The sequence below is a fragment of the Dioscorea cayenensis genome, chromosome 1 (assembly GCF_009730915.1).
Source record: "Dioscorea cayenensis subsp. rotundata cultivar TDr96_F1 chromosome 1, TDr96_F1_v2_PseudoChromosome.rev07_lg8_w22 25.fasta, whole genome shotgun sequence".
Lineage (NCBI taxonomy): Eukaryota > Viridiplantae > Streptophyta > Magnoliopsida > Dioscoreales > Dioscoreaceae > Dioscorea > Dioscorea cayenensis.
Window position 1 is genome coordinate 21,808,771 of NC_052471.1, and position 72,089 is coordinate 21,880,859.

Sequence of the window (72,089 nt, forward strand, 5' to 3'; positions counted from 1 at the left end):
TTGTGGAAATTCTTAATTACATGATCCCAAATCTAAGGTCAACCATGCCTAACCCTATCCATGTCCCAGAGGAAAGATTGAATAACCTCTCAACCTCGCACTCGCATAGAATTGCAATGACCTCTAAGGATTGAAAGTGATAAACAATATTCCTACGTATAGACTTAACCCTTTGGTCAAGGTGAAAGATCCCTAGCCACAATTAAGCCCTAAATGCTAAAATCACTTCAACGCTTCACTTTCTTGCAGTAGCAACTAAGCCCCGGCGGAAGCTCATCCCTTAGCCTATTCACTCTACTAAGGCCGCAAAGAACTCTTGGAACATGGAGGTACAATAGATCACACCGAAGGAGAAAGGGGACGCTCTGCTACCTCTTGACTCACCCTCTCAACCCTCTCCAATCTAGCTTTGTCTAACTCTCATGGTGTGTCACTCACTCACAAGAGTTGCCAAGAAGAACTCTCAACCCTAGTGTCACTCTAGGGAGCATTCACACAATCAAGTCTCCAAGATTGGAACTCACAATAAACATCAATTAATTAAAAGCATAATAAAGAGGTTTAATGAAACGAATACATCCTAGGGTTCACAAAGACCCAAGTACTGACTAGGGGTTTAGCTCTCCATGGAGCTAGATACAATCAATGAAATCGAATGTTAAAATAAGGCATCCATAGATAACCCCCTCATTAGTTGTGGCAATGGTCTTGTGGAGAGTCCTCTACTCGTCACAAGGGTCCCTTTGTCTGGCCTAGGATATACATCACCGGATCGGTGCCAACGAAAGCTCTCCCACTAACCTTCTTCCAAATGGGGCACAATGTCGGAGCCGTTGAACCTCTCCAAAGCCATAGCTAATACCGACCAAAAATCTAGCCACCATCCTCTCTTAAGTTGGGGAAAAGATGGAGAAAAGAATGTTGAAATCGGCTTTTAAAGGGCTGGAATCGGGATTCCACACACCCGTGTGAGCGCCCCTGTAGATATTTCACATGATCGTGTGGAATTTCCACATGCCCGTGTGGATTATCTATTTTCCTGTTTTCTTGGTCGATAGTGAACAGTGCTGGTACAATATTCTTTCTATAGTTTTTGCTATATTACCCTACTACAGTGTCAGCTTGAAATACTCCCGAATCCATGCTTTCATCGAGGTAACGCAAACGGGCACACGTTTACGTTGTGGATCGCTTTGCTTCTTCAATAACGGACATGTTGGTGGAGATCATGTTCTATATACACAAGTCAGAATGCTTGAATGTGACTGCACTTGTGCCCCTTCAAATATTTGTGCTAACTCAAATACGAGGAGGTTGGCACACATTCCTGCATCTCGAACCCGACCTAAGTCTTCGCGTTTGAACCTTAGCAAGATTTCCTCCAAATTGGTGCATTACAACCCACATTGGCTTCTTTTTCTCATATTCGGCCTCACAACTCTACCTGCATGAAAGTAACATAAATAAACACATATTAGCATTAAAACCTGAGAAAAGTAATGCTCAACACAAGGAAAGAACACTTCATATTCTTATCGTACAAGAACTTATCAAACTCCCCCACACTTAAGCTTTTTCTTGTCCTCAAGCAAAAATTAAAACATTAAAGCATAGACAAAGAAAATATTGGAAGTGCTTGGCCTTAGGTTCACCAAAGCATACAAAGAGTGCATTCTACAAGTGCGGAAAATTTCAATACTAAATATGAAAAATCAATGCTCTAGCTAAGAACATGAATCAAAAAGGTCGACAACCCCGAAATTGTGTAAGTGTGTGAACTCACTCAAGTCAACCCAAAGTATACTCCTCAAGTTCTATGTACAAGGGACTTATTTATCTACAAAATGTGATAAAAATTCAAAAAGGGTAGTAGCTTCACACATCGTCTAAGGTAGTCCTTTCCTAAACGGCCGCTAAGGTGGCTTCCACACTTTCGAGGTGGTATCTCTTTCTACCTAGGTGGTAGCTTTCACACATCCCATGTGATAGCTCTTTCTCTCATTAGGCATAACTAGTATCCGACTTATGAGAGTAGCTTCATACATCATAGGTGGTAGCTCTTTCCACCCAATAGGCACAACTAAAACAACAATACTATTTTGTTCTTTCTCTTCATTATTCCATTTATTTTTTAGAATTAACACAAAAAACAACTATAACTAGTCCCTTATACATCAAACATGAGTTTCCAAAAGAGTTCAAAGAATGAGTAGTGCAACAAGTGTCAATCGGGCAAAAATTCCTAGAAATTCAAGCAAAAACTAGAGCATGAAAAATTCAATGTTAAAAATTCTCCAAAAATCAAGAATACAATCAATGCAACTAAGGTGAACCGCCATTGGCTATGTGAGCATGTATATCAATCAAAACTAGCATAAAAGAGATGCGTGCACTATGAAACCCCCCAACACACACACACACTTAAGTTGTACATTGTCCCCAATGTACACATGCAAGTTCATTCATAATGTAAATCAATTGGATTAAGATGTGGGGGAAGCAATCAAAACAATACTCCCCTGACTCCTAGTGTTGCATTTGAAGGAGCTAAGTCCTTGGGAGTGTTGTTCCAATGGGTTGTGAAGCTCACACGGCCAAATGCTGAAACACCTTGGCCATGCCCATGACAAAGTTTCAATTCCTATGATGACAAGAACATTTGCACGCATACATAAGGAGGTTCAGTGAAGCTCAATAAAAACAAAAATAACTCGAGTATATAAAAGATAAGGCAATGAATACAACTCGAGATACAAAATAAACTAAGAAGGAATGTCCTTTATGAGTACACAAGTCCAAAATAAAATGCAGAAATAAAAGATGAGGAAAATAAAATCAAGTGTTAATGTCGCGCTTTGGATCTGCTGCTGTTGCTGCTGGTGATGAAGTACATGGTAGGTCATTGGTGCCGGAATAGGGAATAGAGGTGCTGGAGAAACTGAGGGGGCCTGAGGAGTTATGCTCTAAGATCTGCTATAATGTGTCGAAACGTGCCATGAACTCCTATACTGTGTGGCCTACGCAGCCCTAATATTGACAATCTCTGCTCGCACCTCTGCTACCTCTGTTCGTATCACCCCCACAGTGCTCTCGAGCCTCTCAAAGCGTTCTTGGGCTCGAGATGGTGAAAATATGCGCACGGAGGGTGTGTCCTCTGTCACCGGAGGTGCCTCGGTCTCCATAGGTGCTAACTGAGGCTCGGGGACAGGCTCGGAAGCCTCGGCATCATCTCCCTCCTCCTCGGCTATCTCTGGGATTTGTAGAACCAGAGCATAAACCCCTGTCTGAACCCTACGGACCATTCCTATCAATCTCATCATCTCCAAGCTTAGGGACGCAGGTATACTCGTCTTCTCAGCCCCGCGAATTGCGCCCAAGAGACCCATACCCAGAGCTAATCTCATAATTTATGGACCCGAGAAGATTGCTCCCAGTCTAGCATATTGGCCATGATGTCGAATATACTCAGCGACCATATGCCCTAGATGGATCGGCGTGTGTTGCATCATCGAATACAAGTATAGAAGCTCCTGCCGGCTCAGAACGCCAATGCTATCACCATAGCCATTCACCGACCTGCCCATGGTGGCATGTAGAAATCAGTACGCAAGTCAAGAAAGGCTCGTGGCCTTGGACACCCCCGGCTCATACTGGCCCTGACAACATAATGCTCTATAAGCTCTCTGTGGGGTCACAACACCAGGATAATCAGTCCGTAATTAAGAGTACTCCTCAGTGTCTGTAAATGCCTCCTCGTACAAGCAGAGCTAAACTGAGAACTGAGTGATACTCAGACTATAGTGATGTCCAAGTGCTCTGAACTGAACTACGTCGAGGTCATCGAATCTCGCATAAGATCTGTAAAACTCGAATGTCGACAGAACCTCCAGTGTATTCTCCTAGATGGTTGGCTCTCTAATCAACAATAACTGCCTCTAACCACCCACTGAAATGAGATCCTTGACCTCATCAGCAAACTCATCCCCCTGCTACAAATCTCTTAATATACTCATGTCAGAGACCGAGTCTGTCCGAACTAAAGTCTCGACAGATGTTCAAAACGAGCCTGATGCTCGGGGATAGTGAATCTCATGCTCTCAGACTCAGGGGACAACTCTCGCAGACGCTTATCAGCTTCCTTCTTTGACCTGGGTGCCATAGTCTGCAAAAATTGAAAGAGAATTTATCAAACTAGTTAATTAAACATAGCTGTAAAAATCCACACGGTCGTGCGGAATTTCCGCACGCCTGTGTGGATCCACGGGTCGTGAACAAACGCACGGCCATGTTTCAAAATCCATAAATTCACCATTACAATGCTTTTACTTCCTTCTAAATATAAATAATCATTCTAATTGAAGAAACGAAGTATTATTGACGGGTTTCATTGATGAAAATCATGAATTTGCAAAGGAAATCAATGATAGGGCTTATCATCGCGTTGAGATGAGAAAGCTTTGAAAATGGCCGGAAAGCGAAGCAAAATCCTTCCAAATTGGCGATATGACATCGGGAAATAGTGTAGAAGTGCTCTCAGTTAACTGGAGGATATTTGGGTGAATAGAAACGATAATCCTTTTAAAAGGACTTGCTCTTCTTGGAGTTCTATACATCCACATGGGCGTGTGGAAATTATACACGCCCGTGTACCAACACAGGGAAACTTTATAGGGGTAGGTACACGCCCCTGTGTGCTCTCGGGAAAACACTCTCTACCTTTGAACGTCAAATACACAAGCGTGTGAAAAATACCCATGCCAGTGCTCCCGACCCACATGGGCAGCCGCACGCACGCCCCTGTGGCTGCTCTAGACATTCGAGAAAAATTGCTAAGTGTTCCACAGGCCCGTGTGGAAATTCCACACGGGCGTGGGCATTCAGAAGCCCAACCACAGGGGCAAGCGCACACCCCTGTGACTTCTTGAGAAGAAGAGAGCTCCTCAGTAGAGATTCGCACGGGCGTGCAGAAATTACCCACACCCAGTGCGATTTTCACACGGTCGCCCACAAGGGCCAGTCCATGCCCCTGTGTGCTTTCAAGAAAATCTGCCAATCTCTGTAGGAATTCACACGCCCGTGGGGAAATTATCAACGGGCATGTGAGGATTGCATGGTCATTAACAGGGGCGAGTCCACACCCCTGTGCCTTCTCTGGATGAGCTCCCAATACAAACCACGGGTGTATGTTAATTCCACATGCCCGTGTGTTTTCTCTTGATGCCTTAGAAAATTCTGCAGGCTTTGTAGAAAATTTCTGAATATTTGTACACACTAAGAGCCTGCCCAAATAACAACTCCAAAAGCCTTGCCAAAGCCTCTCTAAACCCTTGCCACGTGCCTCTCAAAAGTTAGAGGAAATATAGTAAAAAGGATGCTGAAATCGTGTTGAATCACGGCTTTAAATAGGGCTGGAATCGGGCATCCACACGCCCCTGTGGATTTTTCACACGGGCCTATGGAATATCCACACGAGCATGGGGAATTTCCACATGCCCATGTGGATTTTTTGGAAACCTGATGGATGCTCGTGGTAAAGAGTGTAGCCACTACTTTGCGTTTCCTTTTAGAGAGCATGGGAAAGACCCCAATCTTATAGCATCATCCGTAACACCATTAATCTTTAGCATACCACAAACTTCCAAGAAGTTTTCAATATGGTTCTTTGGATCCTCATCGGCCAAACCATTGAATTGCACTGACTGTTGTATCATTTGTATGAATGTTGGCTTTAGATCAAATTTCAGAGCTATAGTCGGGGGCCGCACAATGCTAGATTGTGTCCACCATACCGACGGTTTAGCGTAATCAAAAAGTGTTCTCTATTGTTCATTCTATTCTACAATGTTGTCAGACCTTTCAACTTCCACTTCAGCTATATTTGACGGTTCTTGCACAGGTTCTTTACCCTTTCTTTTGAGTGTACATTCAAGTTCAGGATCATCTTCAATTAATATCGAAGGGTTCCCTCGGGTCATAACTAGGAGCTGCACCAAAATAAAGAAAACAAATCAGAATGAAGATAGAATAGGAAGATGTGAAGTAGAATGAATGATGAATGGCTAAAAATACAAAGTGCAAAGTATCTCTAAACGCCTACTCCCCGGCAACGGCCCCAAAACATGACAATGCCCCTTGCGTGTGACCCGCAAGTGCACGGGTTTGTCGAAGTAATAAATCTAAAGTGAGTGGGGTATCATATCCACAGGGTATAGCGAATAAAAATACTAAGATTGCTACTTAACCAAATGAATATGAATAATGATTATGTTGATGAAATGTAATGTAATGAGAAATATAAGAAACAAGAACGAGAGGCAAAAATAAGTGAGAGGAAAGACAATCGATAGAAGTGGGGTACTCGAACAATTCTTCCCCTAGGACTAATGTTTCAAGTGCAAGACCAACTATTATGTCTCCTAATTGATGTTTAATGAGTCATGGACATCGTTGAATACACTGTCTCCTAATTCAATAAGCATTCAAGATTGGAACTCAATTTGAGACATCAATTAAGGAAAGCATAATAAAAGGTCAATGAAACAAAAATATCGTAGAGTTTATAAAATCCAAGGACCCACTAGGTGGTTAGCTCTCCATGCAGCAAGATACAATCAATAATGAAATCGAAAGTAAAAACAAGTAATCCATAGGAAAACATCCTCAGTAGTCGTGTTGATGGTCTTGTGAAGTAGCCTCGTCTTCTCAAAAGGTCCCATTATTTGGCCTAGGATACACCCCACCAGATCGATGCTGATGAAAGCTCCCCAATAACCTTCTTCTAAGCAAAGTGCGGTGTCGAATCCGTAGAAATACTATAAAGACTTAGCAAAAACCTCTCTAAACCCTAGCCGACGGCATCCCAAAAGATGGAGAAAAGTTGGAGAGAAAGATGAAGGATTTTCCCTAATATCGGGCTGAACCGCGGCTTAAATAAGGCTAGAATAGGGCATCCACATGCCCTTATGGATTTTTCACATGGGCCTGTGAAATTTCCACACAGGCGTGGGGAATTTCCACACGCTCGTGTGGATTCTCAGGAAACCTGATTTTCGGCTAATAGTGAACAGTAGCTGCTACAGTATATTACTATATTGATTTGTTATAATACCCTGCTACAGTACTCCACCAAAACACTCCCAATTCCACACGTTTTCATTGAGGCAACATAAACGGGCACACGTTTATGCCGTAGATCGCAACTCTTCTTCAATTAAAGGCCGCATTGGTGAAGATCTTGCTATCAGTGCACAAGTCAGGATACGCAAATGTGACTGCCTTTGTGCCCCTCAAACTCATTGTAATGACTTTAATACATGGAGGTTGGCACACATTCACGTATCTTAGAGCCCCACTTGTGTCTTCGCATTTGTTCCGTCTATGATTTGACCAAATAGTGCGTTCATGATCTACTTTTGGCTTCTTTTCTTAATACTTAGCTTCACAACCCTACACGTACAAAAGAATACAAATACACATGTATTGGCACTTATACCTAATAAAAGTAATGCACATCATGTGGAAATAACACTTCGCATTCTTAAAACACAAGCACTTATCAAACTGCCCCACACTTTAGCTTTTGATTGTCCTTAAGCCAAAATAAAACATTAAAGCATAGAAGAAGGAAAAATTAAAAGTGCTTGGCATTAGGTTCACCAAACCATGCAAGGAGAGCATTCTACAAGAAAGGGAACTTTCAACACTAAATACGAAAAATCAATGCTCTAGCTAAAAAGCTTGAATAAAAAAGGACAACAAACCCGACATCGTGTAAGTGTGTGTAAACTCACTCAAGTAAACCCGAAGTGTACCCCTCAAAGTTCTAAGTATAAGGGACTTATTTATTTACAAGCATAACAAAACAAAAGAATGGTAGTAGCTTCACACATCCTCTAAGGTAGCCTTTTCCGAAGTGGCCGCTAAGGTGGCTTTCACACTTTTGAGGTGGTAGCTCTTTCTACTGGGGTGGTAGCTTTCACTCATCCCATGAGATAGGTCTTTCTCTTATTAGGGCATAACTAGTATCCAACTTATGAGAGTAGATTCATACTTCATAGGTGGTAGCTCTTTACATCCCCCAATGCATAACTAAACAATCTATTTTGTCTTTGTTTTCGTTTTCCAATTTTTCTTTTCAGCAAATTAGAACAAGAAATAGAACTAATTAGTTCCCTTAAACGTTGAACTTGAGTTTCCAAAAGAGTTTTATGAATGAGTGGTGCACAAATATTAATCGGGCAAAAAATCCTAGCAATTCAAGGAAAAACTAGAGCATGAGAACATTCAATGTTAAAACTTCTCCTCAACTCAAGAATACAAACGTTGCAACTAAGGTGAAACGCCATTGGCTACGTGATCATGTTTGTCAATCAAAAGTTGTGTAAAAGACATGTGCAAAGTGAACTCCCCCCACACTTAAGATGTACATTGCCCTCAATGTACACATCCAAGCAAAATAGAAAGTATAGCAATCAAGAAAATATGTGGTTGTGAAGCACACACGGCCCACATTGCCTATATCCATGACTAGTTCTCAATTACCATACAGACAAGACCATCTGCACGTGTACACAAAGGGATTCAGTGAAGCTCAATAAAAACAAAACAACTCAAGCATAAAAAGATAAAGCAATGAAATAGAACTCGAGAAAAAAATAAAAGATAAACTTAGAAGGAAGATCCTTTTTGAGTATACAAGTCCAAAACATAGTACTGAAACTAAAAAGATGAAAAATATCAACACAAAGTAAAGCAAAGACGCATCAAGCATAGGTGTCCTCTATGATCGACTCTACTATTGCAGCTAAATCAACTGGTGTCAGGATAGGTGATGGTAGTGCTAGAGATGCCGAAGGGGTCCAATGTCTCATAACGAATGGTGACGTCTCATCTCACTCTAATAACTACTGTAGAATGGCAAGACGGGACATCACCTCCGCGTGGTTCGTGGTCTGTAGTACACGAACTCAGACAAATCACTCAGGAGTACCCCCACAGCAACCTCGGGCCACTCAAAATGATCATGGACTTGAGGTGGAGAGAAAATTCGCACTAGATGTGGCTCCTGTGCTGGGGGAGGCACATCTGCATCCATCGACATAGGTTGAGGATCGGGAGCCAGCTGAGGATCCTCTTTAGTATTATCTCCTCCCTCTGCTACCTCTGGGGTAGGTGTAATCAATATATACACCCCAGGACTATGTCTACACACCAATCCCATCAATCTAAGTGTCTCAATACTCAGGGGGGCAGCTATAATCACCTTCTCGGCCACCCGAATAGTGTCCAGTAGACCCATTCCCAAGATGAGTCTCATGATATATAGGCCTGAGAAAAGCGCTCCTGCCCTAGTGTACTACCCTTGAAGCTTCATGTACTAGGCTACAATGTGTCCCAGACGGATTGATGTGCTTTGAACGATCGAATAGAGATGCAAAAGCTCCTGCCGGCTCAGGACGCCTGTACTATCACCACGGCCATTCACCGACCTGCTCATAATGGCATGCAAGTATCGATATACAAGTCGACAAAGGCACCTGGCCTTGGACACCCCTGCCTCATACTAGCCTTGACCGCATAACACTCCATACGTTCTCTGTGGGGTCAAGGTGCCAGGATAATCCGTAAGTAATTGAGGGTACTCCTCAGTAACTGTGAATGCCTTCTCATACAATCCCAACCGGATCGAAAAAGTATCACGCTCATGCTGTAGTGATCCTGTAATGCGCTAAACTATATAGTGTCAACACTATCGAATCTATCATAAGAACGATCGAACTTGAGTGATGATAGCACCTCGAGGATAAGAGCACGGATTACAGGCTCTCTAATCATCAGTAACTGTCTCCAATCTCCCACCGAGATGAGATCCTCTACCTCCTCCGCCAACTCGTCTCCCTACTGTATATGTCATAATACGATGGTATCTAGGAAGCGAGTCTGTCCGAACCTAAGCCTCGACAATTGTCTAAACCGAGCATGGTGCACGAGAATAGTGAACTCTATGTGCTCTGTCTCAGGGGACCGCTCTCTGGGACATTTGCCGGCTGCAATCTATGTCCTAGTTGCCATATCTGCAATAATTTAAAAGTAATCAATTGAATTAGCTCACAGGATTAGTGTTGTTAAAATCCACATGGTCATGTGGAAATTCCACACATCTGTGTGGATCCACGGGGCGTGAAAACCGCACGACCGCATGCTAATACTCCAAAAATACATCTTAGAATCATTTCTAAACTCTTTCTAATAATACAATAACCATCTAATTATAGAAACGAAGCAACATTTAACTATTCTAATTGAATCAAAATCAAATATGACCTAGAAAATAGAGAATTAAGGTTTACCGACGAGATGAAGTTAAAAACTTTAAATTCAGCCGAAAAACTCGAGTAAACCTCTCTAAATCAATGGTGCAAGGTCGGGAGAAGGGTTAGGAATGTTATCGGAGTAATTGGGAGTGTGAGAACGTAGAAGAACGAAAGGATTTTAAAGAAAAAATACGGCTCTTGTGTTTCTGTACATTCACACCGGCGTGTGAAAATTACCCATACCTGTGTGCCTCCACAAGAGAGACCCACAGGGGCAAATGCATGCCCCTGTGTGATCTCAGGATAACACTCAATGCTTCTAAATCCAACCACATGGGCTTACGGAAGCCCGACCTACAGGGGCAAACGCACGCCCCTGTGGCTTCTCTGTCCATCCGAGAAAAATCTCTAAGTGTTTCACACGCTCGTGTGAAAATTCCACATGGCTGTGGACCTTCACTTGACCAGCTTATAGGGGCACTCGCGCGTCCATGTGTATTCCTTGCATGGAAGAAAGCTCTTTTGCAGAGATCCATACGGGCGTGCGGAAATTACTCATGCCTGTGTGTTTGTCACAGGGTCATTCACAAGGGCGAGTCAACGCCCCTGTGTCTTGTCGGGAAAAAATCTCTAAGTCTTTGTAGAATGACACACTCCTATGTGGAAATTATCCATGGACATTGACCGTCACAAGGCCATTCACAGGGGCGAGTCCACGCCCCTGTGTCCTCTCGAAATGAGATTACAGTAGAGAGCCATGGCCTTGTGGAAATTCCACACGGCCGTGGATTTTCTCTGGATGCCTTAGAAAACTCTACATGCTCTGCAGAAAATTCCTGAACATATAAATACACTCAGAGCCTGCCTTATCATACAAAGTATACCACGGAAAAAAATGAAAAACTCGCTCAAACTACCAACAACTTCGCCATAAACATTTAAGCACACTATAACACCAAAATGTCCACGAGAAAATCACAACAATAACATCTAAAAATCAAGTCACCAACACTTAAAGCCTTTTTTATGCAAACACTAAACTAAAAACTAGGAAAATAGTAAAAAACTTTGGATGCCTCCCAAGAAGCGCTTGTTTAAAGTCACTTAGCTTAATGTACCTTCTCTTACCTCTTAGTGGCTCATAGATGAAGGTTCCCTTCTTACCCATGACTTGGAAGCATGATGAACATATCCTTTTGAAGACAGAGGAAAAGTTGTCGAGCTTGTTACCACTTAATGGTTCGTCACCTTTGTTCCGTTCTTGCGCATCCCCAACATCCTTGCGGTATTTCTTGTGGTGTCTCTTCGCTTGCTTCATCTCCCGAAGCATCTTCTTCATGATCCTCATAGTAGATGGTACCTTCTCTTCTAGACCAAGTATCATCACATCTTCATTCTCCACTTTTTTTCTGGCAATCCCTTGTTTGGGTCTGGATTCAATATTTCCTGCACATATTGATCGATTAGTTCATTAGTGGTGTCAAGAAAATAAATACTATCATCAAAGTTGAGAGAATGTTGCATGGCTTCGGCGAGACGGTATGTGAGCTTGTCATCTCCAACCCTCAGTGTCAACTCCCTGCCATCCATGTCGATAAGTACATTGGAAGTGAGCAAGAATGGCCTCCCAACTATAAAAGGAACATCTACATCCTCATCGACATCCAACACTATCAAGTCTACAGGAAATATGTCCTTGGCAGACTGAACGGTGAGGCATCTGAGGGGCATCATTGAAGATGTACTTCTCCACCTTGACAAGTATGTCTTTAATGATACCCCTCAGATGCCTCACCGTTCAGTCTGCCAATTGAAATGTCATCGGAGTCGGCCTAGGCTCTCCCAAGCCTAGTATCTAAAAGAACGAGTATTGCAAGACGTTAATACTAGCCCTGAATCTGCCAATGCAATCTCTTCACCCAAATTGCCAATGTTGCACGGAATTATAAAGCTTCCAGGGTCTTTCTTCTTGTTTGGCATATTCTTTTGCAACACCACCAAATAAGAGGCATATAAGATCACCGATACACTCTCCTCTAACTTCCTCTTGTTGGTCAAAAAATCTTTCAATAACTTGGCATACCGAGGCATTTGATACAACGGCTCCACAAAAAGGAATGTTGATGTGCAATTGCTTAAATAAACCCAAGAACTTCTTGAATTGCTCATCATTTTAGTCATTCTTCAATCTTAAAGGATACGGGATTCTTGGCTTGTAAGATGGGGGTGCCACCTCCTTCTCTTTGTTAGTTCTCTCTTCAACCTCCATGACCTCGAGTGCTTCAACATTGGTCTTTTCACTTGGAAGCTTATCCCTCAACCTCATGACCACTTCTGAAAGTGATCGGCTTTACATGTTCTCTCAGGTTAGTCTCGGTATTACTCGGCAAGCTTCCTTGTAGTCTCTCCTATAGATACTTTGCAATTTGCCCACTTGATTTTCTAAATTGTGCAATAAAACGGTATGGTTGCGAAGTGTAGCCTTGACCGATTGGAATCATGTATCCGATGATTTCACAAATCTAGTCAAAGCTTTCTCTAAATCGGTCATCCGGGTTTCCAAGCATGAAACTCTACATTGTAGCAAACACTGTAGCAATCTACTGGTGTAGGTACTATTCATAGCAGGCCAAAAAAGAGAATTCCAGAGAATCCACATGGGCGTGTTGATATTATCTACGCCCGTGTGGAAATTCCACACGGGCCATGTGGAGAATCCATGGGGGCGCGTGGATGCTCGATTCCAGCCCTATTTAAGACCGATTTCAGCCCCGATTTTAAACATTCTTTTCTCCATCTTTTCCCCAACTTGAGAGAGGGCGGCGGCTAGAGTTTGGAGAGGTATTGGCTAGTGATTGGGAGAGGTTCTACGGCTAAGACATCGCGCTTCGTTTGGAAGAAGGTTAGTGGGAGAGCTTTCGTTCGCACCGATTCGGCGAGGTGTATCCTAGGCCGGACAAAGGGACCCTTGGATGAGTAGAGGCTTCTCCACAAGACCATCGTCATGACTACCGAGAGGGTTTTATATGGATTACTTATTTTTACATTCGATTTCATTGATTTTAACTAGCTCCATGGAGATCTAAACCCCCTAGTAGGTACTTGGATTTGTAAACCCTAGGATGTATTTGTTTCATTAAACCTTGTTATATTTGCTTTCATTAATTGATGTGCTAATGGAGTTCCAATTTTGTATGCTTGATTGTTTGCATACTCCCTTAGAGTGACACTCGGGTTGAGAGTTCACCTTGGTAACCCTTGTGAATAAATGACACACCTGGAGAGTTAGACCAAGCTAGATTAGAAAGGGTTGAGGTTGTGAGTCGAGAGGTAGCGGAGCATCCCCTTTCCTCTCCGGTGTGATTCATCCTACCTCCATTTCCTCAAGTTCTTTGCGGTCATAGTAGAGTGAATGTTCTAAGGGATGACCTTCCACTGGGGCTTAGTTGCTGAGGCAACGGAGTAAAGTGTTGAAGTGATTATAGCACCTAGGGCTTAATTGTGACTAGGGACCTTTCACCTAGACCAAAGGGTTAGGTCTATATCTAGGGAGAGGATTTATCACTTGGAATCCCTAGAACTCATTGTGATTCTATATGAGTGCAAGGTTAAGAGATTGTTCAATTTCTCCTCCGGGACATGTATAGAGTTAGGCATGGTTGACCTTAGATTTGGGATCATGTATTGAAGGATCTGCATGACTTATTAATGCATTATTTAGAAAGTATATTAGAGGGTTTTTGTACTTGAAATATTGGTCCTAGGACTAACAATATCTGGTACCCCATTTATATCGATTGTCTTACCTCCCCTTTTACTTGTGCCTCTCTTGTCTCTTTTTATTTCACTTTTTGCTTAGTTAAGAAACAATTGAAGTATTTTTAATCCCTACTCCCTATGCATACGATACCCACTCATCTGGGATTTATTACTTCAACAAACCCATGCACTTGATGGACATACGCAAGGGCATTGTCAACAGCAGAGAATATTATCTGATTACGCCAGACCGTCAGTACTACGGACACAATCTAGCATTGTGCGACCCCCGATTACAGCTCCGAACTTTGAGATGAAACTAACATTCATCTAGATAATTCAGAAGTCAGCGCAGTTCAATGGTTTGGCCGATAACGATCCAAACAACCACATATAGAACTTCTTGAAAGTTTGTGATATGTTGAAGATCAACAGTGTATCGGATGATGCTATTAGATTAAGGGCTTTCCCATTTTCTCTCAAGGGAAGAGCCAATATATGGCTTCATTCCTTGCCAAAAGCATCCATCATGACTTGGAATGAGATGGTCGAAGCTTTTCCTGCTAGATACTTCCCTCCGGGGAAGTCAGCCAAACTTGGTAATAAGATATCGTCATTCGTGCAAATGGAATTGGAATCATTGTTTGAGAGATGGGATGATCAGCATTTCAAGGACCTTTTGCGAAGGTGCCCATAACACGGATTTCCTGAATGGATGATCATTCAAACTTTCTATAATGTGTTGATTCGTAGTACAAGGCAATTGCTAGATACCGTCGTGGGAGTTACAATGGGGAGTAAAACTCCGGAAGAAGCCCAATAGTTAGTAAAAGACATGGCCATAAACAGTTATCAGTGGAATGAGCAGGAAAGGAAAAAGGTAGCCGGGCTCCATAAAATAGATGCAGTCACTTCTTTGGCAGCCCATGTGGAATCATTGAGTAAGAAGTTAAACCTTCTAACTTTGAATAGAGTGGCGGCCGTGACTACTTGCACCGGGTGTGGCGAAGGACATGCTTCCTCCTATTGGCCAATCTCTATTGGTGATGTATCTTCGGTGGATAAAGTCGACTTTGTGGGTAATGCAATGAGGAACCATGGTAATGAATATAGCAACACCTACAATCAGTGTTGGAAGAGTCATCCCAACTTTTTTGGAGCAACCAAGGACAACTAAAGGCCATGGCACCAACGGGTTTCAAACAACAACAAGCCCCAAACATGAAAAATAGAGTGTTTGGCTTGAAAAGCTGAATGACCGACTTAGAGAAAGCCTTAACTAGATTTGTGCAATCATTGAATACACGAAAACGGTCGAGGCTACACTTCACAACCACACCATTTCATTGCACAACCTAGAAAATTAAGTGGAGAAATTGTGAAGTTTCTATCGGGAAAACTACAGGGAAGCTTGCCAAGCAATACCGAGACCAATCCACGAGAGCATGTTAAGGCAATCACTTTGAGAAATGGTCGTGAGGTTGAAGGTAGGCTTCCAAGTGAGAAGATCAATGTTGAAGTACCGAAGGTCGTAGAGGTTGAGAAGGGAGCAACCAAGGAGAAGGAAGTGACACCCCCACCGTACAAGCCAAGAATCCCTTATCCCTCTAGATTGAAGAACGACCAAGTGGAGGAGTAGTATAAGAAGTTTCTGGGTTTGTTTAGCCAACTACATATAAACATTCCCTTTGTTGAGGCATTATCCCAAATGCCGAGGTATGCTAAGTTCTTGAATGATTTGTTGACTAACAAAAGGAAATTGGAGGAGAGTACCTCCATGATTCTAGATGCATCTTGCTCGGCTGTCTTGCAAAAGAATATGCCGTACAAGAAGAAAGACTCAGGAAGCTTCATCATTCCTTAAAACATTGGCAACATGGGTGAACAAATGGCATTGGCGGACTCAGGGGTCAGTATCAACATCATGCCATATTCCTTCCTTCAGAAGCTAGGCTTGGGAGAGCCTAGGCCCACTCGGATGACATTGCAATTGGCGAACCGAACAGTGAGACTAGGGTTGAGAGTTCTTGTTGGTAACCTTGTGAGTGAGTGAGACACCACGAGCGTTAGACAAAGCTGGGTTGGAGAGTGTTGAGAGGGTGAGTCGAGAGGTACAAGAGCGTCCCCTTTCCCCTCTGACGTGATAGATTCTACCTCCGTTCCTTGAGTTCTTTGCGGCCATAATAGAGTGAATGGTCTAAGGGATGAACTACCGCTGGGGCTTAGGTGCGCGTGCAACGTAGTGAAGCGTTGAGGTCATCTTAGTATCTAGGGCTCAATTGTGGTTAGGAACCTTCCACCTGGACCAAAGGGTTAGGTCTATAATTAGGAAGAGATTTATTACTTAAAATCCCTAGAGCTCATTGCAACTCTATGCGAGTGCGAGGTGTTGGGATTGTTCGATTTCTCCTCCGGGACATGTATAGAGTTAGGCATAGTTGACCTTAGATTTGGGACTATGTAATTAAGGATTTCCACGACTCACCATTGCATTGATTAGGAAGCATAATAGAGGGTTCTTGCACTTGAAACAATTATCCTAGGCAGAGCATTATCCGGGTACCCCATCTTTATCGATTGCCTTACCCCCTTCTCTACTTTTGCTCTCTTACTTGTTGTTTTTATTGTTGAGAATGGAATCATTGTCACACTTATCATCATTGATTTTTCACATATCTAAGAATCGAATTAAGTATTTTTATTCCCTATTTCCTATGGATTCGATACCCGCTCACACAGGATTATTACTTCGACAAACCCGTGTACTTGCGGGATATACTCAAGGGGACCTTGTCACTTTTGCTTGTCCCCAAGCAAAAATTAAAACATTATGTGCATGGATGAAGAAAATATTGGAAGTGCTTGGTCTTAGGTTCACCAAAGCATACAAAGAAGGCATTCTACAAGTAAGGGAAATTTCAACACTAAATACGAAAATCAATGCTCTAGCTAAAAACTTGAATCTAAAAGGACAACAAACCCGAATTCGTGTAAGTGTGTGAATTCACTCAAGTCAACCCAAAAGTATACTCCTTAAAGTTTTACATATAAGGGACTTATTTATCAACAAAAGGTAACAAAAATTCAAAAAGGGTAGTAGCTTCACACATCGTCTAAGGTAGCCCTTTCCAAAGTGGCTTTTAAGGTGGCTTTCACACTTTTGAGGTGGTAGCTCTTTCTACCGGGGTGGTAGCTTTCACACATCCCATGAGATACCTCTTTCTCTCATTAGGGTATAACTAGTATCTGACTTATGAGAGTAAGCTTCATACATCATAGGTGTTAGCTCTTTCCACCCAACAAGCACAACTAAACAACTAAAACTATTTTGTTCTTTCTTTTCATTTTTTATTGTTTTTAGAATTAATATAAGAAATAACTAAAACTAGTCCCTTTATACATCAAACATAAGTTTCTAAAAGACTTCAAAGAGTGAGTAGTGCAACAAGTGTCAATCGGGGAAAAATTCCTAGAAATTAAAGCAAAAACTAGAGCATGCAAAATTCAATGTTAAAAATTCTCCTAAACTCAAGAATACAATCAATGCAACTAAGGTGAACCACCATTGGCTATGTGAGCATGTATATAAATCAAAACTAGTATAAAAGAGATGCGTGCACTATGAAACTCCCACCACACTTAAGTTGTACATTGCCCCCAATGTACACATGCAAGCTCATTCATAATGTAAATCAATTAAATTCAGATGTGGGAGAAGCACTCAAAACAATACTCCCCTGACTCCTAGTGTTGCATTTGATGGATTTAAGTCCTTGGGAGTGTTTTCCAATGGGTTGTGAAGCTTACACGGCCAAGTGCCAAAACACCTTGGCCGTGCCCATGACAAAATCTCAATTCCTATGATGACAAGACCATCTGCACACATACACGAGGAGGTTCAGTGAAGCTCAATAAAAACAAACACAACTCAAGTTTATAAAAGATAAGGCAATGAATACAACTCGAGATACAAAATGAAAATAAACTCAAAAGAAAAGCCCTTTCTGAGTATACAAGTCCAAAATAAAATGCGAAAGTAAAAGATGAGGAAAATAAAATCAAGTGTCGATGTTATCCTCTAGCTCTCCTACTGTTGCTGCTGCTAGATCAAAGGGTTCTGGTGGAGGTGGTGAGGGAGATGCTGGAGGAACTGGGGGTCTGCCTCTCAATAGCTATCGTAAGAAATGAAAATGGGCCATCATATCGACATACTGTGCTGACTGTATCGACCGCATCTCAATGATCTCAGACAGCAATATACTCACAGTGCTCTCGAGCCTTTTAATACAATCATAGGGTCCTGAAAGGATACCTGGGCACCCTAAGGTCTCTATCTCCGTCGGTGCGGAACCCTCTGCTGGATCCCTACCGCCACCGGCGCTCTCAGTGGTGGAAGTGGCTAAAATGTAAGCTCGAGGCCCATATCTGCACACCACTCCCATCATCCGGAGAGTATCGAGTCCAAGTGGAGAGGGATTAACTGTCTGATCGGTATCCCGAAGAGCATAACTGAAACCCAACCCCAGAATAAATCTAGTAATGTAGGGACCGACAAATAATACTCCCACTCTCTAGTTTCTGGCCCTGGTATCGCATGTAATCTGCCACAACGTGCCCCAGATGAATAGGAACGGACCTGGACATGGAATACAGATAAAGTAAACTTTATCGGCTCTAAGTACTAGTGTTATCACCTCGGCCATCCATAGATCTGTTAATGACGGCGAATAAATATCTGTAGCTCAACGAAGACAAACATGTGGCCTTAGATACTCCTAGTTCATGCTGCCCCCTGTCCGCACAAGACCTGGTAAGCCTGCTGTGGGCTAAAGGTGCCAAAGTAATTTGTTGGCAAGTGATTATACTCCTTGGTTTCTATATATGTCTTGTTGATAACTGCTTGAGTAGACATATTTTTATATATGTTTTACATGCATTGAGCATCATTTTTACCATGGTTTATGTCTCATATTGTGTATTTGGTGTTCTTTTATGCATATAGGTTGTGAATGCCTTGAAGAGTAAAAAAGAAGCAAAGATAGGCTATAAAGACACAATGTTGGGAGTTCTTGTTCAATTCAAGGACCAAGACACGAGAGGAGTTCATAAACGTGGAGATGTGTGCCAACTTCCAAAAAGATTCAAGTCAATTCACTAGTTGGAAGGGCACAAAGGCAGTCACATCTTCATGTTCCTACTCTTTGTGAAGATTGCAAGACCACTCAAAGATACGTCGATGAAGAAAAGTTTTATAGCCTACCACATGGACGTGTGCCCAGACATGTGGCCTCAAGAGAAGAGTGTTTGGAGAGTGTTTTGTGAAAGTACTGTAGCAATTTTACTGTAACAAAATTACTGTTCACACGGCCGCGTGGAAAATCCATACGGGTGCATGAGGGCACGCGACAGACGCGGTTTTTGGGCTTTAAATAGGTCGTTTGCCCTATTTTTGGGAGACTTTTGGCGAGGGTTTTCGCGAGCACTTTGAAGGCAAGGCGGCTAGGGTTTTGGAGAAGGTCTTTGGCGATATTTTGGGGCGTCCATCACCAACTTTGATCGATCTTCTCTCCATCATAGCAAAGAGGGAGCCTTCGGTGACCTAGCTTCGTAGAAGGATTCTTCAAGACGTTGGGCGACCCATCAAGGCCATCATCAGAAATTTAAGGGGGGTTTTACTTCATGGTTTTCATTGCTTTTCATTGTAATAATCATTGTTTTGTAACTTGCTCCATGGAGGGCTAAACCTTAGTAGTTATTTGGGCATGTGAAGCCTAGGATTTATGTTTTTGTAATGATTTGCTTTATGTTTCTATTAATTCAAGTTGATTTGAGTTTTAACCTTGTATTCCCATTGCTTGCTTGTTTAATTAATCCTTGTGGTTGATTGGATTTGCATGATTTGTTACTTTGATGTGAGAGAGGTCTCCATTAGAGTTGGAACATCAAGGTTAAACAGGGTTGAGAGGGTGAGTCATGAGATAGTGGAGTGTCCCTCTTCCTTCCGATTGAGTGTTTCCTATCTCCGTATTCCCTAAACTCTATGCAACCATATTTGGTGTGAGGCGTGAGATTGAGAGATTTCTAAGTTGGAACCTTGTAGGGGGTTAGAGATCCTTCGCCGGAAATTAGGGTTGGATTTATCCTTAGGAATCGGTTTCACCCTTAGGTGTCCCTAGAGCGTATTGCGGTCATATGGGGTGTGAGGTGTTGAGATTAAGCGATTTCTGTGCCGGGACCTTGTAGGGGACTAGTACCGATGGCTTGGAAGCAAGGGCCGTTTGTTCTTTGATTACCTCGACTCGTTAGACTCGGTTTAGAAGTATTTAGTGAATCGTGAGCTTCATGTTAGATCCTAGGGGGAGCATTGCCCGGGTACCTCATCTTTATTGATTGAGATCTTCTTTACTTGTTTTCTTGCTCGTTTGCTTGCTTATTAATTCTCTTACAATTGGTTCATTTCATCACATCCATTGATTTCGACTAGATAACTAAGAATTGGTTAATACTAATACTTTTGTTCCTTGTGGATTCGACTACCCACTCACCAGGGTAATTATTACTTCGACACCCTTGCACTTGCGGTATACACACGCATATTTGGACGTGTTACTTGTCGTACAAGCCCATGCGAACCCAAAATTCAGTGACACTCATGGCAAATTGATGTCCAAATGCTCTAAACTATATATCGTTAGTGACATCAAAACTCCCATACTGCTGCACAAATTCAAAAGATGCCAGCACATCCAGTGTCAGTGGCCGGAAAACTGGCTCCCGTATAGACAATAAGCTTCGCCAGCTTCCCACGGCCGTCAGCGTGTCAAGTTCCCTAACTAATTCATCATCGCGCTGGACCCTAGTCAGCACACTCAAGTCCATGAACTGGAATTGGCCAAACCTAAGTCCCGATAATCGTTCAAAATGAGCCCGATGCTCGGGATTCGAGAACTCAATATGTGACAACTCGGGTGAAGGTTATCTAGGGCGCTTCCTTTCTTACCTCCTCGAGTGTGATGAGATTCCTGCAATAAATAAGGAAGAAATGATCAAATAAACTCATAAATAACAATACTATAGAATTCCACACTGGCCTGTGGAATTTACCAATGCCCGTGTGTATCTGTAAGGTGTGTAAGCCGCATGGTTGTGCACCAATTTCTCCAAAAATTCAACTTAAAACTGCCCCTAAGGGCTTCCTAAACATGCATAAGACATTATATCATGAAAATTAGCACAACTCAAGATCTTCAATCAAATAAAAACCCAAGATTTGCGAAGAAAAGAGGATAAAAAAGGGTTACCGATGAAATAGATGATAATACTTCGAAAATCGGCACGAAATGTGAAGAAAAAATCCTCCAAAATAGTGGTGAAAGGCCAGGAAGTTGATCAGGAGTGGTTTTTGGGTGATTGGAGATGAAGAAGAAGAGAATCCACAAAGATTTTTAAGAAAAACTCACGTCTCTTGGAATTCTGCGCATCCAGACTAGCATGTGGAAATTACCCACGCCCGTGCGCCTCCACAGGAAAGCTTCACAGGGGCAGGTGCACACCGCTGTGTGCTCTCAGGAAAACACTAACTATCTCTGAACACAACTACACGGGCATGATAGAAGTACCCACGCCCGTGTGCCCGACCCACAGGAGCAACCGCACACCCCTGTGGCTGCTCAGGACATCTGAGAAAAATTGCTAAGTGTTCCGTACGCCGGTGTGGAAATTCTGCACGGGCGTGGGCATTCACAAGCCCAAATCACAGGGGCAAGCGCACGCCCCTGTGACTTCTCGGGATGAAGAGAGCTCCTCTGCAGAAATTCGCACGGGCTACTCAGGACATCTGAGAAAAATTGCTAAGTGTTCCGCACGACCGTGTGTTTTCTCTGGATGCCTTAGAAAATTCTACACGCTCTGCAGAAAATTTCTGAACATGTTTACACACTCATAGCCTGCCCCAATATGCAATTTATACCAGTGAAAAACATGAGAAATAGCTCAAATAACCAAAACTTTGCCAAATTCACATGAAAACATACGATGAACTTGAAACCCCATGATAAAATCACAGCATAAATATAAAACATCAAAACACCAACACTCAATAATTTATTCAAGCACCACTAAACTACCAAATTAAGAAAACAGTAAACACTTGGGTTGCCTCCTAAGATGCACTTGTTTAATGTCACTTACCTTGACTTACCTTGTCTTACCTCACGGGGGCTCATAGATGAAAGTTGCCCTCTTACCCATGACTTGGAAACATGATGAATAAAATCTCTTGAGGGTATAGGGTGAATTGTCGAGCTTGGGACCGCCTAGCAATGACTCACCCAGTTTGTTCGGTTCACGCATCTCCAACGGCCTTGGAGCATTTCTGATGGCATCTCCTAGCCATCTTCAATTTCTGGAGCATCTTCTTCAAGATCCCCGGGGTTGATGGTACTTCTTCCGTCAAACCAAGCATAATTACTTCTTCATTGTCCTCCTCTTGGTCGAACAAGCCTTCGTATGGATCCGGATTGAACATTTCCTGTATGTATTCATCAACAATCTCATCAGTAGCGTCTATAAAATACAAAGTATCATCAAAATCAAGAGAATGCCAAATGGCAGTATGTGAGCTTGTCATCTCCAACTCTCAAAGTTCGCTCTCTGCCATCCATATCAATCAATGCCTTGGAAGTCTGCAAAAATGGCCTCCCAAGTATCAAGGGTACATCCGCATCCTCATCGACATCTAGCACTGTGATATCTATAGGAAAAATATACTTGTCCATCTTGACAATCACATCTTCGATGATACCCCTCGGATATCTCATCGTTCGATCCACCAATTGCAAAGTCATCCTAGTAGGCCTAGGCTCGCCCAAGCCTAGATTTTGAAAGAAGGTGTATGGCATGACGTTGATAATGGCCCTTGAGTCTGCTAATGCCATTTTTACACAGAATGATGAAGCTTCCCTGGTCTTTCTTCTTGGTCGGCATGTTCTTTGGCAAAACCGCCAAGCAAAATGCATCTAAAATCACTAAAGCACTCTCCTCTAACATCCTTTTGTTGGTCAACAAGTCTTTCAAGAATTTTCCATACTTAGGCATTTGAGCCAATGCCTCAACAAAAGGAATATTAATGTGGAGTTATTTGAATAAACTCAGGAACTTCTTGTAATGTTCATCCCCTACGTCATTCTTCAATCTAGAGGGATAAGTGATTCTTGGCTTCAAAGGTGGGGTTGCCACCTCTTTCTCTTTGCTTGCTCCCTTGTCAACCTCTATAACAACAGGTGTGTGTTCATTTGGCTTATCACTCAGAAACTTACCCTCAACCTCACAACCACTTATCAAAGTGATCGCCTTCACATGCTCTCTAGGGTTAGGCTCTGTACTACTCGGTAAGCTTCCATGTGGCCTTTCCGATAAGGACTTCGCAATCTACCCTACTTGATTTTCAAGATTATGTAAATAGGTGGTGTGGTTGCGAAGTATAGCCTTAACTGATTGGAACCTTATATCTGACGATTGCACAAACCTACTTAAGGCATTCTCCAAATCGTTCGTTCAGGTCTCCAAACCTGAAACTCTATTTTCCATGTTTGGGGCTTGCTATTATTGTTGGAAACCCGGTGGCCTTATGGCCTTTTGTGGACATTGGTTGCTCCACGAGAAATTGGGATGACTCTTCTAACCCGGATTGTAGGTATTGCTGTGATTTCCTTGATTCCTCATGCCATTAGCCACAAAATCGACATTTTCAACCGAAGATGCATCACCAATAGATATCAGGAAATTGGAGGGAGCATGTCCTCCAACACACTCGGTGTAAGTAATCATGGCCGCTACTCTGTTCCAAGTTAGAAGATCTAACTTCTTACTCAATGATTCCACTTGAGACGCTAACGAAGTCACGAAATCTATCTCATCAAGACCGGCCACCTTTTTCTTCTCCCTGGCATTACATTGGTAGCTGTTTAACCCAATTTCTTCCATTAATTGACGGGCCTCACCAGGGGACTTGTTACCTAAGGTACCTCCTGCTGCCGCATCCAAGAATTGCCTTGTGCTCAGATTCAAACCATTGTAAAAAGTCTGAACAATCATCCATTCTGGGAATCTGTGTTGCGGGCACTTTCTCAGGAGCTCCTTGAACCTTTCCCACATCTCAAATAGAGACTCCAATTCTAATTGTACAAAGGATGAGATCTCATTCCTAAGCTGTGCAGATTTTCTGACAAGGTCCCCTTGCGTATATCCCTCAAGTGCACGGGTTTGTCGAAGTAATAATCCCGGGTGAGCGGGTATCGAATTCATAGGGAGTAAGGAATAAAAATACTTAATTCGATTCTTAGATATGTAAAAGATCAATGATAATGAGTGTGATAATGATTCAATTCTCAACAGTAAAAGCAACAAGTAAGAGAGCAAAAGTTAGGAAGGGGGTAAGGCAATCGATAAAGATGGGGTACCCGGATAGTGCTCCACCTAGGATAATTGTTTTAAGTGCAAGAACCCTCTATTATGCTTCCTAATCAATGCAATGGTGAGTCGCGGAAATCCTTAATTACATAGTCCCAAATCTAAGGTCAACTATGCCTAACTCTATACATGTCCCGGAGGAGAAATAGAACAATCTCAACACCTCGCACTCGCATAGAGTTGCAATGAGTTCTAGGGATTCCAAGTGATAAATCTCTTCCTTATAATGGACCTAACCCTTTTGCCCAGGTGGAAGGTCCCTAACCGCAATTGAGCACTACATACTAAGATCAACTCAGAGCTTCACTCCGTTGCACGCGCAACTAAGCCCCAACGGAAGTTCATCCCTTAGACCATTCACTCTATTATGACCGCAAAGTACTCGAGGAACGGAGGTAGAATCTATCACGCTGAAGGGGAAAGGGGACGCCCCTGTACCTCTCGACTCACCCTCTCAACCCTCTCCAACCTAGCTTTGTCTAACGCTCGTGGTGTGTCACTCACTCACAAGGTTACGAATAAGAACTCTCAACCCTAGTGTCACTTTAAGGGAAATGTTCATACAGTCAAGCATTCAGGGTTGGAACTCACAATAAACATCAATTTATTGAAAGCATAATAAAGAGGTTCAAAGAAATAAATACATCCTAGGGTTCACAATACCCGAGTACCCACTAGGGGTTTAGCTCTCCATGGAGCTAAGTACAATCAAAGAAATAGAATGTAAAAGCAATAAATCCATAAAGAAACCCCCTCGATAGTCGTGTCGATGGTCTTATGGAAAGTCCTCTACTCGTCGTCCAAGGATTCCCTCGTCCGGTATAGGATACGCCTCAACGGAAGCTCCCCTACCAACCTTCTTCCTTAGGAATGACGATGTTGGAGCCGAAGAACCTCTCCAAAACCTTGGCCAATACCCCTCGAAACCTGAGCCGAAGCCCTCTCTCAAGTTGGGTAAAAGATGGAGAAAAAAACTACTAAAATCGGGGCTGATTTTTCTTTTAAATAGGGCTGGAATCAGGTGACTACATGGGCGTGGATGCTTCACGCGCCCGTGGGGAATTTCAACACGGGCGTGGATAATTTCCACACGCCCGTGTGGATTCTCTAAACTCCTGTTTTCTCGGCCGGCTGTGAACAATGCTGCTATAGTACTTTCCACCGTGTTGCTATAGTTCTCTTCTGTAGTATCCGACCTGAATAGCTTCCCGAATCTATACTTTCATTGGAGTAACGCAAACGGGCACACGTTCACGTCGTGGATCACTTGCATCTTCAATGATAGGCACGTTGGTGAAGCTCTTGTTCTATGTGCATAAGTCGGAATGCCCGAGTGTGACTGCCTTTGTGCCACTCCAAATGGATGTGCCAACTCGAATACGAGGAGGTTGGCACACACTCTAGCATCTCACATCGACCTATGTCTTCGCATTTGAACCTTAGCAAGATTTCCTCCAAAATCGGTGCATTGTAATCCACATTGGTTTCTTTCCTTCATACTTGCCCTCACAACCCTACCTGCATAAAAGTAACATATAACACATATCTTAGTGTAAAAACCTGAGAAAAGTAATGCTCAACATAAGGAATGAACGCTTCGCATTCATATCGCACAAGCACTTATCAAACTCCCCCACACTTAAGCTTTTGCTTCTCCTCAAGCAAAAATTAAAACGTTATGTGCATAAATGAAGAAAATATTGGAAGTGCTTGGCCTTAGGTTCACCAAAGTATACAAAGAGAGCATTCTACAAGTGAGGGAAATTTCAACACTAAAAATGAAAAATCGAAACTCTAGTTAAAAACTTGAATAAAAAAGAACAAGAAACCCGAAATCGTGAAAGTGTGTGGACTCACTCAAGTCAACCCAAGGTATACTCCTCAAATCTCTAAGTATAAGGGACTTATTTATCTACACAAGTGAAAACGATTTCAATGATGGTAGTAGCTTCACACATCCTCTAAGGTAGCCCTTTCCAAAGCGGCCGCTAAGATGGCTTTCACACTTTCGAGGTGGTAGCTCTTTCTTCCGGAGTGGTAGCTTTCACTCATCCTATGAGATAGCTCTTTCTCTCATTAGGGCATAGCTAGTATCTGACTTATGAGAGTAGCTTTATTCTTGATAGGCGGTAGCTCTTTCCACCCAACAAGAACAAATAAACAATAAAACTATTTTTTTTTAACACAAGAAACAACTATAACTAGTCCCTTTAACATCAAACTTGAGTTTCCAACAGAGTTTAAAAAGTGAGTAATGCACTAAGTGTAAATCGGGCAAAAATTCCTAGAAATTCAAGCAAAAACTAGAGCATGAAAAATATTCAATCTTAAAAAATTCTCCTAAACTCAAGAATACAATCCTTGCTACTAAGGTGAACCGCAATTAGCTATATGAGCATATAACAATCAAGAACAATAGAAAAGATGTGTGCACTATGAAACTCCCCCCCACCCACACTTAAGTTGTACATTATCCTCAATGTACACATGCATGCTCACACAAAATGTATATCATTCAAAAGCAAATGTGGGAGAAGCAATCAAAACAATACTCCCCTGACTCCTAGTGTTGCGTTTGATGAAGCTAATTCCATGGGAGTAGTGTTCTGACGGGTTGAGAGGCTCATACGGCCAAGTGCCTCAGTACCTTGGCCGTGCCCATGACTAAGTCTCAATTCCCAAGAAGACAAGACCATCTGCACGCATACACGAGGGGGTTCAATGAAGCTCAACAAAAACAAGATAAATCGAGTGTATATGAAAGATAAAGCAATGAATATAACTCGATGATGCAAAATGAACATAAACTCAGAAGGAGAATCCTTTCTAAGTAAACAAGTCTAAAATAAAATGCAACGAAAGTAAAAGAAAGGAAGAGTCAAATATCGGTGTCACGCTCGGGCGCCGGTGCTTCTGCTGCTTCTGGTAAAGCACATGGTGGGTCTACCGGTGCCGGGGTAGGGGATGGGGATGCTGGAGGAACTGAGGGTTTGGATCTCAGTAGATCTCGTAGAAAGTCGAACCGGGCCATAAGATCTGTGTACTGAGCCGACTGCATAGCCCGGAGCTCCGCTACCTCAGTCCGAATCTCTTTCACATCGGTCTCCAGCCTCTCAATACGATCATAAGCTCGAGTACCCGGTGCTACAAAAGTTGTCAGAATCTGCTGGACACCCCCCACAGTATGTCCTTCACTCCTGGTGGTCTCGGCGGTAGCTGTAGCAAGAATATAGACTCCTGGCCCAAACCTCTGTACCAACCCCATCATCCTGATTGTATCAAACGCAAGAGGAGTAGGCACAACTGTCCTCTCAGCACCACGTAAGGCGTCGCCCAAACCCATTCCCAAAATGAGTCTGGTGATATAGGGGCCAGCAAATAATAAACTCACTCTCGTCGAATGACCCTGGTACTTCAGAATATCCACTAGTATGCACCCCAAGTGAAGTGGTACATTGCTGGCGATGGAGTATAAAAAGAGCAAATCCAGCTTGGTCAAAGCAGCTGTGTTATCTGCTCGACCTGTCACGGACCTGCTGATAACTGTATGCAAATATCTGTAGCTTAACCGGGATAAGCTAGAGACCTTCGACAACCCCGGTTCATACTCCCCATGGCCACACAAAATCCAATACGCATGATATGGAGTCACTGATACTGGAAAATCTGCCGGTAATCGTCCATACTCCACTGTACCTGCGTAAGCGACATCGTACAGACCTGTCTGAATCGAGAACTCAGTGACACTCATGGAGAATGGATGTCTGAATGCCTGAAACTGTATCTCCTACGTGGTGTCAAATCTCCCGTGCATCACACGAAACTCAAAAGACGCTAAAACCTCAAGTGTCAATACGCGGTAAGCTGGCTCTCTGATTCCCAATAGCCTCCTCCAGCTTCCCCCTGCTATCATCTCATCAATTTCATTAGCCAGCTTGTCACCCTGCTGAATATCTTTCAGCACTTGCAAATCCGCGAAACAAGTCTGACCAAACCCGAGTGCTGAAAGTCTCTCAAATCGAGCTTGTTGCTCAGGGTTTGAGAAGTCCATGTGTAATGGCTCGGGTGGTGTGAGTCTAAGACGCTTCACTTCATTTTTCTTCATGCGAGGTGTCACATCTGTAGTACAAAAGAAGAAAATAATCAAAGAATCTCAAAAGCAATATACTGCAGAATTCCACACGGGCTTGTCGAAATTACCCACGCCCGTGTGGATCTGCAGGGCGTGAAGCTCCCGCACAGGTGCACAACAACTCTCAAAAATTCAATTTAAAACCACCTCTAAACGCTTCCTAAACATTCACCATGCATGGAAATTCGCAATTAAAAATATTTAATCTGTGAAAAATCAAGAGTTGGCGAAGAAAAGAGGATGAAAAAGGTTACCAAAAAAATATTGTGAAAACTCTAAAAATAGGTAAGATATGTGAAGGAAAATCCTCCAAAACAACGATGAGCGGTCGAACAGATGATCAGAAGTAGTTTTCAGGCGACTAGAAAGGAAGAATGAGACGGATCACAAGCTTTTTAAGGAAGAAATCGCGCCTCTTGGAATTCTGTGCAGGGGCGTAGTTTTCAGGCGCCTCACTTCAAGAGCACCACAGGGGCGTACACACGTCCCTGTTCTCTCTAGGGAAAGCACTCCTTTGACTCTGACCGCTCTCGCACGGGCGTGTGTAAAATACCCACGCCCGTGCATCCGACCCACAGGGGAAGACGCACGGCCCTGTGGCTTCTCTAGACATCCGAGAAAAATAGCAAGTGTTATACACGCCCGTGCGGAAATTCCACACGGGCCTGGACATTCACATGCCCAATTCACAGGGCCAACTGCATGCCCCTGTGTTTTCTCGGGATGGAGAGAACTCCTCTGCAGAGTTTCACACGGGCGTGTGGAAATTACCCACGCCCGTGCATGGTTCACAAGGTTGCCCACAGGGGCGAGTCCACACCCCTGTGTGCTCTCGGGAAAATCCGCCCAACTCTGCAGGAATTTACACGCCCGTGCGGAAATTACAGACGACCGTGTGACAGTCTCATGGTCGTTCACACCGATAGCCGCACGCCCCTGTGCCTTCTCGGGATGAGCTCTCAGTACACACCCACGAGCGGTGGAAAATCCACACGCCCGTGTGTTTTCTCTGGATAACATAAAAAAATCTACAGGCTCTGCAGAAAATTTCTGAACATGTTGACACACTCAGAGCCTGCCCTATTATGCAAATTTTACCAGTGAAAAATATGAAATAGAGCTCAAACGACAAAACTTCGCCAATTGTACATGAAAGCACACGATTAAAATTCAAAGTTCACAAGGAAATCTCAGCACAAGCATCTAATAGATTAAGACACCAACACTTAACAATTTATTCATGCAAACAACTAAACTAAAAGGTAAGAAAATAGTAAACACTTGGGTTGCCTCCCAAGAAGCGCTTGTTAACATCACTAAGCTTGACGTACCTTGTCTTACCTCACGGGGGTTTATGAATGAAAGTCGCCCTCTTACCCATGGCTTGGAAGCATGATGTGCAAAGTCTCTTAAGAGTAGAGGGTGTATTATCGAGCTTTGGACCACCTAACAATGATACGCCCAACTTCTTCGGTTCATGTATATCTCCAATAGCCTTGGAGTATTTCCAGTGGCGTCTCCTAGCCCTCTTCATTCTCCGGAGCATCTTCTTCAAGATCCCCATTGTAGATGGTACTTCATCCATCGACCCAAGCATCATTACATCTTCATGTCCCTCTTCTTGGTCGAACAAACCTTCATATGAATCCGGATTAAACATTTCCTGCATGGATTTATCAACAAGCTCATCAGTGGTGTCTAGAAAGTATAAAGTGTCATCAAAATCACGAGAATGCAGCATGGCTTCAGCAAGGCGGTATGTGAGCTTGTCATCTCCAACTCTCAGTGTGAGTTCTCTGCCGTCCATGTCAATCAATGCTTTGGAAGTCCGCAAAAATGGTCTCCCAAGTATCAAGGGTACATCTGCATCCTCATCGACATCTAGCACTACAAAGTCAACCGAAAAAATGTACTTGTCCACCTTAACAAGCACGTCTTCGATGATACCTCTCGGATGTCGCACTGTTCGGTCCGCCAACTGTAAGGTCATCCGAGTAGGCCTAGGCTCTCCTAAGCCTAGCTTTTGGAAGAAGGTGTATGGCATGACGGTGATACTTGCCCCTGAATCGGCCAATGTCATTACCTCACCTAAGTTGCCAATGTTACACGGAATGATGAATCTTCCCTGGTCCTTTCTTCTTGTTCGGCATGTTCTTTTGCAACACTGCCGAGCATGAAGCATCTAAAACCACTGAAGCACTCTCCTCCAACTTCCTCTTGTTTATCAACAAGTCTTTCAGGAACTTTGCATACTTAGGCATTTGAGCTAATGCCTCAACAAAAGGAATATTGATCTGGAGTTGCTTGAACAAACCCAGGAACTTCTTATACTGTTCATCCCCTTGGTCATTTTTCAATATAGAAGGATAAGGGATTCTTGGCTTGAAAGGTGGGGGTGCCCCCTCTTTCTCTTTGCTTGTCCCCTCTTCAACCTCTATAACCTCGGGTGCATGTTCTTTTGGCTTCTGACTCGGAAGCCTACCTTCAACCTCATGACCACTTCTGATAAGTGCTTGTATGATATGAATGCGAAGCATTCTTTCCTTATGTTGAGCATTACTTTTCTCGGGTTTTACATTAATATGTGTGTTTTTATGTTACTTTTATGCAGGTAGGGTTGTGAAACCAATTATGAAGGAAAGAAGCCAATGTGGATCATAATGCACCAATTTTGGAGGAAATCTTGCTAAGGTTCAAACGCGAAGATATAAGTCAGGTGCGAGATGCTAGAGTGTGTGCCAACCTCCCCGTATTTGAGTTTGCACAACCATTTGGAGGGGCACAAGGGCAGTCACCCTCAAGCATTCCGACTTATGCACATAGAACAAGATCTCCATCAACTTAGCCATCATTGAAGAAGCAAAGCAATCCACGGCATAAACATGTGCCCGTTTATGTTACCTCGATGAAAAGCGAAAATGACAGTTTTCAAAAGAATCCACACGGGCGTGTGGAAATTACCCACGGCCGTTTGGAAATTCCGCACGGGCACGTGAAGCATCCACGCCCGTGTAGTCGCCCGATTCCAACCCTATTTAAAACCGAATCAGACCCGATTTTTGTATTCTTTTCTCCATCTTTTCCCCAACTTGAGAAAGGGCTTTCGCTAGGGTTTTGAGGGGTATTGGCCAAGGTTTTGGAGAGGTTCTATGGCTCCGACATCGTCATTCCTTAGGAAGAAGGTTGGTAGGGGAGCTTCCGTCGAGGCGTATCGTATACCGGACGAGGGAATCCTTGGACGACGAGTAGAGGACTTTCCACAAGACCATAGACATGACTATCGAGGGGGTTTCTTTATGGATTCATTGCTTTTACATTCTATTTCTTTGATTGTAGTTAGCTCCCATGGAAAGCTAAACCCCTAGTGGGTACTCGAGTATTGTGAACCCTAAGATGTATTTGTTTCTTTGAACCTCTTTATTATGCTTTCAATAAATTGATGTTTATTGTGAGTTCCAACCTTGAATGCTTGATTGTATGAACATTTCCCCTAGAGTGACAGTAGGGTTGAGAGTTCTTGTTGGTAACCTTGTGAGTGAGTGACACACCACGAGCGTTAGACAAAGCTAGGTTGTAGAGGGTTGAGAGGGTGAGTCGAGAGTTGCAGGAGCGTCCCATTTCCCCTCCAGCGTGATAGATTCTACCTCCGTTCCTCGAGTTCTTTGTGGCCATAATAGAGTGAATGGTCTAAGGGATAAACTGCCGCTGGGGACTTAGTTGCGCGTGCAACGGAGTGAAGCGTTGAGATGATCTTAGTATCTAGGGTTCAATTGTGGTTAGGGACCTTTCCACACGGATGAAAGGGTTAGGTCTATAATTAGGAAGAGATTTATCACTTGGAATCCCTAGAGCTTTTTGCCACTCTATGCGAGTTCGAGGTGTTGAGATTGTTCAATTTCTCCTCCGGGACATGTATAGAGTTAGGCATAGTTGACCTTAGATTTGGGACTATGTAGTTAAGGATTTCCACAACTCACCATTACATTGATTAGGAAGCATAATAGAGGGTTCTTGCACTTGAAACAATTATCCTAGGTGGAGCATTATCCGGGTACTCCATCTTTATCGATTGCCTTACCCCTTCTCTACTTTTGCTCTCTTACTTGTTGTTTTTATTGTTGAGAATTTAATCATTGTCACCTTTATCATCATTGATTTTTCACATATCTAAGAATTGAATTAAGTATTTTTACTCCCTACTCCCAGTGGATTCGATACCCGCTCAACTGGGATTTTTACTTCGACAAACCCATGCACTTGCGGGATATACGCAAGGGGACCTTGTCAAGTTTTTGGCACCGTTGTCGGGGAGCTAGGCGTTTAGAGATACTTTGCACTTTGTTTTCTTAGCTATTTTACCACACATTCTATTTCACGTCTTCTTATGCTATCATTGTTCTGATTTTCTTTTTCTTTCTTTTTGGTGCAGCTCCAGGTTATGACCCAAGGGAATCCATCAATATTCATTGAAGGAGACCCTGAGCTTGAACGTACACTTAGAATAAAAGGGAAAGAACCTGTGCAAGAACAGCATAATTCAGCTGATTTGGAAGGAGAGGAATCTGAAAACATGGCAGAACAGAATGAACAACAGCGAACACTATCCGACTATGCCAGACCTTCAGTGTTGGGGACACAATCGAGTATTGTGCGTCCCCCGATTACAGCTCAGAACTTTGAGCTAAAGCTGGCATTCATCCATATGATGCAGCAGTCGACACAATTCAACGGTTTGGCAGATGAGGATCCAAACAGTCACATAGAGAGCTTTCTCGAGGTGTGCGATATGCTGAAGATAAATGGGGTGACAGATGATGCCATCAAATTGAGAGCCTTCCCATTTTCCTTGAAGGGGAGAGCGAAGCAGTGGCTACACTCATTACCTAGAGCATCGATTAATACTTGGGAGGAGATGGTAGAAGCTTTTCTAGCCCCGTTACTTCCCTTCCTGAAAATCAGCAAAGCTTAGGAATGAAATCTCGTCCTTTGTTCAGTTGGAATTGGAGTCTCTATTCGAGACATGGGAAAGGTTCAAGGAGCTCCTGAGAAAGTGTCCGCAACACGGACTCCCGGAGTGGATGATTGTTCAAAGCTTCTACAATGGTTTGAACCCTGAGTACAAGGCAACTCTTGGATGCGGCAGCAGAAGGTAACTTAGGTAGCAAAACTCCTGGTGAGGCTCGTCAATTAATTGAGGAAATGGGGTTAAATAGCTACCAATGGAATGCTAGGGAGAAGAAAAATGTGTCCGGTCTCCATGAAATTGATGCGGTAATCTCATTGGCGGCGCAAGTAGAGAGTCTTAGTAAGAAGCTAGATCTCATAGCTTCGAATAGAGTTGTGTCCGTGACCAATTGCACCGGTTTTGGTGGAGGACATGCTCCCTCCGATTGCCCGATCGTTATTGGTGATGTTTCTTCAGTGGACAACGTTGACTTTGTAGGTAATGGCATGAGACCTCAAGGGAACCCATATAGCAATACTTACAATTCAGGTTGGAAGAATCATCCCAACTTTTCATGGAGTAATCAAGGACCACAAAAGGCCATGGGGCCACCTGGTTTCCAACAACAATAAGCCCTCAAGTGGAAAACAGAATTTCAGGCTTGGAAACCCGAATGACGGATTTAGAGAAGCACTTGGCTAGATTTGTTCAATCTGCAAATACACGGTTTGAATCAGTCAAGGCTACACTTTGCAACCACACTGCCTCTTTGTACAACCTTGAAAATCAGGTGGGGCAAATTGCGAAATCTCTCTCCGAAATGGCCACATGGAAGTTTACCAAGCAATACGGAAACCAACCCTAGAGAACATGTGAAGGTGATCATTTTGAGAAGTGGTCATGAGGTTGAAGGGAGGCTTCTGAGTGAGAAGCCGAAAGAACACGCACCCGAGGTTGTAGAGGTTGAGGAGGGAGCAAAGAAAGAGAAAGAGGTGGGCACCCTCACCTTCCAAGCCAAGAATCACTTATCCCTCTAGATTGAAGAATGACCAAGGGGATGAACAGTATAAGAAGTTCTTGAGTTTATTAAAGCAACTCCACATCAACATTCCTTTTGTAGAGGCATTAGCTCAAATGCCTAAGTATGCGAAGTTCCTGAAAGACTTATTGACTAACAAGAGGAAGTTGAAGGAGAGTGCTTCAGTGGTGCTAGATGCTTCATGCTCGGTGATGCTGCAAAAGAACATGCTGAACAAGAAGAAAGACCCGGGAAGCTTCATCATTCCGTGTAACATCAGCAACTTAGGTGAGGAAATGGCACTGGTGGATTCAGGGGCAAGTATCAACGTCATGCCATACACTTTCTTCCAAAATCTAGGCTTGGGAGAGCCTAGGCCTACTCGGATGACTTTATAATCCTGGATGAGGGGGTCGAATCCACAGGGAGTAGGGAGTAAAGACACTTAATTCGATTCTTAGCTATGTGGAGTATCAACAATGATAAGTGTGGTAATGATTCAATTCTTAGAAATTAAAAGCAACAAGTAATAAAACTTGACAAAATCCCCTTGCTTATATCCCGCAAGTGCACTGGTTTGTCGAAGTAATAATCCCGGGTGAGCGGGGTTGAATCCACAGGGAGTAGGGAGTAAAGACACTTAATTCGATTCTTAGCTATGTGAAGTATCAACAATGATAAGTGTGGTAATGATTCAATTCTCAGAAATTAAAAGCAACAAGTAAGAGAGCAAAAGTAAGGAGGAGGCAAGGCAATCGATAAAGATGGGGTACTCGGATGATGCTTCACCTAGGAAAATTGGTTCAAGTGCAAGAACTCTCTATTATGCTTCCTAATAAATGCAATGGTGAGTCGTGGAAATCCTTACATACATAGTCCCAAATCTAAGGTCAACTATGCCTAACTCTATACATGTCCCGGAGAAAAAATCGAACAATCTCAACACCTCGCACTCGCATAGATTTGCAATGAGCTCTAGGGATTCCAAGCGAGAAATCTCTTTCTAGATTTAGACCTAACCCTTTGGTCCAGGCGGAAGGTCCCTAGACACAATTAAGCCCTAGATACTAAGATCACCTCAACGCTTCACTCCATTGCACGCGCAACTAGGCCCCAGCGGAGGTTCATCCCTTAGAACATTCACTCTATTATGGCCGCAAAGAATTCGAGGAACGGAGGTAGAATCTATCATGTTGGAGGGGAAAGGGGACGCTCCTGTACCTCTCGACTCACCCTCTCAAACCTCTCCAACCTAGCTTTGTCTAACGCTCGTGGTGTGTCACTCACTCACAAGGTTACCAACAAGAACTCTCAACCCTAGTGTCACTCTAGGGGAAATGTTCATACAATCAAGCATTCAAGGTTGGAACTCACAATAAACATCAATTTATTGAAAGCATAATAAAGAAGTTCAATGAAACGAGTACATCCTAGGGTTCACAATCACCCAAGTACCTACTAGGGGTTTAGCTCTCCATGGAGCTAAGTACAATCAAAGAAATCGAATGTAAAAGCAATAAATCCATAAAGAAACCCCCTCGATGGTCTTGTGGAAAGTCCTCTACTTGTCGTCCAAGGATTCCTTCGTCCGGTATAGGATACGGCTCGATTGAAGCTTCCCTACCAACCTTCTTCCTAATGGAATCACGATGTCGAAGCCATAGAACCTCTCCAAAACCTTGGCCAATACCCCTCGAAACCCTAGCCGAAGCCCTCTCGCAAGTTGGGGAAAAGATGGAGAAAAGAATACCAAAATCGGGGTTGAATTGACTTTAAAAATGGCTGGAATCGGGCAACTCCACGGGCGTGGACTGTACACGCGCCCGTGCGGAATTTCCACATGGGCGTGGATAATTTCCACACGCCCGTGTGGATTCTTTGTTTCTCTGATTTCTCGGCCGGCTGTGAACAGTGCTGCTATGGTGGCTTTTTCTCCGAATTTCGTGTATGTGTGTGAACTCACTCAAAACACCCCAAGTTATACTCCTCAAAGTTCTAAGTGCAATGGACTTATTTATCTACACAAGTGATAAAAATTTTAAAAGATGGTAGAAGCTTCACACATCCTCTAAGGTAGCCCTTTCCAAAGCGGCTGCTATGGTGGCTTTCACACTTTCGAGGTGGTAGCTCTTTCTACCCGGGTGGTAGCTTTAACTCATCCTATGAGATAGCTCTTTCTCTCATTAGGGCATAACTAGTATCCGACTTGTGAGAGTAGCTTCATACTTCATAGGTGGTAGCTCTTTCCACCCAACAAATACAAATAAACAAAAAACTATTTTGTTCATTCTTTTCATTTTTCCATTTTTCCATTATTTTTTTTTAAAAGAAGTAAAGCTAACTAGTCCCTTTAACATCAAACATGAGTTTCCAATAGAGTTCAAAGAGTGAGTAGTGCACTAAGTGTAAATCGGGCAAAAATTCCTAACAATTCAAGCAAGAACTAGAGCATGAAAACATTCAATGTTAACAATTCTCCTAGACTTAAGAATACAAACATTGCAACTAAGGTGAACCGCCATTGGCTATGTGAGCATATATCAATCAAGAACAATAGAAAAGATGTGCGCATTATTAAACTCCCCCCCACACTTAAGTTGTACATTGTCCTCAATGTACACATCCAAGCTCACTCAAAATATATCATTCAAAAATAGATGTGGGAGAAGCAATCAAAATAATACTCCCCTAACTCCTAGTGTTGCGTTTGATGAAGCTAATTCATTGGGAGTAGTGTTCCAATGGGTTGTGAAGCTCGCACGGCCAAGTATCGAAGCACCTTGACCGTGCCCATGACTAAGTCTCAATTTCCAAGAAGACAAGACCATCTGCACGCATACACGAGGGGTTTCAGTGAAGCTCAAGAAAAACAAAAATAACTTGAGTGTATAAAAGATGAAGCAATGAATACAACTCGATAATGCAAAATAACATAAACTCAGAAGGAAAATCCTTTCTGAGTGAACAAGTCTAAAAACAAGAAAATAAGATAAAGTAAAATGCATGAAAGTAAAAGAAAGGTCAAGTGTCGAAGTCGCTCTCGGGCTCCGCTGCTACTGCTACTGAAGTGGAAACATATAGTGGGTCCTCTAGTGCTGGGGTCAAGGATGAAGATGTTGGAGGTACTGCAGATACTGGCGGTGCCTGAAGAGTCCTCGGCTGTAGGACGAATGATGAGGCAATGTCTCACTCTAGGATCTGCTGTAATATATCAAAACGCGCCATGAACTCTGTGTACTGAGTGGCCTGCGTAGTCCTAATCTCAGCAACCTCGGCTCAGACCACTCCTATAGAATTCTCGAGCCTCTGAAAGCGATCATTGGCTCGAGAAGGTGAAAACATACGCACTAGGGATGGTTCCTCGTCCGCTGGAGGTGCCTCGGTCTCCATCGATGCGGGCTGAGGCTCGGGGCCGGGATGAGATGCTCCGGCATCATCACCCTCATTCTCAGCTATCTTTGGGGCTGGTAGAACTAACGCAAAAACCTCTATCCGAAACCCTGCGGACCATGCCCATCAAGCACATCGTCTCTAGATCCAGGGGAGTGGGTACACTCGTCTTCTCAGCCCCATGAATCGAATCCAAGAAACCCATGCCCAGCACTAATCTCGTAATGTAAGGACCCGAGAAGATCGCTCCCAGTCTAGTGTACTGTGCCTGGTGTCTAATGTAATCAGCCAAGATGTGCCCTAAGTGGATCGGTACGCACTCTACCATCGAGTACAAGTACAGCAACTCCTGGCGGCTCAAGACACTAGTACTATCGCCACGGCCATTCACCGACCTACGCATGATTGTGTGCAAATATCTGTAGACAGGTCGGGAAAAGCACGTGGCTTTGGAGACCCCCGGCTCGTACTGACCATGACCACATAACACTCTGGAAGCTCTCTGCGGGGTCAATGTTCCAGGATAATCAGTAGGCAACTGTGCATACTCCTCTGAATCTGTGAATTCCTCCTCATATAAGCCAAGTAGTATGGAAAACTGCGTAATGCTCAAACTATGGTGGCGTCCAAACACTCTGAATTGAATGGTGCCCAAACTGTTGAAGCTTGCATACGATCTATCAAACTCAAATGAGGAGAGCACCTCCAGTGCAAACTCTCGGATAGCTGGCTCTCTAATCGTCAATGATAAGTGCTTGTGCGATATGAATGCGAAGCGTTCATTCCTTATGTGGAGCATTACTTTTCTCAGGTTTTTACATTAATATGTGTGTTTTTATGTTACTTTTATGCAGGTAGGGTTGTGAGGCCGAGTATGAAGGAAATAGGCCAATGTGGATCATAATGCACCTATTTTGGAGGAGATCTTGCTAAGATTCAAACACGAAGACATAGGTCAGGTGTGAGATGCTAGAGTGTGTGCCAACGTCCTCGTATTCGAGCGAGCACTTTCATTTGGAGGGGCACAGAGGCAGACACACTCAAGCATTCTGATTTATGCATATAAGAACAATAGATCCACCAACGTGTACATCATTGAAGAAGCAAGTGATTCACGACGTAAACGTGTGCCCGTTTGCGTTACCCCAATGAAAGTATGGAATTCGGGAGTATTTCCGGAAGAGAAATCAGAGAAACAGAGAATCCACACGGGCATGTGGAAATTATCCACACCCGTGTGGAAATTCCACAGGGGCGTGTGACATCATACACGCCCCTGTAGTCGCCCGATTCCAGCCCTATTTAAAACAGATTTCAGCCCCGATTTCAGCATTCTTTTCTCCATCTGTTCCCCAACTTGTGAGAGGGTTTCGGCTAGGGTTTCGAGGGATATTGGCCAAGGTTTTGGAGAGGTTCTACGGCTCTGACATCGTGATTCCATTAGGAAGAAGGTTGGTAGGGGAGCTTTGATCGAGGCGTATCCTATTCCGGACGAAGGAATCCTTGGACGACGAGTATAGGACTTTCCACAAGACCATCGACATGACCATCGAGGGGTTTCTTTATGGATTCATTGCTTTTATATTCAATTTCTTTGATTGTACTTAGCTCCATGGAGAGCTAAACCCCTAGTGGGTACTTGGGAAGATTGTGAAACCTAGGATGTACTCGTTTCATTGAACTTCTTTATTATGCTTTTCAATAAATTGATGTTTATTATGAGTTCCAACCTTGAATACTTGATTGTCTGAACATTTCCCCTAGAGTGACACTAGGGTTGAGAGTTCTTGTTGGTAACCTTATGAGTGAGTGACACACCATGAGCGTTAGACAAAGCTAGGTTGGAGAGGGTTGAGAGGGTGAGTCGAGAGGTATAGGAGCGTCCCCTTTCCCCTCCGACGTGATAGATTCTACCTTTGTTCCTTGAGTTCTTTGCGGCCATAATAGAGTGAATGGTCTAAGGGATGAACCTCCGCTGGGGCCTAGTTGCGCGTGCAATGGAGTGAAGCGTTGAGGGGATCTTAGTATCTAGGGCTTAATTGTGGCTAGGGACCTTCCGCCTGCACCAAAGGGTTAGGTCTATAATTAGGAAGCGATTTATCACTTGGAATCCCTAGAGCCCATTGCAGCTTTATTCGAGTGCGAGGTTGAGAGGTTACTTAATCTCTCCTCCGGGACATGAATAGAGTTAGGCATAGTTGACCTTAGATTTGGGACTATGTATGTAAGGATTTCCACGACTCACCATTGCATCGATTAGGAAGCATAATAGAGAGTTCTTGCACTTGAAATGATTTTCCTCTGTGAAGCATCATCCGAGTACCCCATCTTTATCGATTGCCTTACGCTTTTCTTTATTCTTGCTCTCTCACTTGTTTCTTTTAATATTGAGAATTGAATCAATTTCACACCAATCATTATTGATCTTCCACATAACTAAGAACCAAATTAAGTATTTTCATTCCCTACTCCCTGTGGATTAGACCCCGCTCACCCGGGATTATTACTTTGACAAACCCGTGCACTTGGGGGATATAAGCAAGGGGTACTTGTCAGTCAACAACTGCCGCCAACCACCATCTGAAACAAAGGTCCTCAAACCTCATCAGCGAACTCATCTCCCTGTTGAAAGATCTCCTAATATAGTCGTGTCCAGGAATCGAGTCTGTCCGAAGCAGAGTCTCGATTAGCGCTCATAACGGGCCTGATGTTCCGGAATCGCAGATCGCATGCCCTCGGCCTCAGAGGATGACTCACGTGGCCTCTTAGCAGTTTGCTTCTTTGTCCTAGGTGCCATGATCTGCCAAATTCAAACAAAATTAGTCAAACAAGTTGATAAAACAATATTGCAGAAATCCACACGGTCGTGTGGAATTTACGCATGCCCGTGTGGATTCACGGGGCGTGAGAACCGCACGGCTAGGTATCAACAATCCAAAAATACAACTTAATAATATCTCTAACTTCGTTCTAAATGTAAATCATTGTTCCAATTGAAGAAACGAAGCATTATTAACCAGATTAATCAATAGAAATCATGAATTGATGAAGAAAATGAAGAAAATGAATTTACCAACGAGGAGAAGTGAGAAAATAAAGAGTCGGCCGGAAAACTTGCTAAACTCCCACAAAACTGGCGGAATGGGACTCGAAGAATGTTGTGAGAGTGTTTTCAAGTGAAAAGGAGTCGTGAAGAAGGAGAGAAATCATCCCCTTTTTAAACAGAACTCGCAACTTTTGACGTTCTGTGCATCCACACGGGCGTGTAGAAATTCCCCACGCCCCTGTGTTTTCTCGCGATGGAGGGAACAACCTGCAGAGTTTCGCACGGGCGTGTGGAAATTACCCCACGCCCGTGTGTGGTTCACAAAGTCACCCACAGGGGCGAGTCCACGCCCCTGTGTGTTCTCAGGAAAATCTGCCCAACTCTGCAGGAAGGCACACGCCCGTGCGGAAATTACCCACGGGCGTGGGCCAGTCACATGGTCGTCCACAGGGGCAGCCGCACGCCCCTGTGCCCTCTTTGGATGAGTTCACAGTACACATCCACGGGCGTGCGAAAATTCCCCACGCCCGTGTGTTTTCTCTGGATGACTTAGAAAAACCTGCAGGCTCTGCAGAACTAGTCTGAACATGTCTACACACTCATAGCCTTTCCTATTATGTGAAATTTACCAGATAAAAACACAAAATAGAACTCAAACGACCAAACTTTGCCAATTCGCAACAAAACACACAATGAATACCTTTAAAACCCACAATAAAATCGCAGCACAAGCACTCAAAAATTTAAACACCAACACTTAACAATGTATTCATGCAAACAAACTAAACTAAAAGGCACGAAAACAGTAAACACTTGGGTTGCCTCCCAAGAAGCGCTTGTTTAACGTCACTAAGCTTGACGTATCTTTCCTACCTCACGGGGGTTCATGAATGAAGGTTGCCCTCTTACCCATAACTTGAAAGCATGATGAGCAAAGTCTCTTGAGGGTAGAGGGTGTACTATCGGGCTTCGGACCACCTAGCAATCATTCATCCAACTTCCTTGGCTCATGTACGTCTCCAATAATCTTGGGACATTTTCGGTGGCGTCTCCTAGCCCTCTTCATTTTCCGGAGCACACTCTTCAAGATCCCCGGGGTAGAAGTTTCCTCACCATTCGAACCAAGCGTTATTACTTCTTCATTGCCCTCATCTTGGTCGAACAAACCTTCATACAGATCCGGGTTGAACATTTCCTGTATATATTCATCAACAATCTCATCAGTAGTGTCTAGAAAATACAAAGTGTCATCAAAATCGAGAGAATGCCGCATGACTTCAAAAAGGAAGTAAGTGAGCTTATCATCTCCGACTCTCAATGTAAGCTCTCCGCCGTCCATGTCAATCAATGCTTTGGAAGTTCGCAAGAACGGTCTCCCAAGTATCAAGGGTACATCTGCATCCTCATCGACATATACACTACAAAGTCAACCGGAAAAATGTACTTGTCCACCTTGACAAGCACGTCTTCAATGATGCCTCTCGGATGCCGTGTCATTTGGTCCGCCAATTGTAAAGTCATCCGAGTAGGCTTAGGCTCACCCAAGGCTATCTTTTGGAAGAAAGTATATGGCATGACGTTGATACCTGCCCCTGAATACGCCAATGCCATTTCCTTACATAAGTTGCCGATGTTACATGGAATAATGAAGCTTCCTATGTCCTTCTCCTTGTTCGGCATGTTCTTTTGCAACACCGCCAAGCATGCACTCTCCTACAATTTCCTCTTGTTGGTCAATAGGTCTTTCAAGAACTTAGCATACTTAGGCATTTGAGCCAAAGCCTCAACAAAAGGAATGTTGATGTGGAGTTGCTTAAACAAACTCAGGGACTTCTTATATTGTTCATCCCCTTGGTCATTCTTCAATCTATAGGGATACGGGATTTTTGGCTTCAAAGGTGGGCGTGCCACCTCTTTCTCTTTGTTTGCTCCCTTCTCAACCTCTATGACCTCGGGTGCGTGTTCTTTCGGCTTCTCACTCAGAAGCCTCCCTTCAACTTCACGACCGCTTCTCAAAGCAATCGCCTTCACATGTTCTCTCGAGTTGGTTTCCGTGTTACTTGGTAAACTTCCATGTGGCTTTTCGGAAAGAGATTTTGCAATTTGGCACATTTGATTTTCAAGATTGTGCAAGGAGGCAGTGTGATTGCGAAGTGTAGCCTCGACTGATTCAAACCTTGTATTTGCCGATTGAACAAATCTAGCCAAGTGCTTCTCCAAATCCGTCATTCGGGTTTCCAAGCCTGAAATTCTGTTTTCCACTTGAGGGGCTTGTTGTTGTTATTGTTGGAACCCCGATGGCCACATGGTCTTCTGTGGTCCTTGATTACACCATGAAAAGTTGGGATGATTCTTCCAAGCTGAATTGTAGGTGTTGCTGTATGGATTCACTTGAGATCTCATTGCATTACCTACAAAGTCGACATTCTCAACTGAAGAAACATCACCAATGACGATTGGGCAATCGGAGGGAGCATGTCCTCCACCACAACCGGTGCAATTAGTCACGGACAGAACTCTATCCGAAGCTATAAGGTCTAGCTTCTTACTCAAACTCTCCACTTGGGCCGCCAATGAAGTTACCGCATCAATTTCATGGAGACCGGCCATTTTTTTCTTTTCCTTAGCGTTCCATTAGTAACTATTTAACCCCATTTCCTCAATCAATTGACGAGCCTCATCGGGGGTTTTGCTACCTAAGGTACCTCCTGCAGCCGCATCCAAGAGTTGCCTTGTACTCGGGTTCAAACCATTGTAGAAGGTTTGAACAACCATCCACTCTGGGAATCCGTGTTGCAAACACTTGCGCAGGAGTTCCTTAAACCTTTCCCATGTCTTGAATAGAGACTCCAATTCCAACTGCATAAAGGATGAGATCTCATTCCTAAGCTTTGCTGATTTTCCGGGTGGGAAATAACGGGCTAGAAAAGCTTCTACCATCTCCTCCCATGTAATGATTGATGCTCTAGGTAATGAGTGTAGCCACTGCTTCACTTTCCCCTTTAAGGAAAATGGGAAGGCTCTCAACTTGATGGCATCATCCATCACACCATTTATCTTCAGCATGTCACACACCTCGAGGAAGCTCTCTATGTGACTGTTTGGATCCTCATCGGCCAAACCGTTAAATTGTGCGGACTGCTGCAGCATATGGATGAATGCCGGCTTTAGCTCGAAATTCTGAGCTGTAATTGGGGGACGCACAATACTCAATTGTGTCCCCAATATTGAAGGTCTGGCATAATCAGATAGTGTTTGTTGTTGCTCATTTTGTTCTGCCATGTTGTCAGATCCTTCTACTTCCAAATCAGCTGGATTAGGCAGTTCTTGTACAGGTTCTTTCCCTTTTCTTCGAAGTGTACGTTCAAGCTCAGGGTCTTCTTTAATCAATTTTGATGGATTTCCTCGGGTTATAAGATGGAGCTGCACCAAAAGTAAAGAAAAAGAAAATCAGAACGATGATAGAATATGAAGATATGAAATAGAATGTGTAGTGAAATAGCTAAGAAAACAAAGTGCAAAGTATCTCGAAACGCATAGCTCCCCGGCAACGGCGCCAAAAACTTGACAAGATCCCCTTGCTTATATCCCACAAGTGCATGGGTTTGTTGAAGTAATAATCCCGGGTGAGCGGGGTCGAATCCACAGGGAGTAGGGAGTAAAGACACTTAATTCGATTCTTAGCTATGTGAAGTATCAACAATGATAAGTGTGGTAATGATTCAATTCTCAGGAATTAAAAGCAACAAGTAAGAGAGCAAAAGTAAGGAGGAGGCAAGGCAATCGATAAAGATGGGGTACTCGGATGATGCTTCACCTAGGAAAATTGGTTCAAGTGCAAGAACTCTCTATTATGCTTCCTAATAAATGCAATGGTGAGTCGTGGAAATCCTTACATACATAGTCCCAAATCTAAGGTCAACTATGCCGAACTCTATACATGTCCCGGAGAAGAAATCGAACAATCTCAACACCTCGCACTCGCATAGATTTGCAATGAGCTCTAGGGATTCCAAGCGAGAAATCTCTTTCTAGATTTAGACCTAACCCTTTGGTCCAGGCGGAAGGTCCCTAGCCACAATTAAGCCCTAGATACTAAGATCACCTCAACGCTTCACTCCATTGCACGCGCAACTAGGCCCCAGCAGAGGTTCATCCCTTAGACCATTCACTCTATCATGGCCGCAAAGAACTCGTGGAACGAAGGTAGAATCTATCATGTCGGAGGGGAAAGGGGACGCTTCTGTACCTCTGGACTCACCCTCTCAACCCTCTCCAACCTAGCTTTGTCAAACGCTCGTGGTGTGTCACTCACTCACAAGGTTACCAACAAGAACTCTCAACCCTAGTGTCACTCTAGGGGAAATGTTCATACAATCCAGCATTCAAGGTTGGAACTCACAATAAGCATCAATTTATTGAAAGCATAATAAAGAAGTTCAATGAAACGAATACATCCTAGGGTTCATAATCACCCAAGTACCCACTAGGGGTTTAGCTCTCCATGGAGCTAAGTACAATCAAAGAAATCAAATGTAAAAGTAATAATCCATAAAGAAACCCCCTCGATGGTCGTGTCGATGGTCTTGTGGAAAGTCCTCTACTCGTCGTCCAAGGATTCTTTTGTCCGGTATAGGATACGCCTCGATCGAAACTCCCCTACCAACCTTCTTCCTAATGGAATCACGATGTCAAAGCCATAGAACCTATCCAAAACCTTGGCCAATACCCCTCGAAACCCTAGCCGAAGCCCTCTCGCAAGTTGGGGAAAAGATGGAGAAAAGAATACCAAAATCGGGGCTGAATCGGCTTTAAAAAAGGCTGGAATCGGGCAACTCCATGGGCGCGGACTATACACGCACCCGTGTGGAATCTCCACACAGCCATGGATAATTTCCACACACCCGATTTGGATTCTCTGTTTCTGCGATTTTCGGCCAGCTATGAACAGTAACTGCTACAGTAATTTTCTGCAGTAACTGTCGAATTTCATACTTTCATCGGGGTAACGCAAACGGGCACACGTTCACGTTGTAGATCACTTGCTTCTTCAATGGTGTACACGTTGGTGGAGCTCTTGTTCTATGTGCATAAGTCAGAATGATCGAATGTGACTGCCTTTGTGCCCCTCCAAACGGATGTGCCCACTCGAATACGATGAGGTTGGCACAGACTCTAGCATCTCACACCTGACCTATGTCTTCGCGTTGTAACCTTAGCAAGATTTCCTCCAAAATTGGTGCATTATGATCCACATTGGCCTATTTCCTTCATACTCGGCCTCACAATCCTACCTGCATAAAAATAACATAAAAACCCACATATTAGTGTAAAAATCCAAGGAAAGTAATGCTCAACATAAGGAAATAATGCTTCGCATTCATATCACACAAGCACTTATCAGCGGACCGAACGGTGCGACATCCGAGAGGTATCATTGAAGACGTGCTTGTCAAGGTGGACAAGTACATTTTTCTGGTTGACTTTGTAGTGCTAGACGTCGATGAGGATGTAGATGTACCCTTGATACTTGGGAGACCGTTTTTGCGGACTTCCAAAGCATTGATTGACATGGACGGCGGAGAACTCACACTGAGAGTTGGAGATGACAAGCTCACATACCGCCTTGCTGAAGCCATGCGGCATTCTCTTGATTTTGATGACACTTTATACTTTCTAGACACCACTGATGAGCTTGTTTATGAATACATGCAGGAAATGTTCAATCCGGATCAGTATGACGGTTTATTCGACCAAGAGGAGGGACATGAAGATGTAATGATGCTTGGGTCGACGGATGAAGTATCATCTACCACGGGTATCTTGAAGAAGGTGCTCCGGAGAATGAAAAGGGCTAGGAGACGCCATTGAAAATGCTCCAAGACTGTTGGAGACGTACATGAACCAAGAAAGTTGGATGAACCATTTCTAGATGATCCAAAGCCCAATAATACACCCTCTACCCTCAAGAGACTTTGCTCATCATGATTTCAAGTCATGGGTAAGAGGGCGACTTTCATTCATGAACCCCTGCGAGGTAAGACAAGATACGTCAAGCTACGTGACGTTAAACAGGCGCTTCTTGGGAGGCAACCCAAGCAATTACTGTTTCCCTAGTTTTTAGTTTAGCGTTTGCATGAATAAATTGTTAAGTGTTGGTGTCTTAATCTATTAGATGCTTGTGCTGAGATTTCCTTGTGAACTTTGATTTTTTGTCCTGTGTTTTCATGTAGAATTGGAGAAGTTTGGACGTTTGAGCTCTATTTCATATTTTTCAATGGTAAAATTTGCATAATAGGGCAGGCTCTGAGTGTGTAAACATGTTCAGAAATTTTCTGCAGAGCCTGCAGATTTTTCTAAGTTGGGGTTGCACTACGAGCTCATCCAAAGAAGGCACAGGACGTGCGGCTACCCCTGTGAATGACCATGCGACTGTCACATGCCCGTGGGTAATTTCGGCACTGGCGTATGGATTCCTGCAGAGTTGGGAAAATTTTACCCGAGAGCACACAGGGGCGTGGACTCGCCCCTGTGGGCAACCTTGTGAACCATGCACGGGAGTGGGTAATTTTCACACGCCCATGTGAAACTCTGCAGAGGAGTTCTCTCCATCCCGAGAAAACACAGGGGCGTGCAGTTTCCCCTGTGAATTGGGCATGTAAATGTCCACGCCCGAGTGCACGCATGGGCGTGTATAACACTTGGTATTTTCCTCGGATGTCCAGAGAAGCCACAGGGGTGTGCGTCTTCCCCTGTGGATCGGATGCACGAGAGTGGGTATTTTCCACACGCCCATGCGAGAGCGGTCAGAGTCAAAGGAGTGCTTTCCCGAGAGAACACAGGGAAATGTGTACGCCCCTGTGGTGCTCTTGAAGTGAGGCGCACGAGCGTGTGGAATTTCCACACGCCCATGTGGATGTACAGAAATGCTAGAACCGCAGGTTTTCTTTAAAATCTTTTCGGGTTTCTTCATCTTTTGACCCTCAAACTTTTTGAGAACACATCCTTGCTCTCTCCTGACCTCTCACCGTCGTTTTAGAGGGTTGTTAATTGAGTTTTCCGGCCGATTTCTAGTCTTTCATTCTCATTTTGTTGGTAAGCTTCTCTTTCTCTTTTCTTTGCCAATCTTCATTTATTTTGCAGCACCAGCGTCATCTTCACCAGCAGCGGAAATAGATGTACTAGCTATTGACACCGACACTTGAGGCGTCTTTACATTCTTTGTTCTTATTTTTCATATTTTATTTTTCTGCATTTTATTTTGGATTTGTATACTCAGAAAAGATTTTCCTTCTGAGTTTATTTTCATTTTGTGGTCTCTAGTTGTATTCATTGTTCTATCTTTTGTATACTCGAGTTGTTTTTGTTTTATTGAGCTTCACTGAACCCCTTCATGTATGCGTGCAGATGGTCTTGTCATCATGGGAATTGAGACTTTGTCATGGCCAGGGCCAAGGTGCTTCGGCACTTGCCCGTGTGAGCTTCACAACCCATCGGAACATTACGCCCAAAGATTTAGCTCCATCAAACGCAACACTAGGAGTCAGGGGAGTATTGTTTTGATTTCTTCTTCCACATATATTCTTCATTGATATACATTATAGTGATCTTGCATGTGCACATTGAGGACAATGTACAACTTAAGTATGGGACGGGAATTTCATAGTGCACACATCATTTCTAATGTTCTTGATTGATATATGCTCACATAGCCAATGGCGGTTCACCCTAGTTGCATTGATTATATTCTTGCGTTTAGGAGAATTTTTAACATTGAATGTTTTCATGCTCTAGTTCTTGCTTGAATTTCTAGGATTTTTTGCCCGATTTATACTTGTTACACTACTTACTCTTTAAACACTATTGGAAACTCAAGTTTGATGTTAAAGAGACTAGTTATAGTTGTTTCTTGTGCAAATTCTGAAAGAAAAAAAAATGGAAAATGCAAAGAAAAAGAAACAAAATAGTTTTATTGTGCTTGTTGGGTGGAAAGAGCCACCACCTATGAAGTATGAAGCTACTCTCATAAGTCGGATATTAGCTATGCCCTAATGAGAGAAAGAGCTATCTCATAGGATGAGTGAAAGCTACCACTCCGGTAGAAAGAGCTACCACCTCAAAAGTGTGAAAGCCACCCTAGCGGCCGTTTTGGAAAGGGCTACCTTAGAGGATGTTTGAAGCTACTACCATCTTTGAAATTGTTGTCACTTTTGTAGATAAATAAGTCCCTTGTACTTAGAATTTTGAGGAGTATACCTTGGGTTGTTTTGAGTGAGTTCACACACGTACACGATTTCGGGTTTGTTGTCCTTTTTTATTCAAGTTTTTAGCTAGAGCTTTGATTTTTTGTTTTTAATGTTGAAATTTCCCTTACTTGTAGAATGCTCTCTTTGTATACTTTGGTAAACCTAAGGCCAAGCACTTTCAATATTTTCTTCATTGATGTACAGAATGTTTACTTTTTGCTTGAGGACAAGCAAAAACTTAAGTGTGGGGGAGTTTGATAAGTGCTTGTGTGATATGAATACAAAGCATTCTTTCCTTATGTTGAGCATTACTTTTCTCGGATTTTTACATTAATATGTGTGTTTTTATGTTATGTTTATGCAGGTAGGGTTGTGAAACCAATTATGAAGGAAAGAAGCCAATGTGGATCACAATGCAGTGATTTTGGAGGAAATCTTGCTAAGGTTCAAACGCGAAGAAATAAGTCGGGTGGGAGATGCTAGAGTGTGTGCCAACCTCCCCGTATTTGAGTTTGCACAACCATTTGGAGGGGCACAAGGGCAGTCACACTCAAGCATTATGACTTATGCACATAGAATAAGATCTCCATCAACTTAGCCATCATTGAAGAAGCAAAGCGATCCACGGCATAAACATGTGCCCGCTTATGTTACCTCGATGATAAGTGGATTCGGGAGTATTTTTTGGCATAGTACTGTTCACAGCTGGCCGAAAATGACAGTTTTAGAGAATCCACACAGGCATGTGGAAATTACCCACGCCCGTGTGGAAATTCCGCATGGGCATGTGAAGCATCCACGCCCGTGTAGTCGCCCGATTCCAGCCCTATTTAAAGCCGAATCAGCCCCAATTTTTGTATTCTTTTCTCCATCTTTTCCCCAACTTGAGAGAGGGCTTCAGCTAGGGTTTCAAAGGGTATTGCCCAAGGTTTCGGAGAGGTTCTACGGCTCCGACATCGTCATTCCTTAGGAAGAAGGTTAGTAGGGGAGCTTCCGTCAAGGCGTATCGTATACCGGACGAGGGAATCCTTGGACGACGAGTAGAGGACTTTCCACAAGACCATCGACAAGACTATCGAGGGGGTTTCTTTATGGATTCATTGCTTTTACATTCTATTTCTTTGATTGTACTTAGCTCCATGGAGAGCTAAACCCCTAGTGGGTACTCGAGTATTGTGAACCCTAGAATGTATTTGTTTCTTTGAACCTCTTTATTATGCTTTCAATAAATTGATGTTTATAGTGAGTTCCAACCTTGAATGTTTGATTGTATGAACATTTCCCCTAGAGTGACACTAGGGTTAAGAGTTCTTGTTGGTATCCTTGTGAGTGAGTGACACACCACGAGCGTTAGACAAAGCTAGGTTGGAGAGGGTTGAGAGGGTGAGTCGAGAGGTACAGGAGTGTCCCTTTTCCCCTCCGATGTGATAGATTCTACCTCCGTTCCTCGAGTTTTTTGTGGCCATAATAGAGTGAATGTTCTAAGGGATGAACTTCCGCTGGGGCTTAGTTGCGTGTGCAACGGAGTGAAGCGTTGAGGTGATTTTAGTATCTAGGGCTCAATTGTGGTTAGGGACCTTCCACCTGGACCAAAGGGTTAGGTCTATAATTAGGAAGAGATTTATCACTTGGAATCCCTAGAGCTCATTGCAACTCTATGCGAGTGCGAGGTGTTGAGATTGTTCGATTTCTCCTCCGGGACATGTATAGAGTTAGGCATAGTTGACCTTAGATTTGGGACTATGTAATTAAGGATTTCCACGACTCACCATTGCATTGATTAGGAAGCATAATAGAGGGTTCTTGCACTTGAAACAATTATCCTAGGTGGAGCATTATCCGGGTACCCCATCTTTATCGATTGCCTTAACCCCCTTCTTTACTTTTGCTCTCTTACTTGTTGCTTTTACTGTTGAGAATTGAATCATTATCACACTCATCATCATTGATCTTTTACATAGCTAAGAATTGAATTAAGTATTTTTATTTCCTACTCTCTGTGGATTCGATACCCGCTCACCCAGGATTTTTACTTCGATAAACCCGTGCACTTGCGGGATATACGCAAGGGGACCTTGTCAACTTCTCAAAGTGATCGCCTTCACATGGTCTCTAGGGTTGGTTTCTGTGTTGCTTGATAAACTTCCATGTGGCCTTTCGAAGAGAGACTTCACAATTTGCCCCACTTGATTTTCAAGATTATGCAAAGAGGCGGTGTGGTTGCGAAGTGTAGACTCAACTGATTCAAACCTTGTATTTGCAGATTGTATGAATCTAGTCAAGTGCTTCTCTAAGTCTGTCATTCGGGTTTCCAAACCTGAGACTCTGTTATCCACTTGGGGGGCTTGTTGTTGTTGGAAACCCGGTGGTCCCATGGCCTTTTGTGGTGCTTGATTACTCCATGAAAAGTTGGGATGATTCTTCCAACCTGAATTGTAGGTATTGCTATATGGATTTCCTTGAGGTCACATGTAATTACCTATAAAATTAACATTTTCCACTAAAGAAACATCTCCAATAGAGATCTGGCAATCGGAGGGAGCATGTCCTCCACCACAACCGGCGCAATTAGTCACGGCCGCTACTCTATTTGAAGTTAAGTGATCTAACTTCTTACTCAAATTCTCTACTTGGGCCGCCAATGAAGTTACCGCATCAATTTCATGGAGACCGGCCACCTTTTTCTTCTCCCTAACATTCCATTGGTAGCTATTTAACCCCATTTCTTCAATCAACTGACGGGCCTCAACGGGGGTCTTACTACCTAAGGTACCTCCTGCTGCCACATACAAGAGTTGCCTTGTACTCGTGTTCAAACCATTATAAAAGGTTTGAACAATCATCCACTCCGGGAATCCGTGTTGTGGGCACTTTCTCAGGAGCTCCTTGAACCATTCCCACATCTCGAATAGAGACTCCAATTCCAACTAAACAAAGGATGAGATATCATTCCTAAGCTTTGCTGATTTTCCAGGAGGAAAGTAATGGGCTAGAAAAGCTTCTACCATCTCCGCCCAAGTAGTAATCGATGCTCTAGGTAATGAGTGTAGCCACTGCTTCGCTCTCCCCTTTAGGGAAAATGGGAAAGCTCTCAATTTGATAGCATCATCTGTAACCCCATTTATCTTCAGCATGTCGCACACCTCGAGAAAGCTCTCTATATGACTATTTGGATCCTCATCGGCCAAACCGTTGAATTGTGCGGACTGCTACAACATATCGATTAATGCCGGCTTCAGCTCGAAATTCTGAGCTATAATCGGGGGACGCACAATACTCAACTGTGTCCCCAATACTGAAGGTCTGGCATAATCGGATAGTGTTCGCTGTTGCTCATTCTGTCCTGCCATGTTTTCAGATTCTTCTACTTCCAAGTCAGCTGAATTAGACTGTTCTTGTACAGGTTCTTTCCTTTTTCTTCTAAGTGTGCGTTCAAGCTAAGGATCTCCTTCAATCAATATTGAGGGATTCCCTCGGGTAATAACCTGCAGCTGCACCAAAAGAAAGAAAATGAAATCAAAACGATGATAGAATAAGAAGATATGAAACAGAATGTATGGTGAAATAGCTAAGAAAACAAAGTGCAAAGTATCGCTAAATGCCTAGCTCCCCGGCAACGGCGCCAAAAACTTGACAAGGTCTCTTTGCGTATATCCCACAAGTGCACGGGTTTGTCGAAGTAATAATCCCGGGTGAGCGGGTATCGAATCCACAGGGAGTAGGGAATAATAAAATACTTAATTCAATTCTTAGCTATGCAAAAGATCAATGATGATGAGTGTGATAATGATTCAATTCTCAACAATAAAAGCAATAATTAAGAGAGCAAAAGTAAAGAAGGGGATAAGGCAATCGATAAAGATGGGGTACCCGGATAATGCTCCGCCTAGGATAATTGTTTCAAGTGCAAGAACCCTCTATTATGCTTCCTAATCAATGCAATGGTGAGTCGTGGAAATCCTTAATTACATAGTCCCAAATCTAAGGTCAACTATACCTAACTCTATACATGTCCCGGAGGAGAAATCGAACAATCTTAACACCTTGCACTCGATAGAGTTGCAATGAACTCTAGGGATTCCAAGTGATAAATCTCTTCCTTATTATAGACCTAACCCTTTGGTCCAGGGGAACGTCCCTAACCACAATTGAGCCCTAGATACTAAGATCACCTCAACGCTTCACTCCGTTGCACGCGCAACTAAGCCCCAGCAGAAGTTCATCCCTTAGACCATTCACTCTATTATAGCCACAAAGAACTCGAGGAACGGAGGTATAATCTATCTCGCCGTAGGGGAAAGGGAACGCTCCTGTACCTCTCGACTCATCCTCTCAACCCTCTCCAACCTAGCTTTGTCTAATGCTCATGGTGTGTCACTCACTCACAAGGTTACTGATACGTGCTTGTGCGATATGAATGCGAAGCATTATTTCCTTATGTTGAGCATTACTTTCCTTGGGTTTTTTACACTAATATGTGTGTTTTTATGTTACTTTCGTGCATGTAGGGTTGTGAAACCAATTATGAAGGAAAGAAGCCAATGTGGATCACAATGCACCGATTTTGGACGAAATCTTGCTAAAAGTTCAAACGCGAAGATATAAGTCGGGTGCGAGATGCTAGAGTGTGTGCCAACCTCCCCGTATTTGAGTTTACACAACCATTTGGAGGGGCACAAGGGTAGTCACACTCAAACATTCCGACTTATGCACATAGAACAAGATCTCCATCATCTTATCCATCATTGAAGAAACAAAGCAATCCACGGCATAAACATGTGCCCATTTATGTTACCTCGATGAAAAGTGGATTCGGGAGTATTTTGGCATAGTACTGTAGCAGGTACTGTATCAAATCAATGTAGGAAATCAATGTAGCAGTTACTGTTCACAGCCGGCAGAAAATCGCAGAAATAGAGAATCCACACGGCTGTGTGGAAATTATCCACGGCCGTGTGGAAATTCCGCACGGGCACGTGTACCGTACACGCCCGTGGAGTCGCCCGATTCCAGCCCTATTTAAAGCCGATTCAGCGCCGATTTTGGTATTCTTTTTCTCCATTTTTTCCCCAACTTGCGAGAGGGTTTTGGCTAGGGTTTTGAGGGGTATTGGCCAAGGTTTTGGAGAGGTTCTACGGCTCCGACATCGTGATTCCATTAGGAAGAAGGTTGGCAGGGGAGCTTCAATCAAGGCGTATCCTATATCGGACGAAGGAATCCTTGGTCGACGAGTAGAGAACTTTCCACAAGACCATCGACACGCCCATCGAGGGGGTTTCTTTTTGGATTCATTGCTTTTACATTCAATTTCTTTGATTGTACTTAGCTCCATGGAGAGCTAAACCCCTAGTGGGTACTTGGGTGATTGTGAACCCTAGGATGTATTCGTTTCATTGAACTTCATTATTATGCTTTCAATAAATTGATGTTTATTGGGAGTTCCAACCTTGAATGCTTGATTGTATGAACATTTCCCCTAGAGTGACACTAGGGTTGAGAGTTCTTGTTGGTAACCTTGTGAGTGAGTGACACACCACGAGCGTTAGACAAAAGCTAGGTTGGAGAGGCTTGAGAGGGTGAGTCGATAGGTACAGGAGTGTCCCCTTTCCCCTCCGATGTGATAGATTCTACCTCTGTTCCTCGAGTTCTTTGCGGCCATAATAGAGTGAGTGGTCTAAGGGATGAACCTCTGCTGGGGCCTAGTTGCGTGTGCAATGGCGTGAAGCGTTGAGAGGATCTTAGTATCTAGGGGTTAATTGTGGCTAGGGACCTTCTGCCTGGAGCAAAAGGTTAGGTATACTTTTAGGAAGAGATTTATCACTTGGAATCCCTAGAGCTCATTGCAACTCTATGCGAGTGCGAGGTGTTGAGATTGTTTGATTTCTTCTCCGGGACATGTATAGAGTTAGGCATAGTTGACCTTAGATTTGGGACTATGTATTTAAGGATTTCCACGACTCACCATGGCATTGATTCGGAGGTATAATAGAGAGTTCTTGCACTTGAAAAGGTTATCCTAGGTGAAGCATCATCCGAGTAACCCATCTTTATCGATTGCCTTACCCTTTTTCTTTATTCTTGCTCTCTTACTTGTTTCTTTTATTATTGAGAATTGAATTAATTTCACACTAATCACTATTGATTTTCCACATAGCTAAGAACCAAATTAAGTATTTTCATTCCCTACTCCCTGTGGATTCGACCCCGCTCACCTGGGATTATTACTTCGACAAACCCGTGCACTTGCGGGATATACGCAAGGGGACTTTGTCAGTTACCAACAAGAACTCTCAACCCTAGTGTCACTCTAGTGGAAATGTTCATATAATCAAGCATTCAAGGTTGGAACTCATAATAAACATCAATTTATTGAAAACATAATAAAGAGGTTCAAAGAAACAAATACATCCTAGGGTTCACAATACCCGAGTACCCACTAGGGGTTTAGCTCTCCATGGAGCTAAGTACAATCAAAGAAATAGAATATAAAAGCAATGAATCCATAAAGAAACCCCCTCGATGGTCATGTCGATGGTCTTGTGGAGAGTCCTCTACTCATCGTCCAAGGATTCCCTCATCCGGTATAGGATACGCTTCGACGGAAGCTCCCCTACCAACCTTCTTCCTAAGGAATGATGATGTCGGAGCCGTAGAACCTCTCCAAAACCTTGGCCAATACCCCTCAAAACCCTAGCCGAAGCCCTCTCTCACGTTGGGGAAAAGATGGAGAAAAGAATACAAAAATCGGGGCTGATTCGGTTTTAAATAGGGCTAGAATCGGGCGACTACATGGGCGTGGATGCTTCATGCGCCCGTGGGGAATTTCCACACGGGCGTGGATAATTTCCACGCTCCCGTGTGGATCCTCTGAACTCCTGTTTTCTCGGCCGACTCTGAACAGCGCTGCTACAGTCTTCCTACCGTGTTGTTACAGTACTCTGCTACAGTACCGACCTGAATAGCTTCCCGAATCCATACTTTCATCGGAGTAATGCAAACGGGCACATGTTCATGTCATGGATCACTTGCATCTTCAATGATAGGCACGTTAGTTAAGCTCTTGTTCTATGTGCATAAGTCAGAATGCCCTAGTGTGACTATCTTTGTGCCCTTCTAAATGGATGTGCCAACTCGAATACGATGAGGTTGGCACACACTCTAGCATCTCACTGATAAATGCTTGAGTAGACATATTTTTTATATATGTTTTACATGCATTGAGCATCATTTTTACTATGGTTTATGTCTCATATTGTGTATTTGGTGTTCTTTTATGAATATAGGTTGTGAATGCCTTGAAGAGTAAAAAGGAAGCAAAGATGGGCTATAAAGACATAATGTTGGGAGTTCTTGTTCAATTCAAGGAGCAAGACACGAGAGGAGTTTATAAACGTGGAGATGTGTGCCAACTTCCAAGAAGATTCAAGTCAATTCACTAGTTGGAAGGGCACAAAGGCAGCCACATCTTCATGTTTCTTCTCTTTGTGGAGATTGCAAGACCTCTCAAAGATACATCGATGAAGAAAAGTTTTATAGCCTACCACATTGACGTGTGCCCGGACATGTGGCCTCAAGAGAAGAGTGATTGGACCGTGTTTTTGTGAAATTACTGTAGCAAAATTACTGTTCACACGCCCGCGTGGAAATTCCACGCGGCCGCGTGGAAAATCCACACGGGCGCGTGAGGGCACGTGACAGGCGCGATCTAAGGCATAAAAATAGCCGTTTTACCCTATTCTTTCTGATCTTTTGTGCGGCTCTTGAGGGGTGAGACGGCTAGGGTTTGGAGAGGAGGTCTTTGCGGCTTTGGAGGCGCTTCATCACCAACTTTGATCGATTCCTCCTCCGTCATAGCATCAAGGAAGCCACCGGTGAACCTAGCTTCGGAGTGGGTCCTTCAAGACGTCGATGCTCTACATCAAGGCCATCAGTTTATATATAAGGGGGTTTATTTCTATGGTTTTAATGTACTTTAATTCATTGATGGTGTGTTTTGTATGTTGCTCCATGGAGAGCTAAAACCCTAGATGGTATTTGGGCTTGTGAACCCAAGGATTCTCATCTTTTGTGGATTTGCTTAGTGTTTCTATTTAATCCGAGTTTGATTAAGTTTTAATCTTGTATTCTCATTGCTTGCTTTTTTAATTAATCCTTGTGGTTGATTGGATTTGCATGATTTGTTACTTTGATGTGAGAGAGGTCTCCATTAGAGTTAGAACTTCAAGGTTAAAGAGGGTTGAGAGGGTGAGTCATGAGATAGTGGAGTATCCCCTCTCCCTTCCGATTGAGTGTATTCTATCTCTGTTCCTTAAGCTCTATGCAACCATATTTGGTGTGAGGCGTGAGATTGAGAAATTTCTCCGCCGGGACCTTGTAGGGGGTTAGGATCCTTGGCCGGGAATTAGGGTTGGATCAATCTTTAGGAATCGGATACAACTCTTGGAATCCCCAGAGTGCTTTGCAGTCATATGTGGTGTGAGGTGTTGAGATTAAGCGATTTCTCCACCGGGACCTCGTAGGGGACTAGTATCGGTGATCGGGAGGCCGGATCCGATTATATTTGGATTTCCACGACTTAACTTACTCATCATAGAAACACTTTGCTTATTCGGTACCAAATTCCTGAATCCTATAGGGAGCATTGCCCGAATACCCCACTTTTACTGATTGAGATCTCCATCCATTTAACCCTTGCATATTCGTCTCCGGTATTCACTTCTTCGCACATTAGATCACCACACCTTTCCATTTATCATTAGGTTAGAAAAGGCAGAAGAAGTTAGTACTAGTAGCCCCTGCTCCCCGTGGATTCGACTACCCACTCACCAGGGTAATTATTACTTCGACACCCATGCACTTGCCGTACATACACGCATATTCGGACGCGTGTCACTCACATCGACCTATGTCTTTGCGTTTGAACCATAGCAAGATTTCCTCTAAAATCGGTGCATTGTAATCCACATTGGCTTCTTTCTTTCATACTTGGCCACACAACCCTACCTGCATAAAAGTAACATAAAAACACATATCTTAGTGTAAAAACTTGAGAAAATTAATGCTCAACATAAGGAATGAATGCTTCGCATTCATATCGCACAAGCACATATCACCTTCATACTTGGACTCACAACCCTACCTGCATAAAAGTAATATAAAAACACACATATTAGTGTAAAAACCTGAGAAAAGCAATGCTCAGCATAAGGAATGAACGCTTCACATTCATATCGCACAAGCACTTATCATTTTCTGAGAGGGAAATAACAACCAAGAAAAGCTTCTACCATATCCTTCCATGTGGTAATTGATGCTCTAGGTAATGAGTGTAGCCACTGCTTCGCTCTCCCTTTCAATGAAAATGGGATGGCTCTCAACTTGATGGCATCATCCGTTAACCCATTTATCTTCAGCATATCGCACACCTTGAGAAAGTTCTCTATATAACTGTTTGGATCCTCATCTGCCAAACCATTGAATTGTGCGGATTGCTGCAACATGTGGATGAATGTCGGCTTTAGCTCGAACTTATGAACTGTAATCGGGGGACGTACAATGCTCGATTGTGTCCCCAATAGTGAAGGTCTTGTATAATTGGATAATATCCGCTGTTGCTCATTCTGCTCTGCCCTGTTTTCAGATCCTTCTACTTCCAAATCAGCTAGATTAGAATGTTCTTACACCGGTTCTTTCCCTTTTCTTCTAAGTGTACATTTGAGCTCGGGATCTCCTTCAATCAATATTGAGGGGTTCCCTCGGGTCATAACCTGGAGCTAAACCAAAAGAAAGAAAACAAAATCAGAACGATGATAGAAAAGAAAATATACAATAGAATGAATGAATAGCTAAGAAAACAAAGTGCAAAGTATCTCTAAACACCTATTCCCCGGCAACGGCGCCAAAAACTTGACATGTCCGTATATGCGTGTAAACCACAAGTGCACGGGTGTCGAAGTAATAATCCCAGATGACTGGGTATCGTATCCACAGAATGTAGGGTATAAAGACACTTGAGTTGTTTCTTAACTAATGTGGAAGATAAATAGTGATAAGTGTGACAAAATATGAAATAACAAAAAATAAAAACAATAAGATAGAAGGCACAAGAAAAGGAGAAAGTAAGGCAATCGATAAAGATGGGGTACTTGGATATTGATCCGCCTAGGACAATCGTTTCAAGTGCAAGAACCCTCTATTATACTTCCTAATTGATGCAACAATGAGTCGTGGAAATCCTTAATTACATGATCCTAAATCTAAGGTCAACCATGTATAACTCTATAAATGTCCCGGAGAAAAGATTTAATGACCTGTCAACCTCGCACTCACATAGAATTGCAATGAGCTCTAGTGATTCCAAATGATAAACCCTATTCCTATGTATAGACCTAATCCTTTGGTCCAGGTGAAAGATCCCTAGCAATAATTAAGCCCTAGATGCTAAAATCACTTCAACGCTTCACTCTTTTGCACTCGCAACTAAGCCCAGTGGAAGGTCATCCATTAGCCCATTCACTCTCTACTATGGCCGCAAAGAACTCTTGGAACATGGAGATAGGATAGATCACGTTGGAGGGGAAAGGGGACACTCCGCTACCTCTTGACTCACCATCTCAACCCTCTCCAATCTAACTTGTCTAACTCTCATGGTGTGTCACTCACTCACAAGAGTTGCCAAGAAGAACTCTCAACCCTAGTGTCACTCTAGGGGAGCATTCATACAATCAAGTTTCCAAGATTGGAACTCGTAATAAACATCAATTAATTGAAATCATAATAAAGAGGTTCAATGAAATGAATACATCCTAGGGTTCACAAATACCTAAGTACCCACTAGGGGTTTAGCTCTCCATGGAGCAAGATACAATTAATGAAATCGAATGTAAAAACAAAGCATCCATAGAAAACCCCCTCATTAGTCGTAGTGATGGTCTTGTGGAGAGTCCTCTACTTGTCGCAAGGGTCCCTTTGTCCGGCCTAGGATACACCTCGCCGGATCGGTGCCGACGAAAGCTCTCCCACTAACCTTCTTCCAAACGGCGCGTGATGTTGGAGCTGTAGAACCTCTTAAAGCCCTAGCCAATACACCGCAAACCCCTAGCTACCGCCCTCTCTGAAGTTGGCGAAAAGATGGAGAAAAGAATGCTGAAATTGGGGCTAAAATAGGCTTTTAAAGGGCTAGAATCGGGAATCCACAAGCCCGTGTGAGCGCCCCTGTGGATTTTTCACATAGGCATGTCGAATTTCCACACGCCCGTGTGGATTCTCGGTTTTTCAGTTTTCTAGGCCGGCTGTGAACAGTGCTGCTATAGTATTTTTGCTACAGTTTTTACTACAATACCTTATTACAGTACCGGCCCGAAATACTCCCGAATCTATACTTTCATCGAGGTAACGCAAATGGGCACACGTTTACATCGTGGATCGCTTTGCTTCTTCAATAACAGACATGTTGATGGAGATCTTGTTCTATATGCACAAGTCAGAATGCTTGAATGTGACTGCCCTTGTGCCCCTCCAAATAGTTGTTCTAACTCGAATACGTGGAGGTTAGCACACATTCTTGCATCTAGAACCCGACCTATGTCTTCGCGTTGGAACCTCAGCAAGATTATGTCGAAATTAGTACATTACAACCCACATTGGCTTCTTTCTCTCATAATCGGTCTCCCAACCCTACCTGCAGGAAAGTAACATAAATACACACATATTAGCGTTAAAAGCCAAGAAAACTAATGCTCAACACAAGGAAAGAACAAATTGTATTCTTATCACACAAGTACTTATCACTCCTCTACTTCTCGACTCACCCTCTCAACAATCTCCAATCTATCTTTGTTTAACTCTCGTGGTGTGTCACTCACTCACAAGAGTTACCAACAAGAACTCTCAACCATATTATCACTCTAAGGGAGTATTCATACAATCAAGCATTCAAGATTGGAACTCAAAATAAAACATCAATTAATTGAAAGCATAATATAGAGGTTCAGTGAAACGAATACATCCTAGGGTTCACAAATACCCAAGTATCCACTAGGGAGTTTGGCTCTCCATGGAGCTAATTACAATCAATGAAATCAAATGTAAAAGCGAAGAATCGATAGAAAACCCCCTCGATAGTCATGGCAATGGTCTTGTGAAGAGTCCTTTACTCATCTAAGGGTCCCTTTATCTAGCCTAGGATACACATCACCGGATCGATGCCGACAAAAGCTCTCCCACTAAACTTCTTCCAAATGGAGTGTGATGTTGGAGCCATACAACCACTCCCAATCCATAGCCAATACCTTTGAAAATCCTAGCCGCCCCCCTCTCTCAAGTTGGCAAAAAAATGGAGAAAAGAATCCTGAAATCGGGGCTGAAATCGGCCTTAAATAGTGCTTGAATCAGGAATCCACACGGCCATGTGGGTGCCCGTGTGAATTTTTCACACGAGCGTGTGGAATTTCCTCACGGTCGAGTGGATTCTCTGTTTTCATCTTTGTCCGGCCTGCTGTAAACAATACCTGCTCCAATATTTTGCTACAGTGCCCTGCTATAATACCGGCCCAAAACACTCCCGAATCCATGCTTTCATTGAGGTGATGTAAACGGGCATACGTTTACATCATAGATCTCTTTGCTTCTTCAATAAAGGACATATTGGTGGATATCTTTCTATACATACACAAGCCAAAATGCTTGAATCGGACTGCCCTTGTTCCCTCCAAATCATTGTGCTAACTTTAATACGAGGAGGTTGGCACACATTCCCGCATTTCAAACCTGACTTATGTCTTCGCGTTTGAACCTTCTCAAGCTTTCCTCGAAATGGTGCATTTATAATCCACATTGGCTTCTTTCTCTAATAGTCGGCCTCATAACCCTATCTGCATGAAAGTAACATAAATACACACATATTAGCCTTCAAACTCGGAAAAAGTAATGCTCATCATAAGGAAAGAACACTTCGCATTCTTATCGCACAAGCACTTATCACTTTTGCTGTGATTTTCTTGTGGAATTTAGATGTCATCTTGTGCTTAAATATGTTATGGCGAAGTTTTTGGTTGTGCGAGCTAGTTTCTCATGTTTTTGCTAGTGTATTTTGCATAGTATTATAGGCTCTGAGTGTTTATACATGTTCAGGAATTTTATGCAGAGCCTGCAGAATTTTTTAAGCCATCAAGAGAAAACGCCCGGGTATTTGGAATTTTTCACACGCCCGTGGATCTTCACTGTGAGTTCATCCAGAGAAGGCACATGGGCGTGGACTCGCTTCTGTTGGCGATCCTGTGACAAACGCACGAATGTGGGTATTTTTTACACGCCCGTGTGGATCTTTACAGAAGAGCTCTCCTCCATCTAGAGAATACACAGGGGCGTGCGTCTGCACCTGTGAACTGCCCTGTAGTGATCCATGTCCGTTCTGAATTTTTTCACGGGCTTGTGAAATACTTAATGATAATTCTCGACTGGGCAGAGAGTCCATAGAGGCGTGCGCCTACCCCTGTGTGTCGGCCGCACCGGTGTGGGTATTTTCCGCAAGCCCGTTTGGTTAAGTTCAAAGACAGAGGAGAGGTTTCCGGAGAGCACACAAGAGCGTGTGTCTGCCCCTAGGACTCTCCTGTGGAGGCGCACGGACGTGGGTAATTTTTGCATGACCGTGTGAATGTGAAGGAACGCAAGAGTCGCGGCCTTTCTTTAAAATCTTTTGGCTCTTCTCCATTCTCACACTCCAAGTCAATCAACGACCACACCTAACACACCTCCCGACGTCACTAGGGGTTTAGCTCTCCATGGAGAAAAATATAATAGATAATGAAATCAAAAGTAAAGAGATGCAATCCATGAATGAAAACCACCTTGTGTTCGTGTCGAAGGTCTTGTGGATCGGCTGTATCTTCTTCAAAGTTCCCCTCGTCAAACCTAGGGCACACCTCGCCGGATCGGTGGTGACGAAAGCTCCCCCAATAGATCTCTTTCGAAGAAAATGCGGTGTTGAAGGCCGTCAAATCTCTCCAAAGCCTTCCCAAAGCCTCTCTAAACCCTAGCCGCTGGCACCTCCAAAGATGTGGAAAATGGAAAAAAAGATAGGGGAAAAGATGGAGAAATCGAGGCTGAATCGCGACTTTTAAAGGGCTAGAATCGGGCATCCACACGGTCGTATGAAATTTCCACACGCCACTGTGGAATTTCCACACGTCGCTGTGGACTTTCCAATGGGGCGTGTTTAATTTCCACACAACCGTGTGAATTCTCTGAAATTCTGATTTTCGGCTGGCTGTGGACAATAACTGCTACATTAAATTTCCACAGTGTTTTACTTCAGTACTATGCTACAGTGCTCCCGCCAAAAACACTCATGAATCCACTTTTCATCGAGGCAACATAAACGAGCACACATTATGCCGTAAATCACGTCGCTTCTTCAATAAAAAGTTTCATTGGTGAAGATCTTGCAACCATTGCACAAGTGACTGCTTTCATGCCCCTCCAACTCATTGTAATGGTTTGAATACATGAAGGTTGGCACACATTCACGTATCTTAGAGCCCCACTTGTTTCTTTGCATTGTTGCTTCTAAGATTTTACCAAATAGTGCGTACAGGATCTACTTTTGGCTTCTTTTCTTAAAACATTGCTTCATAACCCTACATGCACAAAAGAACACAAATACACATGTATTAGCGCTTAAACCTGATAAAAGTAATGCTCATTGTAAGGAAATAACACTTCACATTCTTATCACAAAGCTATTTTCTTGATCTTAACTAACATATTCCTTGCGTGTACCTGACACAACCGATTTGCATGCGTGTACCTAAAGTGCATGGGTGTTGAAATAATAAAATACCCTGTGAGTTGGGTAGTCGAATCTATAAGGAACAGGGTTACTAGTATGAATTGCTTCTCTGCTATCTAGCCTAATGATAAATGGGATCATATGGTGATTTAATGTACAAAGAAATGAATACCGAAAACGAATATTTAAGGGTAAAATAGAGGGAGATCTCAATCAATAAGTGGAGTATTCAGGCAATGCTCCCCCTAGGATTCAGGTATTAAGTACTAGATGAGCCAAGTGTTCAGAGAATGTGTTGGTTAAGTCATGGAAATCAAAAGATAATAGGATCTTGCCTCCAAATCACCATACTGGTCCCCTACGAAGTCCTAGTAGAGAAATCGCTTAATCTCAACACCTCACACCACATATGACCTTAAAGCACTCTAGAGATTCCAAAAGGTGTATCTGATTCCTAAGAATAAACCTAACCCTACGTCTAGGTGAAAGGTCCCTAACCTCCTAAAAGGTCCTGGTAGAGAAATCTCTCAATCTCATTCCTCACACCACATACAGTTGAATAAAACTTAGGGAATACGGAGATAGAATACACCAATCGAAGGGGAAAAGTTGACACTCCACTATCTCATGACTCATCGTCTTAACCCTCTTCAGCCTTGAGGTTCTAATTCTAATGGAGACCTCTCTCTCACCAAGGCAATAAATCATGCAAACTGATAAATGTCTAAATGTACGCATTTTAGTTTATATATTTGATGTATTTAGCATGTATTTCTATAAGGATTGATGCTTGTTTTGTGCTTAATTGCATGTTATTTTCTTTATAGGGCACAGAAACACCATGGAGAACACGAAGATACCGTAGCTGGAGTACTGTAGTAGTGGTACCGTACCGTCGGCACTTTAGCAAAATCGCTGTAGCTGCCACTGTAGCACCTGGAGAGTTTTCAAGTAAGAAATTGAACCATGGCATACGACCTCAATGCTGCCCGGGATGGAGCATGGGATGATTACTGTAGCTATTGAAGAAGATGATTTGCTTGAAGGTATACTGGCTCAATGAGGTACTTATTGAGCCAGTATAGAGATTATTTTGAGAGATTTTAGTTTACTTTGCCTACCCCAAACGGCCTCAATGAGGTCCTCATTGAGTCGGTATACCACCTCAATGAGGTCCTCATTGAGCCGGTATACCACCCATGTAGAGGACAATTTGTGGGAGATGTTGGGGGGTATATGAGGGTCACTTGAAGGCCATTTGAGGGACTTTTGGGAGGACTCTTGGCAGCCATTACTTGGGAGAGAAAAGGAGAACAAAGACATCATTCTTGGGAGTGTTTTGACTTGAGTCTTGGAGAGATCAAGAGCTTGAACTTGAAGGGGAGAGCTTTATCATCAAAGGAGGAGGAGCATTCGGCCTTCCTTGGGTTAGAGGAATAGGCATTCGGCCTTCATCCTCATCATCATTCAGACTAGGGAGTGCCATTTATGCATTTACTTCTTATTTTTGTTGAGTTTGAGATACTTGTTTGTATGATGGCACACTAGACCACCAAGGCCACCGAATGTAGGTGAACCTTGGGGGGTTCATCATGTATTTTGGATGCTACACTTATATTTGGAATGCATTGGTGTGATTTATGGTTTGGCTCATTGTGTTTCATGCCTAGAACTATTATGTGGAGAAATCCTTAGTTCTTGTTTGAGTTGTACATGTAGACGTGACCTACTCGCATGTACTAGATCGTTAATAAGCTAAAAGGGGTAATCTTTGACTAACATACCTAGAAATTGGATGTAGGTAGCCCCTCCGAACCATGAGGATAAACTTAGGTTAAGTGTATCCTTGTTACATGATCTCCATTCACTTAATGCAATCGTAGGGATATGATTAAGGAGAGATCCTTGTCATCATTTGTGCGGGATTAGGGTTTAACCACCGTGAAATTGGGGTTGGACTATTGTTGAGGTCCGTCGGTCTAAATCATCTTTGCTATTTTATTCTTATGCATCCATACATCATGATGACCCCTCATGGGGATCCTTGTCCCTAGGCCTATTTTTATTATCATTGCTTTTGTGATCTCCTGCCTTGCCTTGGAATTGTTATACTTGTGCTCTATTTACATTCTTGCATGTATTAGAGTAATATACCATGCTCAAGTTGTAAAGTTAGTAATATACCATGGATGAGTAATAGGAGCTCCTTAGCACTTTGGAATATGATCCTTAGGCCCTCGCTCAAGGTATTACTTGGCGACCCATACACTTGCGGGCGACCAATCAAGTTTTTTGCGCCATTGCCGGGGAACATAAGGAATTGTAGGAAACTTCTAGCTTATTGCTCTAACCATTTTTCTTTTCTTATATTTCTTATTTTCATTTGTCTTACTTCTTTTTGATCTTAACTGTAGTTATCTTTATTGACTTTGTAAGGTACTTGATAAGTGCTTGTGCGATATGAATGCGAAGTGTTCATTCCTTATGTTGAGCATTACTTTTCTCAGGTTTTTACATTAATATGTGTGTTTTTATGTTACTTTTACGCATGTAGGGCTGTGAGGCCGAGTATGAAGGAAATAGGCCAATGTGGATCATAATGCACTTATTTTGGAGGAGATCTTGCTAAAGTTCAAATGCGAAGACATAGGACAGGTGTGAGATGCTAGAGTGTGTGCCAACCTCCTCGCATTCGAGTGAGCACATCCATTTGGAGGGGCACAAAGGCAGTCAAACTCGAGAATTCTGATTTATGCACATAAGAACGAGAGCTCCACCAACATGTATATCATTGAAGAAGCAAGTGATTCACGATGTAAACGTGTGCCCATTTGCGTTACCCAAATGAAAATATGGAATTGGGAAGTTATTCAGGTCGAAGACTATAGCAAAGCAATGTAGCAACACTGCAGCAAGTACTGTAACAGTACTGTTCACAGCCAGCCGAGAAATCAGAGAAACAGAGAATCCACATGGGCGTGTGGAAATTATCCATGGCCGTGTGGAAATTCCGCACGGGCGCGGGGAGCATACACGCCCGTGTAGTCGCCCGATTCTAGCCCTATTTAAAGCCGTTTCAACCCCGATTTTGGTATTCTTTTCTCCATCTTTTCCCCAACTTGGGAGAGGGCTTCGGCTAGGGTTTCGAGGGGTATTGGCCAAGGTTTTGGAGAGGTTCTATGGCTCCGACATTGCACGTCATTTAGAAGAAGATTATTGGGAGAGCTTTCATCGGCATCGATCCGGCGAGGTGTATCCTAGGCTGGACAAAGGATCCCTTGCGACGAGTAGAGGACTCTACACAAGACCATCGACATGACCATCGAGGGGGTTTTTTTATGGATTCATTGCTTTTACATTTAATTTCTTTGATTGTACTTAGCTCCATGGAGAGCTAAACCCCTAGTGGTTACTTGGGTGATTATGAACCCTAGGATGTATTCGTTTCATTGAACTTCTTTATTATGCTTTGAATAAATTGATGTTTATTTTGAGTTCTAACCTTGAATGATTGATTGTATGAACATTTCCCCTAGAGTGACACTAGGGTTGAGAGTTCTTGTTGGTAACCTTGTGAGTGAGTGACACACCACAAGCGTTAGACAAAGCTAGGTTGAGAAGGTTGAGAGGGTGAGTCGAGATGTAAAGGAGCGTCCCATTTCCCGTCTGACGTGATAGATTCTACCTCCGTTCCTTGAGTTCTTTACGGCCATAATAGGGTGAATGGTCTAAAGGATGAATCTCCGCTGGGAGTTAGTTGCGCGTTCAACGGAGTGAAACGTTGAGGGGATCTTAGTATCTAGCGCTTAATTGTGGTTAGGGATCTTCCGCCTGGACCAAAGGGTTATGTCTATAATTAGGAAGAGATTTATCACCTGGAATCCCTAGAGCTCATTGCAACTTATTCGAGTGCGAGGTTGTGAGGTTATTTAATCTCTCCTCCTGGACATGAATAGAGTTAGGCATAGTTGACCTTAGATTTGGGACTATGTATGTAAGGATTTCTACGACTCACCATTTCATTGATTAGGAAGCATAATAGAGAGTTCTTGCACTTGAAGCGATTATCCTAGGTGAAGCATTATCCGAGTACCCCATCTTTATCATTGTTGATATTCCACATAGCTAAGAATCGAATTAAGTGTCTTTACTCCCTACTCCCTGTGGATTCGATACCCACTCACCCGGGATTATTACTTCGATAAACCCGTGCACTTGCGGGATATACGCAAGGGGATCTTGTCAAGTTTTTGGCGCCGTTGCCGGGGAGCTAGGCGTTTAGAGAAACTTTGCAATTTGTTTTCTTAGCTATTTCACCCAACATTCTAATTCATATCTTCTTATTCTATCATCGTTCTGATTGTCTTTTTCTTTCTTTTTGGTGTAGCTCCAGGTTATGACCCGAGGGAATCCATCAATATTGATTGAAGGACACCCTGAGCTTGAATGTATACTTAGAAGAAAAGGGAAAGAACCTGTGCAAGAACAGCATAATTCAGCTTATTTGGACGTAGAACGGGTGAGCGGGTATCGAATCCACACGAATTAGGGAATAAAAATACTTAATTCGATTCTTAGCTACGTAAAAGATCATTGATAATGAGTGTGACAATGATTCAATTCTCAACAGTAAAAGCAACAAGTAAGAGAGCAAAAGTAAAGAAGGGGGTAAGTCAATCGATAAGGATGGGGTACCCGGATAATGCTCCACCTAGGATAATTGTTTCAACTGCTAAAACCATCTATTATGCTTCCTAATCAATGCAATGGTGAGTCGTGGAAATCCTTAATTACATAGTCCCAAATCTAAGGTCAACTATGCCTAACTCTATACATGTCCGGGAGGAGAAATCGAACAATCTCAACACCTCGCACTCGCATAGGGTTGCAATGAGCTCTAGGGATTCCAAGTGATAAATCTCTTCCTAATTATAGACCTAACCTTTTGGTCCAGGTGGAAGTTCCTTAACCACAATTAAGCCGTAGATAGTAAGATCACCTCAACGCTTCACTCCGTTACACACGCAACTAAGCCCCAGCGGAAGTTCATCCCTTAGACTATTCACTCTATTATAGCAGCAAAGAACTCGAGGAACGGAGGTAGAATCTATCACACCGGAAGGGAAAGGGGACGCTCCTCCTGTACCTCTCGACTCACCCTCTCAACCATCTCCAACCTAGCTTTGTCTAACGCTCGTGGTGTGTCACTCACTCACAAGGTTACCAAAAAGAACTCTCAACCCTAGTGTCATTCTAGGGGAGTATTCATGCAATCAAACATACAAGATTGGAACTCACAATAAACATCAATTAATAGAAAACATAATAAAGAGATTCAATGAAATGAATACATCCTTGGGTTCACAAATACCCAAGTACCCACTAGAGGTTTAGCTCTCCATGGAGCTAAGTACAATCAATGAAATAGAATGTAAAAGAAAAGAATCCATAAAGAAACCCCCTCGATAGTCGTGTTGATGGTCTTGTGGAAAGTCCTCTACTCATCGTCCAAGGATTCCCTCGTCCGGTATAGGATACGCCTCGACGGAAGCTCCCCTACCAACCTTCTTCCTATGGAATGACAATGTCGGAGCCGTAGAACCTCTCCAAAACCTTGGCCAATACCCCTCGATACCCTAGCCGAAGCCCTCTCTCAAGTTGGGGAAAAGATGGAGAAAAGAATACCAAAATCGGGGCTGAATCGGCTTTAAATAGTACTGGAATCGGGCGACTACACGGCCGTGTATGCTGCACGTGCACGTGCGGAATGTCCACACGGGCGTGGATAATTTCCACACGCCCGTGTGGATTCCCTGTTTCTCTGGTTTCTCGGCCAGCTATGAACAGCGCTGCTACTATATATGCTACAGTATTTCTACAGTGCTCTGCTATAGTATTCAGCCTAAATAGCTTCCCAATTCCATACTTTCATCGGGGTAACGCAAACGGGCACACGTTCACGTCGTGGATCACTTGCTTCTTCAATGGTGTACACGTTGGTGGAGCTCTTGTTCTATGTGTATAAATTGGAATGCTCGAATGTGACTGACTTTGTGCCTCTCCAAATGGATGTGCCCACTCGAATACGAGGAGGTTGGCACACACTCTAGCATCTCACACCTGACCTATGTCTTCGCGTTTGAACCTTAGCAAGATTTCCTCCAAAATTGGTGCATTATGATCCACATTGGCCTATTTCCTTCATACTCAGCCTCACAACCCTACCTGCATAAAAGTAACATAAAAACACACATATTAGTGTAAAAACCCGAGAAAAGTAATGCTCAACATAAGGAATGAACGCTTCGCATTCGTATCGCACAAGCACTTATCAAACTCCCCCACACTTAAGCTTTTGCTTGTCCTCAAGCAAAAATTAAAATGTTAAGTGTATCAATGAAGAAATTATTGGAAGTGCTTGGCCTTAGGTTCACCAAAGTGTACAAAGAGAGCATTCTATAAGTGAGGGAAATTTCAACACTAAATGTGAAAAATCGAAACTCTAGATAAAACCGGAATAAAAAAGGACAACAAACCCGAAATCGTGAAAGTGTGTGGACTCACTCATATCAACCCAAGGTATACTCCTCAAAGCTCTAAGTATAAGGTGCTTATTTAACTACACAAGTGACAACAATTTCTAAGATGGTAGTAGCTTCACACATCCTCTAAGGTAGCCCTTTCCAAAGCGGCCGCTAAGGTGGCTTTCATACTTTCGAGGTGGTAGCTCTTTCTACCCGAGTGGTAGCTTTCACTCATCCTATGAGATAGCTCTTTCTCTCATTAGGGCATAGCTAGTATCCGACTTATGAGAGTAGCTTCATACTTCATAGGTGGTAGCTTTTTCCACCCAACAAGCACAAATAAACAATAAAACTATTTTGTTCCTTTTCTTTTTTTTTATTTTTTTTTCCAGAATTTAGCACAAGAAAATAAACCTAACTAGTCCCTTTAACATCGAACATGAGTTTCCAATAGAGTTCAAAGAGTGAGTAGTGCACTAAGTGTAAATCGGGCAAAAATTCCTAGAAATTCAAGCAAGAACTAGAACATGAAAACATTCAATGTTAGAAATTCTCCTAAACTCAAGAATACAATGCTTGCAACTAAGGTGAACCGCCATTGGCTATGTGAGCAAATAACAATCAAGAACAATAGAAAAGATGTGTTGACACTTCCGAATATGCGTGTGTGTACCGCAAGTGCACGGGTGTCGAAGTAATAAATACCCGGTGAGTCGGGTTGTCGAATCCACAGGGAACAGGGCTACTAGTACTAACTTCTTCTCTGCTATCTAGCCTAATGATAATGGGATAGTGTGGTGATCTAATGTGCGAAGAGATAAACACCGGAGACGAATATGCAAGGGTAAAATGGAAGGAGGATCTCAATCAGTAAAAGTGGGGTATTCGGGCAATGCTCCCCCTAGGATTCAGGTATTAGGTACCGGATAAGCAAAATGTTTCTATGATGAGTAAGTTAAGTCGTGGAAATCCAAACATAATCGGGTCTATCTCTAGATCACCGATACTAGTCCCCTACGAGGTCCCGGTGGAGAAATCGCTCAATCTCAACACCTCACACCACATATGACCGCAAAGCACTCTAGGGATTCCAAATTGTGTATCCAATTCCTAAAGATTGATCCAACACTAATTCCTGGCAAAGGATCCTAACCCCCTACAAGGTCTCGGCGGAGAAATCGAGCAATCTCACGCCTCCCACCAAATATGGTTGCATAGAGCTTAGGGAATGGAGATAGAATACACCAATCGGAGGGAAAGGGACACTTCACTATCTCATGACTCACCCTCTCAACCCTCTTCAATCTTGAGGTTCTAACCCTAATGGAGATCTCTCTCCCACCAAGGCAACAAATCATGCAAACCAAATAACCATAAGATCAATAAGGCAAGCAAGCATTAAACAATCAAGAATGAAACTTAATCAAACTCGGATTAAATAGAAACACAAAGCAAATC

At 43.1% G+C, this 72,089-nt stretch overlaps 4 non-coding genes across 4 annotated transcripts; 3 read left to right on the forward strand and 1 right to left on the reverse strand.

The window, feature by feature from the left end:
- The first annotated feature begins 24,177 nt into the window (after positions 1–24,177).
- LOC120267474 lies at positions 24,178–24,283 on the forward strand. Its single transcript, XR_005538468.1, has one exon. It is a non-coding gene; the product is annotated as a small nucleolar RNA R71 (small nucleolar RNA).
- A 9,352-nt stretch (positions 24,284–33,635) lies between these two features.
- On the reverse strand, positions 33,636–33,742 carry LOC120267289. Its single transcript, XR_005538433.1, has one exon. It is a non-coding gene; the product is annotated as a small nucleolar RNA R71 (small nucleolar RNA).
- Positions 33,743–43,858: 10,116 nt separating this feature from the next.
- On the forward strand, positions 43,859–43,965 carry LOC120268825. The gene has a single exon (XR_005539050.1). It is a non-coding gene; the product is annotated as a small nucleolar RNA R71 (small nucleolar RNA).
- An 8,207-nt stretch (positions 43,966–52,172) lies between these two features.
- Positions 52,173–52,279, forward strand: LOC120268336. The gene has a single exon (XR_005538910.1). It is a non-coding gene; the product is annotated as a small nucleolar RNA R71 (small nucleolar RNA).
- Positions 52,280–72,089: the final 19,810 nt, after the last annotated feature.